The sequence below is a fragment of the Furipterus horrens genome, unplaced genomic scaffold, assembly GCF_987537825.1.
Source record: "Furipterus horrens unplaced genomic scaffold, mFurHor1.1.pri manual_scaffold_7, whole genome shotgun sequence".
NCBI lineage: Eukaryota > Metazoa > Chordata > Mammalia > Chiroptera > Furipteridae > Furipterus > Furipterus horrens.
The window spans coordinates 15,289,434-15,359,635 of record NW_028327177.1 but is presented as its reverse complement, the minus strand read 5'-3'; the positions used below and the strand labels follow the sequence as shown (position 1 = coordinate 15,359,635).

General features: G+C 41.1%; 1 protein-coding gene and 1 non-coding gene across 2 annotated transcripts; one reads left to right on the top strand and one right to left on the bottom strand.

Moving 5' to 3' along the window:
* Positions 1-17,103: 17,103 nt before the first annotated feature.
* LOC150004069 (small ribosomal subunit protein eS24-like) lies at positions 17,104-66,862 on the bottom strand. Its single transcript, XM_090284884.1, has 4 exons — positions 66,801-66,862; positions 65,203-65,311; positions 64,073-64,223; positions 17,104-17,501 (listed from the first exon to the last, which is right to left on the bottom strand). The coding sequence occupies exons 1-4, from the start codon at positions 66,860-66,862 to the stop codon at positions 17,104-17,106; spliced, it is 720 nt and encodes a 239-aa protein (XP_090141010.1).
* LOC150004070 (U1 spliceosomal RNA) lies at positions 39,996-40,156 on the top strand. The gene has a single exon (XR_016512587.1). It is a non-coding gene; the product is annotated as a U1 spliceosomal RNA (small nuclear RNA).
* Positions 66,863-70,202: the final 3,340 nt, after the last annotated feature.

Genomic DNA, 70,202 nt, shown 5'->3' with positions numbered 1-70,202 from the left:
ACCATGCAAGGCTACCTACTGGGATTCCCTATCAACTCTGACGCTGTTTCCCAGAGGCCTTTGCTAATCCCCAGAGGACAGAGATACACTGTGTCTTTCCTTTCTATCTCCAGAATTAGGTGGTTAAAAGAGACCGCATTCAAAGGTGCTGTAAGATTCAGTGTTACTCTATGTCATTATCCTTTGCACTGGTTGGCACCCTGCTCTGATAACCTGAGAAGACAACACCTTACCCTTCCCCATTATCTCACTTGGATGAGAAATTACTTTAGCTTTTCTGAATGTAACGTCCTGTCATTGTGGGTCTGGTCCCTATCCTGCTCTAGCTAAATACACTTTGGACCTACTGAGATTTTTTTTGGTAAAATGACAAAAAGAAGGAGAAGAATGTGAGTCTGCTACAGCTGAAAAAGGAAAAAATAGGTCAGAAACATGTCTGCCTACAATCAGTTTGAGAGGCTGAAGGCTATGGGACAGTGGTTCTTAGCTCTCACTGTGCCCCAGAATCATGGGGAACAGGAAAAAAAGCAGATGCCCAATCTCCACCTGAGAGATTTAGGTCTTTTTAGTCTGGCACAGGGTCCAGGCATTTTGAAATTTAAATGCTCCCCAGGTGCTTCTAGGGTGCCAGCCGACAGATTAAGAACCTCTGAGATAGAAAAGTGCTTGGGTCTGGGAGGCAGGCAGTTCCAGGTGCAAATAATCACCAGGGACTTCTCTTAGCCTCGGTTTTTTTTTAGGGGTAAAAGAGGGTTAATTGTAAATAAGATAGTGTCTGGCACTTAGTACATGTTCAATAAATTGTCTACAGATTATAATGGAATACATTGCGGCCATTAAATTCCCATTTTAGAGGGGCTACTTAATTCTCTAAGAAAGCAAATGTGCCCTTACCCTCCTCCGTGCCCCACCCCTCCCCACTGCCAATTGCCAGCTTCTGCAGCTACACACCTGGGCCCTGTCTTCCTTCTGAAGGACATTGGCATTCGGCGCAGCCTTTCTCAGCCGTTGGCGTTGGCGACAAATCTGTCTCTGTTGAGATCTCTCAGAAAAAAATCAAATGAGAATCTCTAAGAGAGGTGCCTGGGCACCTGAATATTTAAAAAGCTCCCCAAGTGATTCTAATACGAAGTCAGAGTTTCAAAGCACTTAATGAAATAGTGGATCTCAAACTTTAGGATACATAAAGATCACTTGGAGATTTTTCTTAAAACTCAAGATTGCTGGGCCTTACAGTCAGAGTCTGATTCCTTAGGTCTGGGGAGCAGGGGGGTGCAGAACTTGCATTTTAAAGAAGCTGCAGTTCCCAGGGCCAGCAGCCATGGCACCACCTGGGAGCTTTAGACAGGCAAATTAATGAGCCCTGTCCTGAACTAATCTGGAAGTCTTTTTGTTGGGGCTGAGGACCCTCTGTTCTAACAAGCTCTCCAGGTAGTCCAGGTGGTTCTTGGAAATGTAGGGACCTCGCCTCTACGTTAGCACAGTGCCCTACAGTAACACAGCAGGCAGCGCCGGAAACCTGAGGCCACCAGCACTGCTGCCTTGTCAAAGATGTGCCGGGGAACCAGAGTCTAAAGCCAGAGCCTGAAAAGTCACAGGGAGTAAGTAGGAAGGAAAAGTGGGTCCTCCAAGAAAACTCAGGTGCCTTTACCAAAAGGAGGGGGATAAATGTCAGGAAGAAGCATGGCTAACCTACAATCATGGAGGGGATCTGGCCTTTCGGCATCGTTCTTGAGGATGAAATAAAATGATGCATGGAAAAGCGTTTCTCAGCATCTAGCACAAAAATAAGTATTTGGGATTTTTATAAATTCTTTTGTTACAACAAAACATTTTGGCACTCGGAATAATGCGTTTAGGTAATACAACCTGGATGTTTCTGGTGTTTAAAATGACTAAAGAAACAAACAAACTTTACTTAATGCTTGTGAGGCAGAGAGTGTCCATTTGGAGAACTGCAAAATGGGGTGAAGACAGAGGCTTTTTAGCATAAAGAATAAAGAACCAGGAAGAGAAAGGTAGACAATATGTGATTGGCTGGGTCCTCGTAGCCAACCTTACCTGAAAGGAGGAGGAAGAAGGAAATAAGTACACACAGCCCAGGGTTAGCTGTGTGTTCATGCACTGGCTTCCTGGATAGGGTTTGTTTTTAGTCAGGTAGGGCGTTTACAGGGACGCAAATGTTATGCAGATTTTGTTGATGTACCACCGTGGCCAGGCCCTGGCTCTGTCTTGGGCCTGGCGATGCATTACGACCTTGGGTTTTATGTTTATGTGATCCATCTCAATTACTTTCTGTGTATGGAAAGAGTTAGGGGTCCATTGTTTTTTCTATATAGACACAGCCCTTTGATACAGCAGCCTTTTTAAAAGACTTTCCTTCTTCGTGAAATTAACTCGGCTCCTCTTTTCCCACTTGGATTGCACCCTCCTGGAGGGCTGGGACTTGACCTCACACTTCTTGGTATCTGAATTAAGTAGGATTTGGTTCAGCTCTGAAAACTAGGGAGGCAAAAAAGAGTAGCTTGAACAAGTGTACCCATTGCTATTCATAAATAACAAACCATCCTCAGACTCACTGGCTGAAGTCAATAATCCTTTACAACTGTTGACTGAGCTTTGGTTGGTCTAAACTGGCCGGACTGGGTACTTCTCAAGATGTGGCAGCCGAGGTAGCTCTGTGTCTCCTGGAGCTCAGTGGTGTGACCGGGATGACCCCCGTCTACCTTGGCTTGGCATGGGGGCGTTAACAAGAGTTATCTTTCTGCTAAGGAGAGGCAAAAAATAGGAAGCAGCAATACTGGAGGTCTTATAAGGCCAACGCTCAGTACTGTTGGTTTTTCTACCCATGAAGAAGTCACCTTGGCCAAGTCTGAAGTCAGAGGGGTGCGGAGCATGCTCTGCTTGTGATGAGGCCTTGGGAAGGATGTAGACATGGGGAGGAGTGGAGAATTAGGGGCAATTGTTCCATCTACCACAAGCAGGGAGGAATTTATTTCTCTCATGTGAAGGTCTAGATGTAGAGGATCCAGGGCTGGTGTGGTCCACAAAATTCTCAGAAACTCAGGCTGCTTCTATTTCATTGCTCCTTTGCACATGACCTTGTGGTTTAAGTTAGCTGATGGGCTAAGGCGGCTTCTTTAGCTCTAGCCATGAGGGAGAAGGAAGGGACAAAGTAGAAAGGAAACAAAGGGCACGTGCCAACTGTCATTTTAAGGAGGGTCCTAGAAATTGCCACATGATACTTCCACAACATGTGGCCACAACTGGTTGTAAGGGAAACTGAAAATATAATCTTTCTGCTGGTTAGCCCCATGCTTAGGTAAGTCAGGAGATCTATTACTAATAAAGAAAAGTGGATATTGGGAACAAGAACAGTAATGACTTGTGTACAGAGTATGGGTTCAATAAACATTGCTTTTATTTTAAATTTTTACATGCTATTTAACTGTGGTTATTATTTTTATGGGAAAAGAGAGTAGTTATTCTTAATATAATAAGAAGATATATATATTTTCTTAATTAAGTGATTCAAATTTGTTTAGCATTTTAAATGCTTCTTTCAGGTCCCACAATTCCAACTAAGAAATCTTTTTTTTTTTTGTATAAATAGCAGTATTTTCTCTAGATCTCTAGACTTGACACACTGGCTTCAGTAGTACAGGGTAGAGCCAAAGTAGGTTTACAGATGTTTAAATAGAAAAATAATGCAATGAATAATAATACAAAAATAAATTATTTCATGTACTCAAAACTCTAAACCTACTTTTGCTCCACTATTTGTTTTTTAATCTTTTTTAAAATATATTTTATTGATTATGCTCTTATAGATGTCCCAATTTTCCTCCCTGTACCTGCCTCCACCCAGTACCCTCATTCCCCCTTAGTTTATGTCCATTGTCGTGCGTATAAGTTCTTGGGCCACTGCATTCTCTATACTATTTTTAATATCCTGTCTACTTTGTACCTATTAATATGCTTCTTAATCCCTGCACCTTTTCTTCCATTCTCCCCTTTCCTTCTCCCAGCTGATAACCCTCCAAATGATCCCCATACCTATGACTCTGTTCCTGTTCTGGTTGTTTGCTTAGTTTGTTTTTTATATTCACTGTTGATAGTTATGAATTTGTTGTCATTTTAATGTTCATAGTTTTGCTCTTCTTGTTATTCTTAAATAGGTCCCTTTAATATTTCATATAATAATAGCTCAGTGATGATGAACTCCTTTAGCTTTACCTTGTCTGGGAAGCATTTTATCTGCCCTTCCATTCCAAATGATAGCTTTGCTGGATAGAGTAATCTAGGTTGTAGGTCCTTGCTTTTCATTACTTTGAATACTTCTCGCCACTCCCTTCTTGCCTGCAAGGTTTCTTTTAGAAATCAGCTAATATTCTTATGGGAACTCCGTTGTAGGTAAGTCTGCATTTTGCTTGCTTTTAAGATTCTGTCTTTATCTTTAACCTTTGTCATTTTAATTATGACATGTCTTGGCATGGTCCTCTTTGGGTCCAACTTGTTTGGGACTCTCTGTGTTTCCTGGACTTTTATGTCTATTTCTTTCACCAAATTAGGTAAGTTTGATTTCATTATTTTTTCAAATAAGTTTTCAATTTCTTGCTCTTCCTCTTCTCCTTCTAGCATTCCTATGATTCAGATGTTGGTGCATTTGGAGGTGTCCCAGAGGCTCCTTATACTACCCTCATTTTTCTGAATTCTTTTTTCTTCTTGTTGTTCTGATTGAATGCTTATTTCTTCTTTATGTTCTGAATCATTGATATGAATCCCAGCTTCATCCCTTCCACAGTTGGTTCCCTGTAGATTTTTCTTTATTTTACTTAGTGTAAACTTCATTTCTTCCTGGGTCTTTTTCATGTTGTTGCTGTTCTCAATGAGTTCTTTGAGCACCCTGATTACAAGTGTTTTGAACTCTTCATCTGATAGGTTGGTTATCTCCATTTTGTTTAGTTCTTTTTCTGGGGCTTTGTTCTGTTCCTTCATTTGGGCCATATTTCTTTGTTGCCTCAATTTGGAAGCCTCTCTGTGTTTGTTTCTATGTATTAGGTAGAGCTGCTTTGACTACCTGTCTAAGTAGCATGGCCTATTGTAGAAAAGGCACCTGTAAATTGTGTGGAACAGAGCCTTAGGTAATTGCCAGGGCAGGGAAACCCGCTTCACCACCTTGTGGCTCTGTGTGGTGGAGGGTTCAGAGAAGGGACAATGCTGCTGCATGGCTTCTGGAGGTTTACCCAGCACTTGCCCTGTTTCCAGTCACTTCTCTTACTCCCCATATGGGACTGGCACCCTTCCAGCTGTTGCCCTGGTGCTGAATCCCAGTCAGGGTGGGTTTGCATATGTTCTAAGTCCACGTGGGTCCTTTAAGTGAAGTATCCTGAAAATCCAACAGCTTCTTCCACTGACCCAGCCCCCACTGGTTTTTACAGCAAGAAGTTATGGGGATTTATCTTTCTGGTGCTGGAACCCTGGGCTGTGCAGTCTGGCCTGGGACTGGGATCACTGGCTTCCAAGGTCTCCCTCCTAATTTTTATCCTCCACACATAAATGTGTAACTGCCCATTCCACCACAGCCACTGCCTCTCTTCACTATACTGCATCTCTGCCCCTCCTACCCATCTGGGTGAATGTGGCTACTTTAAATCCCTGATTGTCAGACTTCCATACAGCTCATTTTTTTCTGATGGTTCTGAGATCTAGTTGTAATTCTTTTTGTGGCAAGGATATGGAGCAATTGGAACTCTCATATGTTGTTGGTAGAAATGCAGTATGAAAAAAAACTATTTTGGAAAACAGTTTGGCTTGCAAAGTTAAACATTCTTTTATGATAAGACCCAGTAATCTCACTCTAAAGTATTTCCCAATGAGAAATACTGACATATCCCCACAAAAATATGCATGTAAATGTCTACAGCATCTTAATTCAGTCACTAAATAACAAAACAAAGTGTCCCTCTACAAGAGAATAGATGAACAAATTCTTTTACATCCATACAGCCGAAGACTACTCAGCCACCAAAAGAAATGAATGACTGATACATGCAGCAAAATGAATAAATCTCAAAATAATTATGCTAAGTGAAAGAAACTAAAATCTAAAGGTTGTAAACTATGTGATTTCATTTACATGACATTCTCGAAAAGGTGAGACTACAGGGACAGAAACTGATTAGTGGTTGATAGGGGCTGGGAGTGAGGGAAGGAAATTGATACTAAAATGGCACAAGGGAACATTTAGGGGAGATAGAAATATCCTTCATCCTGATTATGGTAGTAACTATACACCTAAATTTAGAAAATTTTGTATATAAATTACATCTCAATAAACCCAATCAAAATATTTCTCTTTCTTTTACAGAAAAAGGCAACATGAAAAAGTGATTCTGATTTAAAGTGATATTTGAATTATTTTGTTTTTTAGATTAAGGGAACCCCAAAGCCAGTTATCTGAAATCAAAGATTCATTTACAGCATGGAATCAAACCTAGCTTCCAAGAATGAATTACTATTACATTTTTTTCATTTTAGTTTAATATCTGCAGTTGCTCAATGTGAAACACATAAATCTGTTTAGGAAAAGGCCTCTCTCTCAGCATTCTTTGAGGAGAGTGGCCCTGGTTTTAGTCCACTGGGTACCAGAGGGCTGAAAGGAATTGTTTTTGTAATGCGAAATGACATATCCTGGAGCTATGGAGATAATACAAGAAAACTCTGTAATTGTTCTGGTAAAAGATGAATAACAGCTCTCTTACAGATTTAAGATACAGTCCTTTGCTTGCATAACCAGACAGGCTTCCTATACACTACAACCAAAGATTTTCCTGAAGGAGGGCTGAGGATCCTGCTGAATGGGACAAGAGGAGATGGGGTGGGCTGAGGGGATGGACGGGGTACGGGAAGAAAGCTAATCTCAAGGAGGGTGTGACATGTGGACAGACATGTTAAAGGCCACCTCAGGGTGCCTTAGAAGTCACATGGCTTGTGAAGGAGAGATCATTCTAAAACCAAGACAGAAAGGAGAGGGGAGAGAGAGCTCCACACAGTGGGAGAAGGTGAGCAATGCGCCAAAGTGTGGAAAGTTCCGGAATGGACAGATGTATGTGGCTATGGATGAGGCTGGTGCATTGGAGGAGGTCAGCAGGAGTCAGTTCTGTGGGTCCCTGTGGACCTTCACCTCCTCTGTCCTGCAGGCAGTGGAGAGCCCTTGTGGGGAGTAATACGGTGATATCTGAATTTTGAATACCTCACGTTGGTAAGTCTGAGGAGCGAGTGTGGGAGGTTGTGTCGAGTAAGAGTTGGGATGAACAGTGGAGATTTGTCTCCCATTTAGGGATTGTCATCATAGTCCAGATGAGGTATGATGGTGGTCTGAAATGAGAGGCAGTAGCCAGAGGGAGGGAGACGGACAATTTTGAGAGAGATGTAGTAACGTCCTCAGGATAAGGTTCTGAGAAAGAAACAGAACTTAAATAAGGTTGACTTCAAAGTGTGTTATCAGCTGGCGTCAGCTAATTTCCATAACTTCATCTGTCAGTCCTGTCTCTCCGATTCATACCCTCGCATCCTGCCTTGGGTCTTTTTATTGGCTTCATTCTCAGGCAGGATCTCTAGAAAAGGCCAGCTGGGGAAAAGACCTAGACCTGGGGATGTGGGCCATTCCTTTGTCTGCTGTCACTTCTGGGACTGGGCTCACAGTGTGTGTGAATGTATTTCTCATAGAGAAGAGAGGTGTTATTAGCAGGACAAGGTCAAAAAGACTAGTCCGGAAAGCACAAATTAGAAAAAAGGGGATCCATTACATGTTTCAAATTTCTACAATAGTTGGGGTTTTGGATTGGCCTAAAATGGTATTAATATAGCATCATGCTACTACAAAGTTAAAGAAATGGCAATTTGGAATCCCAGGATGCTGCTGCATACGGCGCCACCTGGTGGCATACGTCTGTTCTGTGTTAGTATCTCTCAGGATGATTATTTAATCTTATCATCTGAACTGGTCCAGTTTTGTCTGGGATAAATGCTAACCTAGACCAGTACTAGGGTGACAGGTGTAAACCAGGATAGTCCCAGGCAAACTGGAGCACATGGTCACTCTAATTCTGCATCCTGTGTCTGTGTGTGACTTCCAGGAAACTTCCTGCTTAGTTGCCACTTATTTCCTTCGGTCTGATTCTGAAACATGAAGCCAGGGTCATGAGGATCCATCCTCTGCCTCCTCGTCACCTGAGGTGGGTTGTTCGTTTTTTTCTACTTCACCTTCCCCTCCACTCCTCCATCACCTCCCAAAAGGTATGAACATTAGCCTGAGCTTTCAGGGTGGGCAGAAAGCAAGATCAATGACCATTTGCAGGATATCTAAATTGTCATCATCAGGCTTGTATTTTACTATATTCTATGGATAATCAAGAAAAAATAGCAAAACACTGCAGATGGTAGCAAAAATAATCATCTTGGTTGTATCTCTGTATCTTAAAGTATCCTCGATATAGCTCCTTCAGTTCCTACTATACAGCATTATCTGTGTCATTTTCTATTTTTAGATAGTGAGCACCTGGAGGATGATGGCCACACCTTCTTTACCTTGGAGTCATCATTTCTCATAGTGCCGGGGCCTTGTCAAGCATTCTTCAATTATACTGAAGTCTAACACCAAGTTAAACTGCTATTCAATTCAGCAGCAGAGTTAAAGAATTATTTCCATGGACAGCCTACCCACATGCATTTGTCTCCTGGATGTAGATTCAGGAGTAGACCCTAATGCATCGTATGATTGTGAAACTGCTTAGTCCACTGGTCTTCTTGGTAGTGATCAGAATGGCTAAAAACTGTCACATCCACTCTCACGAGAGCATGGGATTTATTTTCCAGCGGTATTTAGCTTCTGAGGAATGGAGCAAGCGAAACGAGCTGTTATGATTTATCAGGCGGCCTCACAGCTGAAGCTGTGATTTTTGTAACAGTTTTCACGGCATCAGGCAGTAGAGGTGTGCTGGCAAATGTGTAGCAGTCAGGTCTCCTAGGGGTGGGGGAGCCCTGATTTGCTCGGCCTGCCAATTTTTTTTGTGGTGTAAATGCTCCCACGTGGCTGAGTCTAAATCCCAACAAGGATCTGGGAAGAGAGGTGAACTTGCGAGCAGGCTGGGCCTGAGCGTACAGCTGGTGAGGTCAGTGCAGAGCTGACGTGAGCCTGGAGATCATGTTTCCTTTTGGTTTTAATTCATCCAACATATTTATTGAGCACCTACTGTATTGGTGCTTAGGATACACTAGAGAATGAACAAGACCAAGATCCCTCTATTTGGGGGACTTAAAGATGTTTGGAGAGACAGAGACAGAAGGTGAACAATAAACATATTTAACGAATAAGTTAAATAATATACAAGAAAGGGATGAGTGCTACAAAAATATAGATACACAAGGACAAGGGAGACTGAGGATGTAGGAGAAGGTGTCATTTTTCATGGGATGGTCAGAGTAGACTGCTCGAAGAAGATGACGTTGGAGCAGGAGGGCGCAAGACTTCTCCATATCGACGGCAGGAGGGCTCTGGGCAGAGCGAACAGCCAGTTCAAAAGCACCGAGGTGGGAGGCCACTGGGCTTGTTCAAGGAACTGCTGGGAAGTCAGTATGGCTGAATGAGAGAGAGGGAGAGGGAGGGAGGAGGGAAGGGGGAGGGGGAGAAAGAGACTGGCGGACTCTAGGTGGAAGGAGAGGTCGCAGGAGAGAATGTTGGCATGAAAAGTGGGGGATAGACCTCAGAATATTATGAGGGCTCTGGATTTTACTCAGAGGAAATGGAGAGCATTGCAGGCAGAGCAGACCGTGACATCATTTGATTTAGGTGTTAAAAGTAATGCCTTTTAAAAAAGTATTGCCCTGGCTTCCATGCCGAGAACAGGCTCCAGCTGGGAGGCCACTTCGGGCGTGGTGAGAAGCAGCGTTTCTCTGGATGCCTGCCGGAGGCAGAGCCAGAAGGACTGCGCACCCGTTGGACGCAGGGTTGCAAACTGGGCGGTTTAACACAACGGAGATTTATTGTCTCCTAGTTCCGGAGACTAGAAGTCTGAAATCAAGGTGTTGGCAGGGCCTCGCTCCCTCTGAAACGTGTCAGGGAGTGCCCTTCCTTGCCTCTTCCTGGCTTCTGGTGGTTCGCCAGCGGTTCTTGGTGTCCCTCGGCCCACGACGGTTCTAGCCCTCTGTCCCCACGCGGTGCGGTGCTCTTCCCTTCTGTGCCAGCGTCTCTTTTCCTCCCATAAGGACACCATTCATATTGGATGAAGGGCCCACCCTGCTCCAGTATGACTTCATCTCAACTTAATTACATCTACAATGACCGCATTTCCCAAAAATGTCACATTCTGAGGTACTGGGGGCTAGGATTTCAGCACATCTTTTTGCGAGCCATGATTGAACCCAGAACAGGGTGGAGTTAACGCTGAGCAATTGGCAGGATATAGTTACCATCAGGCACAATAGGAAAGGCTGATGATGAAGCAGGTTTGTGGGGGAAGATCGAGGTTTCCAAAGTATTCCAAGTCACACCCACAGAAAGACAGAGAGGAACTCAATTCTTGTAAATGTCTATAAATTAAGGCAAAATATCCCTGAAAGTGACTGCTCTCATAAGAAAACCACATTATAGATTCTAAAAATTTATTCAGAGCCTCCCTGAATACAAATTTTAAAAATTATTTAAATTAATAGGAAGTTATAAATATTGCATTTCAGTTCTGTCAGAAACTTTTTTTTTTTTTTTTTCCAAATTCAGCTTTAGGACACAGATAGATAATTTGGGTGTTGGGGAGGAAAAGCTCTTTGAAAACCTCCAAAACTTTCTGGTCTCTTTAGAAAGGCAGGGATGAGTCTAAGCAAACATTTACCTCATTATGTAAATCAGGTGCAGGCCCCTGAGCCATTATAACATTTCAGTTGAAAGTCACTCGATGTTCATAGCTATGAATTCGTTTCAAACACTTTCCTCTTTCTTTGCACACATCAGCACACTTTTATTGTTTCAGGGATTATTTGATTATACAGACTGAAGACAATTCAAACTGACGTAAACAAAGGGCACATTCAATGGAAGGCCACAGTGATTATGTCCCAAAATCCTAGGGGAGGGAGGGAAGCTGAGCTCCGTGAAGATCAGGAATTGGATGTGCAGCTCCGAGGTAGTGACAACCTCTAGCTTCCCATTTTGCTCTCTGGGGTGTCAAGATCTTTGTGTCTCTGTGTACTCGCTTCATTATTTCCCCTCTCAGATGACCAGTGGCCTCTGTCCTGCTTGCCCGTGCCATCTCCCTCTTCATTCAGTGGTGCCCTTAGCTCCATCCAAGTTTACATTGCTTTGCAAAGCCAAGGCCGACTGCTTGTGAATCCATACCCTCCAGAACCCGAATGCAAATTGTTGCGAGAGGGAATCTGATTGGCCCAGGGTCTGAAGTTGTTCACATTGGTCTAATCAGCTGCATTAAGAGGGAAAAGGTCACATTCACCCACTTTAGGGAGTAAAGGCAACAAATGCTTATTGGGAGCTTATCACACACCACTTGCTCAATAGGTTATATGGCTACTGCAGGGAGCAATATCCCCACTTAAAATCCACCTGCGTTGTGGAAAAGGGCCTGCGGTCCTTCCTGCGTACATGTGTAGGAACAGGTTGGTGTTAAAGACAGGTGGACAGGCATCCTAAAAAAAATATTCCATTTTGGGACCTGCCAAAATTAGAGCTGTCCCATCTCTCCAAACTAGGTCACACTTTTTGATTCTTTTGTCATTGCAGTAAAGGGATCCACTTTTCCTTTATTTCCCACCAAAGCCAAACAATACCCTGCTTTTATCTGTTTGCCAGAAGGTGAGACTTTTTAATCACTCACCAAGGGCTGCCCCAGGCTGATGCAGTGCTCTCTGTGATGGGAGTGGGTACCAGGGGACTGTTCCCGTCTGCAGTGACACCACTCATCAGCCAACCAGGTGGCTGTTCCATCAAATAATCACAACAATAATGGCTAACCTTTTATGAGGGTTTGCAATGTTGCTTTGCAGTGGTCTAAGTCCTGAAGTGTATTATCTCATTTAATCCTTTCAATTTCCAGGGGGAGGTTTGTTCTCATTTTACAGATGAGAAAACTTAGAGAGGTTAAGTGACTTGCTCAAGGTCTCTCAGCTGTGAAGTCGGTGAGCCAGGATTTGAACCTAGAGCCTATGGAATAATCACTAAATTACATGCTCTCAAAGGCACTCCTGGTGACAGTGATGGTTGGGGCTTTGAACTACTTTGAGCGACTTCCTTGAGACAGAAGTAAGTCCATAGAGATTCGCAGTCACAACTCTATAAACTTTATTTGGATGCAAGGTGACAGGCACTCTGATTTGTAGAAATACATTCTTCAAATGTATAAGGAAGCAATATTTTTTAAAGGGCCCCAAGCAGAGGACTTGGGGAGTTACAAGTTCTTCTCCCACCTTATGCTTTTGGAAAGAATGCACCAAACTTTAGAGTCAGTCACTTGGCTTCAGTGCCCCCCAAAGCTTGTTCAGCTAGCAAGTGGTGAAACCAGGGTCTGAACCTAGAGCCTGCAGTCTTAACCACTCAGTTACATAGTCTTGAGGGTCCTTGGAATGATGGTAATGGTAGGGAATTCTGAGAGACCATATAGTAGTTGTGGTCTCTTAACCGCATCTGCTTTCTGGGAGAAGGGAAGCTCTGATGGTGTCATATTGTGGTGGTGGTGGTCTTTGGGGTCTCAGACCCGTCATCGTAGACTTTCCTAAGGATGTCTGCTAAAATCCTTCAAGTCTAACCCTTAGAAAGAATTCTATGAACATCCATTCCTTTGCGCAGAGTTGATGGTTCCTTCCCATGTTCCACAATGTCCCTTGTACGTATTTTATTAAATTATGAATCCATCTCACTATAATAGTCTTACTTTTTGAATTTATGGTCTGCTTTTTTTCTTTTCTGTTCACTGCTAAATCCCTAATGCCTAAATACTGTCTTTATTGTGTGTGGTAGAGAAGAAGGGAAGGGAAGGAGAGGGGAGGGGAGGGGAGAGAAGGGAAGGAGAGGGGAGGGGAGGAGGGAAGGGAGGAAAGGGGAAGGGAGGATAGGGGAGGGAAGGGGAAGGAAGAGAGAGGAAAAGAACAGAAGGGGAGGGAAGGGAAACACTGATAGGAAGGCAGAGATATCAGTGCTTTACTGATAATCATCTTCTGTGACTATTTTGAAAACTGTTTCTATTTGTCTGTCTATCTGCCTGTCTGTCTATAATCTATCTGAGACTTTTCAATTACTAGTGCCCTTATTTCTGGCACCAGAATGTCCAGAGCTATTTCATGTCATCAAAGAAGAAATTTGATGTCTTTGTAGCATCACTTTATGACCCTGTACTGAGTCCAAATCTAATTATTGTTGGGTATTCTTGTTCACATTATAAATTCTCTCCCTCTTTCTCTCTTTAGCATCTAATAACCATCGGTTACAAGTTTATACACCCCATGCTCTTTCTACAATTTACTCAGAGGCCAAATTGAATTTCAGTTCAGGGTAGTCTGCCATTTGGTTTGCTCATAAAATGTCTAGTTAGCAGAAGTGGAGTTCTTTGAGCTTATCATAAATGTATTAATTGAATTTACTTCAAAAGATACTCATCTGATTATAAACAAAGCTATGTATTTTAGGAGTATAGCTTTATCTTTGTCATAATTTAAGTTTAGGTTGAAAATAGGCTAAGTTTAGCAATCATGAATAATACTGCAATGAAGACAAAAGTGCTGGTATTTCTTTGAGGTGCTGATTTCATTTCCTTGGAATATAAATTTCCTTTCCTTTCCCAGAAGAGGCATTGCTGGATCATATGGTAGCTCTATTTTTAATTTCTTAAGGAACCGCCCCCCCCCCGTTATTTTTCATTATGGCTGTATCAGTTTAGATTCCCACCAACAGTGTACAAGAGTTCCGTTCTCTGTACATCCCCACATCCTCAACTTAAATATCCACATACCCTGTACTCTACACAATCCTGGTATATACCAGCTTCTTAATGTTTGCTGAATGTGTAATAAGAGGAGCATTGCTAAATATCACCCTGTGAAGTTGTTCTGGTGATGTTTCTATATTTTATAACATCATTATTATTATTTTTCTTAAGAAATTTGCCTACGGAGTCAGTGCTGCGTTTCTGAGGATTTTATTTTGGCCCCTAGAGGGAGCTCCAGCTTCCAATAGAGGTCTTCTCACTAGTACTCTTCTCCTGCGTTTTCTTCATGCCTAAGAGAAGAATTGAGAGAATCTGTTAAGAACGAAAACATTTACTGGACAAGCTTCTGGGAGTGTGGGTAAGACTAGTTCAGGACTATTCATCTTTGGAGCTGCCTCTGTTAGAAAGGGCTTGAGTTGTTAGATTTAGTCATCCATTAACATGTATTATTTGAATGTTTGTGATATGCCAGGCACATTTCTAGGGGCTTGGGATACAGCTGTAAAGAAGTAATAGATCACTGTTTCCTGAAGAGCACATGCTGGAGTATTGTACCTGTTCTGCCTTAGTCCTTACAAAGAAACCAAATACAAATCCAACTTCAACAAGCTTGCCAATTCCATAGCCTTCTAGTAAACTCAGGAAATCTGGGCCTTATATTATTATAAATTGCTACTGTGTTAACATGAGACCAATGTCTCTCTGACCCCCACCACCAATTTCCCATGAACAAACCTGAATGGCCAGGTGTCTGAACAAGCCCATGTATAGATCAGATAATAGGGTAGCCTGGTCTGAAAATTTTGCCCAACAGGGACAGATCCTTAACTTGGACGCATCAGATTCTCATTCCTTTGAATGTGACTACAGGATGTGAAGATAATTGGTATTTTGGTGACAGGGGGGTTATATACCCCAAGGGAAATCAGTGCCACGAAGGAGCAAGAACTTTGAGTACCCACATCATACAGGGGTTAAAGGATTAATTGAAATAATACATATAAAATATTTAGCACAGTACTTAAATATATGGCTCTTATTTTTCCTATTTCACAGATGAGAAGATTGAGTGTCTAAGTCAGAGTTCTCCAGAGAAGTAGAACCTATGATATATAAAAAGAGATTTATTAAAAGTAATTGGCTCATATGATAATGGAGGCTAAAAAGTCCCCCGATCTGCCATCTGCCAGCTGAAAACCCAGGAGAGCCCATGGGTGGCTCGAGTCTGAGTCCTAAGGTCTCAGAATCAGAAGAATCCATAGTGTAAGTACCAGTCTGAGTGTAGGAGAAGAAGCCCATGTCTCATCTAGAAAACAGGTAGACAGAGTGAAATCTCTGTTACTCCACACTAGGGGGGACAGTCTGCTTTGCTTAGTGTATAGATTCAGATGTTCATCTCATCCAGCAACACCCTCAGAGACACACCCAGATTCATGTTTAAGCAAATATCTGCATACCACATGGCCCTGTCAGTTTGACACACAAAATTAACCATTACAGTGAAACTCAGGGAGCTCAAGTAACTTGCCTGTGGGCAGAGATAACAATCGGCAGACCTGGGATGTGAATTCAAGTTTCTAAATTAAAGTCGCTCTCTGGGCATGGGTAGAGTGAGGGATGGGTAGACTCACTGAACCAGGACAGACTTAAACTGTGCAGACGTCATCTGCAAGAAGATGTACACCTGCAACTGTGGACATTCCTAATTCTTTGAAGAGGAATTTGTCTTTGGAAAATGATCTAAAGTATTTTCTAATCAATTTTGGAAAAAAGATGTTTCGGGGGAATAAATCAAAAGGAAAATTATTATTTCTTGTTCTCTTGTGTGCTTTTGAAACTTATTCTGAAGATCACTTAAAATTTGGGAGGGATTCTATGTAGCGTCAGTATTATTAGGAAAATGTACTATTTCCTAAGGTGCTACTTGGAACAAAAACATTCACTTGGGGTCCTCTTATATATGTCTCTGTATTTATTTTCTGAACGTCTAATATGTTGGGATTCAATGATGAATAAGATAGTCTTCCCTCATGAAGCTGATGATCTGTCTTGGGAGAAGATATGTAAACGGTGGATTTTATTACATTAAGATAAGTGTTAAAATAAAACTCCTTCTAGTCGTAAAATTCTTTGGTTGTATAACATATACCATCAATGTGAATTTCTTTTTGGCACAAGGCAAGAAATAACTATAAAAGAATAAATAAGTTATTTACAAATAATTTTAAAACATTCATTGTGCCTGAGGGCTTTCAGAAAAGCTGGATGGGGAAGTGACATTTGGAATAAGACTCAAAGTAGCCTAATAAAGATGTATGCCAGAGGCAAGGAGACAGTCAATGAAGCAAGGACATGAAGAAGCACTGGTCTTCCTTGGGGCCTCTCTACATAGCATTGTGCCTCTATAAGAGCTGACTGTCCTATTTGAGTTGTATCTACTGTGGTAGAAAAAGCCCCTTCGAAGCTTTGTTATAAAGTAGGCACTGTTGGCTAACTTAAAGAATAAGTAAATGTAGCACAAACTACTAAATAAGCCAATTAAATTTACGTTGCTTGCACTAAAGCTTTGTGAGGGCAGATCAGGGCCCCGTAGCCTTAATTTCATGCTTCAGGCCGTTTTATTAAGTCCTCTCTAAGGATTAGGCCACAGATGTAAGGGAATTAGCACCCTCCTAGATTACGCATTCAGTATTTGCTCAAGATCAACTGCCTTTTAGTGTCACATTGCTGAGCATTTCCAGGCCCTTCTTGAAGTCACAAGGACAGGGCTAAAACAGAGCTGGACCACTCTTTGCCTCCTTTTTACCCTGTTAACCTTGGGCATCACCATGGCAGCGGACTGGCTCCTGGGCTGACCTCGCTGCAGTAGGCCCAGCAGGCTTTCTGCAGTGTGGTCCCTGCACCTGCTCCACACGCCCATTCCTGGCCCCGCTCAAACCAACTAGATGTAGATGAGGCCCAGGATGTACGATTTTAACAAGCACCCCAAGTGATTATGATTTTTTTCTCACATAAATGTTTTTACTTCAGTCATTGTTCGTGAAAAACCCACACCATCACCACCGAAAAAGTCACTGAAGAGTCTTTATTCCTCTGGTGTCCAATCTCCAGCTCACTTTTTGCCAGCACCAGCGTTGGCCTTTGCACTGCCCCCACTTTTCTTCATTCTTTCCTTGTGTTCCTTTTGCTGTTTTCTTGAGGTCTTCTTCTCATACAGGCTATGTCTTGCAAGTTTATGTTCAGGCTCATGTTTCTTTGAATAATCCAAGAAATTATAAATCATGCCGAAGCCAGTTGTCTTACCACCACCAGGATGGGCTCTGAATCCAAACGCAAAGATGGCATCTGGTGTGGCCTTGTATATTTTGGCTAGTTTCCCCCGAGGTTCTGTCTTAGGTGCTGTTGCCTTGCCAGGGTGAAGGACGTCAATGACCATTTGTTTGCACTGCAGTAGCCCGTTGGTCATGAACTTCCTGACCCAGATAGTTACTGTGTCATTCCTGATGGCGGCTGCTCTTCAAGCTGCCGGGGAGGAAAAGCTTGTGATTCTTATGTATCTTAAATCCAAGATCCATTAAGAGGGGCAAAAGAGATCCTTAGACTTCCCTTCTGTAGTTTCTGGTTTTCTGGGACTTGGCAGACTATTCGGCAGCCCCTCGCCTGCAGGCCGCCCCTCTTCTCAGCCCTCTCCTCACATAACAATTCTATGGCGTATTAGTAACTTTGTTTTCTAAATGACCAGATTGGTTGCAACAGGTTGAATGCAGTTCTCAGGCCTTTAGAACTGGGTGGGGGCGGCTCTAACCAGAACGGGTTAAATGATTGGTAAAAATGCCTTGCCTGCAGAGGAAGGGCACGGCTGAAATTCCTGGGGGTGTTGGGCAGGGGCATCTCTAATATTTGGGGAAGACAAGGCTGCCAGCTCTTGAGAGATGGTATTTTTGTTTGTTTATACCCTTTCTTTTTTTTTTTTTCATAAAATTGTACATTTATAGAAAAAACAAAATATATAAATGTGAGTTGGAAAATGAAAATCAACAGTTTAAATGTGCTCAGTAGGAAAGTGTTTAAATAAAATATGGCACAGCTCTCTTCTATTGAATTTGATGTAGTAGCCACTAAGGAAGATTAAAGCGAAGATACATACACATACAGGAAGTAAAAAAAGCAAGTATCAGAACATTATTACAGTATGATTCCATGTATGTTTAAATATATGCATGTGTATTACATGTACACATATGTGTGCAAGGTATGTAAATGCATAAAAATAGCAAGGGAAGGTTGCTCACTAAACTATTGACAATGAAGTGGAAATCTGAGGAATGTCTTTAAAAACAAACGGTATAATTTTTCTTAAAGCTATAATTTTTTATTAAGTGAAAGTTCTTATGGGAGACTGACTATCTTGAAAGCTACATTTATACCTTTGAGGGAAGGCTTAAGAAAGGAACCTAGTTGGGATGAAAATATTGAGTTGGCTAAAAAGTTTGCTTGGTTTTTTTCCATACGATGGCTCTAGTAGTGCTTAGTTGTCTTTGACTTCATTGTAAACAATTTTGTTAGATTGTTTTGTGACAGCTGTCATATCAGCATGAATTTTTTTAAATTTTATCAAAATAGTGAATTTTTGTGTAGTCATTTTAATATTGAAGATAGAACAAAATATGCAACATTTTTGGTATATTATGCTTTATTATTTCAAGAAAGGTAAAAACACAGCTGAAATGCAAAAAAATGATTTATGCAGTGTATAGAGAAGGTGCTGTGACTGATCAAATGTGTCAGACATGGTTCGAGAAGTATCATGCAGGAGATTCCTTGCTGAATGATGCTCCACAGTCAGGTAGACTAGTTGATGTGATAGTGATCAAATCAAGATGTTAACTGAGGACAATATTATACCACGTGGAAGATAGCCAGCATACTCAAAATATCCAAATCAATAAAGTTATTGCTGAAAATTTAAAAAATGTGTCTTTTATTTTACAATAGCTTGGTGTGTGTGTATTCACTCACTAATTCCATAAATACTTATTTGCCACACTGGCTTAGGCACTGGAAACAGTGGTATCCAAGACACTATCCCTACTTTGTTAAGTGTTCTTGGTGGAAAAAATGAATAAAAATGCAATTAAAATAAAAATTTGGGAGCTACCAGGATTGGACTACACAGGAGGTATTGGGGGTATGGGGACTGAAGCAATGTTTCTGGAAGACACGGCCTCTGCTGAGCACAGAAGGGTGTGCAAATTAGGAATTAAGGATGGGAAGCAAAGTCCTGGTTTAATGCGGGGATGGCTCAGAGTTGTAAGCAAGTTGGCTGAGCTGATTTCCCTCAACAGCATGGGGAACACCTGGGCTGGGCTTCCCTGGGAGGCCAGGGAAAATTGCTTTGACACCTGAGGGTCTCTCAGTGAGAGGCCAGGAAAGGTGAAAACAGTTCGGGATTTCATTACCTGTCAATCTCAGCCTGTCCTAAAGTGTAGAACACTAAGGCTGGTGGGCTGGTGGCTGGAGACCTATCCGTAGTTTACATTTTGCTACTGAACATCATTGAGAATGTGTTGATTTGGTTGCCAACACTTATTTTTTTAAAGATTTTATCTATTTGTTTTTAGAAAGAGGGGAAAGAGAGGGAGAGAAACATCAATGCGTGGTTGCCTCTCATGCATCCCTAACTGGGGACCTGGCGCACAACTCAGGCATGTGCCCTGACTGGGAATCAAACCAGCGACACTTGGTTCGCAGTCCAATGCTCAATCCACTGAGCCACAGCAGCCAGGGCTGGTTGCCAACATTTAAACATGGTGGAACTTTACATAAAAATATTTATTTCTAACCCTGGCTGGGTGGCTCAGTTACTTGGAGTGTTGTCCCATGCACCAAAAAGTTGCAGTTGGATCCCCAGTAGAAACCATGCCTAGGTTGCAGATTCGATCCCCTGTTGGAGCAGACGTGGGGTGCAGGAGGCAACTGATTGATGTTTCTCTCTCATATTGATGTTGCTCTCTCTCTTTCCCCTGCCTTTTTCTCCCTCTCTAAAATCAATAAAAATATATCCTTGGGTGAGGGTTAAATATATATATTATATATTATATATAAAATATATATAATTTCTAGCTTTTGTCTTTCCCTCCTCTGCTTTATTGAGAAATAATTGTCATGCATATAACATGTAAGTTTAAGGTTACAACATGTTGATTTGATGCACTTATATACTGAAAAATGATGTCCACCTAGTGTTAGCTAACACCTGCAGCACATCACATAATTACCATTACATTTCTATGGTAAGAACATTTTAAGATCTGCTCCATTAAAGAATTTCAAGTGTATAACACATCATGGTTAGCTATAATCACCATGCTGTGCATTAGATCCCCAGACTTAATTCATCTTCTGACTGGAAGTGTGTACCCTTTGACCAACATCACCCCATTTTGCCTACTCCCCAGCCCCTGGCGAACACCATTCACTCTGCAGTGTTCTTATGAGTTGCGCTCTTTTACATTTCACATATAAGTGACATCATACAGTATGTGTCTTTCCACTTTCACTTGGCATAATACCCTCCAGATCCATCCTTGTGGTTGCAAATGTCAGGATTTCCTCCTCCTTATGGCTGAATAATACCTATATGTATGTCACATCTTTATCCAGCCATCTGTTGACAGCCACTTGGGCTGTTGCACATGTTGGCTATTGTGACCAATGATGCAATGAACACGAGAGAGCAGATACCTCTTTGATATCATGTTTTCATTTCTTTTGGATATATACCTGGTGGAATTGCTGGATCATATCTTTAGTTTTATTTTTTTAGGTCTATTTTTATTTTTTAGGAACCTCCAATACTGTTTTTTATGGTGTCTGTATCAATTTACATTTTGACCAACAGTGCATAAGAATTCCCTTTTCTCACATTCTGGCCAACACGTTATCTCTTGTCTTTTTGATGATAGCCATTCAAACAGGTGCGAGGTGATACCTCATTGTGACTTTGATTTGCCTTTCTCTGTTGATGGTGATGTTGAGCACTTTTTAATGTAATTGTTGGCCATTTGGTTGTCTTCTTTGGAAAAATGTCTATTTAGTTTCCCTGCCTATTTTTAAAATCCGTTTGCTTTTTGTTATTGAGTTGTGTGAGTCCTTACTGCATTGGCTAGGACTTCCAGTGCAATTTTGAAGTGACAAGATGACATATCCTCTCCTTGTGCCTGATCTTAAGAGGAAAACATTCTGACTTTTATTATTAAGTATTATGTTAGCTGTGGGCTTATTTTCATAGTTGCTTTTTATCAGGCTGAGAATATTTTCTATTACTTGGCTGATAATTTTTATTAAGAATTAATTGCCTAATACAGGAAGCTAATGAACAACACAAACAAATGAGCAAAATAGAACCAGAGCCATGTAAACAAGGAACATGTAAATAAGACTTGATAGTGACCAGGGGGGCGGGGGTGGGGGAAAAGTGGGGAAAGAAGGGGAAGGGTCAAGTCAAGGAACTAGAATGAATGACCCATGGACATGGACAATGGGGTGGGGACTGAACATGGGTGGAGGCGGTGGGGTAGGGGTGAGCAATAGGGGAAGAAAATGGGACAGCTATAATAGAAGAACAATTTTAAAAAAAGAATTAATTTTTTTCCCAAATGTTTTCTCTGCATCTATTGAGAAGATGGTAAGACTTAATCAAATCTATATAACCCTTCTTATATATTGTTGAATTATAATTCCTAAAGTATAGTCTATGTCTTATTCTGTTCATTTTCTCAGCCTAAGATTGTGTAGACAAGGCATTTTATAAATGCTTGTTGAATTCAATTACATTGGATCCTTGCCTTAGCAACAGAAACTTAGAATTCTTACTTACTCAAGATAATGAAAATTAAACTTTCTTGATCATATCTTCACAGAACTTGCTAAAGTGGAATGACATGACATCTTGACCAACTCCCACACTTTGGACAAATATGATATTCCTTCTAGGGGGAAACCTGTCAATTTCTGTTTAATTTGAGTTTAGATTTCAAAGGTAAAATTCAGACCGTGCCCTGGACCTCCAAATGAATTCATGATGAATAGAGTCCCCAAGTCCCCCAGTTGTTCTTTGCCAGGATTGATGCAAGCCAAGCCAACATCGGATGATGACAGCTCTATCCCTTCCTTCTCAAGACACTTCGCCGAAAATGGACGGAAATACAAGAAAACTTGATTTCTTGGTCTTTTAGGATCTTCTCCAGGGACTCTGGTAGCTGGCTGGAGGTCCTTCAGCATTCCATAGTATATAAGCATTTTGGCTTTGGAATCATATTAATCTGGGTTTAAATCCCCAACTATGACTTTTGATAACTGGAAGATATTGGGCATATTATTTTTACCTTTTGAAACTTTGGTTCTATCATTTAGAAAATTAGGGTAATTTAAAAACATACCTAAAATGATTAAATGGTTTCCAAATAACTAAAATGCATTTAAAAGATCTCAAGAATATTTGTAAGAGTACAAAGATATCTAGCCACTCAACAAGGTATAATTATCAATATTTGGCATCCAATAAAAAAAATTTCAGGCAAGCAAAGAAATAGGAAAATAACATAATAAGGCAAAAAAAGGTCAGTATGAATATATCCATACATGACATAGACATAGAATTAGTAGAGAGAAACATTAAAACACTGACATCTAGTTGGGGAGATAGATGCATCAATCAACAATTATGATAGAGTGAAATAAGCATGGCAGAAAAATATATACATGGAGGACCATGAGCAAAATATAAAGAGGTGCCTGTGATCTCAGCCTGGAGTTGGGAACATGAGAACAAAACCTTTCAGCTGCATTTGGTTGTTGTGTATGAACAGCATTCAGAGTTTCAAAACCTTTAATATTACACTGGACTTCCCCAGGCATGCAGCGGTCAGGCCACGTTTTTTGTTGCTCTTGGTGATTCCAAACGTGAATCCAGAGTCACAATGCTGGGAATACACTGACGGGAGAATGGAGAGCGCCAAGTGGCGTAATGAGTTTGCACACGCTCTGTGACTTGAGTATGTCTCTGGCCTTTTGGTTTTCATTAGGTGTCAACCTTGTAAATGCACTTTAAGTCACCTCTTGGCTATTAACAGCAGAAGTCAAGCACTTTCTCAGGGAGGGGGATGACAGGGTCAGAATTCTATTAGTACAGAGTGAGATTCTCCTGAAATGTATTGAAATAAGACTTCACTGTGATTAGATTTTACAGTACTAGAAAATAATAGTAACCAAGCTATGTTAAAGTATCAAAGGAGTATTATTGATATTAACTCTTATAGCAAGCTATACTTCTTTCTTCCTTTAAAATAAACTGTGTATCTTGTAAAAGTAATGTGTTGGTTAAGAGAAAGTACAGAGAACACTACTGTGTTAGTTTTCTATTGCTACTGGAACAAATTAACACAGCTTAGTGGCTTTAAGCAACATAAATTTACTATCTTATGGGTCTGGAGGTCAGAAGTCTAAAATGAAGTTCACTGGCTAAAGTCAAGGTGTTGGCAGGCCTGGTCCCTTCTGGATGGTCTGAGGGCAAAATCTGTTTTCTTGCCTTTTTACACTTCTTGAGACAGCCACATTCCTTGGTTTGTCATTCTCTTCTGCCATCTTCGAAGGATATCACTCCAGTTTTGTTTCTTTCATCATATGGCCTTCTCTGACTCTGACCCTTCTGCCTCCCTCTTATAAGGACCATTGGGGTTATATTAGGCTGACTCAGATAATCCCAGATAATCTCCCTATTGCAAAATCTTTAATCACATTGGCAAAGTTCCTTTTGCCATATATGGTAGCTTTAAAAGATTCTGCAAATTAGGATATGGACATATTTGGGAGTCTACTACTCAGCCTACCATAACTATTATTTGTATTTTTGAGTCAACTTGTAATATTCTTTAAAAATTTATATAATTCAAATTATTCTGTTTAGTAACATTAGTAATTTTTTCTTGTTTCACTTAACCTTATATTATTTGTTCATCCCAATATATATTTTTTGAAATAATGCTTTTTGACAGCTGCATAATTCTTCCATAGGGACATCCCATAGTTTATTTAGCCATTACATTTTTTTTTTTAAATATATTTTATTGATTATGCTGTTACAGTAGTTCCAATTTTTTCCCCTTTACTCCCCTCCACCCAGTATCTCCCTCCCCCAGCATCCCCCCCCAAGTCCATACCCATGGTTCGTAAAAAATAACTATCCCTCCCTCTCAGATATAAAGACCCTTTGTAATCTTGTAAAGGACAATGGGCGAAGGTCTCAAGCTCCTCTAGCTGCTTCAAGCTGGACATGGTCGTCGTCCTACCTACCCTTGGGTCCAGAAATCCCTAATAAGAGTGGGGGTGTGGAGGGGAGGGTGGCCTTCCCACATGGGGAAGGATCATGCAGACTCCAGGTCAGTTGGCTGTCTCCGGACAACGGCGTGCTTGGTTTAGCAGGCTGGCATCCTTGTTGTGTTCTGGGGGCAACAGATTTGGCAAAAAGGGTTAAAAAGCATCATTCAATCCATAACTACTAGGTGGCAAAAGGCAGGGATTAATTTTTCAATGTTCCACATTACATTTTTAATTGTTAGGAATATTGGTTGTAAGTAATATAAATCCAACTCTAGTTGGCTAAGCAAAGAGAGGAAGGTATGAGCTCTGGTAATCTGAGGAAGCGTTGAACAACCAGGCTCTGTGGGACTTAGCAGGGTATCAGGAGCCATTGACACCAGGAATTCCAATAGGGCCAGGACACACCCTGTCTTCATGTCCCTTTTATGCTCTGTCATGGAAGCCTCCTTTCTCCCTACCTGTCACTGTTTCATCTTGTGGCTGGCTGACCACAAGATTCTATTTGACCTGGTCAACGCAAGCCCCTCTGACAAAAAGCAAAACCCCAGTTTCATCGGAGCCAGAATTTAATCTCCGGGAGTTCAGCTGCAGGTCCTGAGGATATGGGTCCTTGATACTTGGGATGGTCCACAGACTGACAGCGTCAGCGAGAGCTGGGAGCTTGTTAGACATGCAGAACCGAGGTCCTGTGCAGAACACAATGAATCAGAATCTGAACTGTGACAACATCCCAGGCGGTTTGCAGGCCATGGATGTTTGAGAAGTTCAATTTTAATAACCACCTTCTTTCTCTTCCTGCATTTTTGTGGATGTTGGTAATGCCTGCATTGACTGGTCAGCAATCAAGGGGACAGGGTGAGGATGGTCCAGAAAGATGAATGAAAACAGGCAGCTCCAGAGACATCGAAAACTACACTCACACCAACTGATGTTTATCTCTGCATGATACTTTCCTGTTAACAGCCTAGATCTTCAGCTCTATCACCCATAAGTTGTTTAATGCACCCCAGGAAAATATGGCCTTGATGGGTAAATCTGGGATCTCTCTGGGCTCTGTCCCTGCCTGCTTCCCCCAGAGATTCAGCTAATTTGTCCTTCCACATGTTCCTTGCCACAGTAACACAATGGACAGCCGAGGGCCAGGCTAGTAGGATGCAGTGTCGTTTTGTTGATTATCTGCACAAATCACCGGGGGGGACTTGCCCCTGGGATTGCTGGGATTTTTTTTCCTGTTAAGAAGCAAGCACAGGCATACCTTGTTTTATTGCGCTTCACTTTATTGCACTTTGCAGATGTTGCACTTTTTGGGTTTTTTTTTGTTTTTTTTTTTTTTTTGCTATTTGGTGTTTATAATTTTATTTTTAACTTTATATTTATTGTTGACACTATGACAGATGCGCCCCTTTCCCACTTCTTTGCTCACCTTCACCCAGCCCCTGCCCTTCCTTCCCTCTGCCCACCACACTGCTGTCTGTGTTTGTGGGCCATGCATATACGATCTTTGGCTGATCCCTTCACCTTCTTTCATCCAGCCCCTCCTCCCCTTCTCCTCTGACAGCTGTCGGTCTGTTCTATGTGTCTATGCCTGTTTCTATTTTGTCTGTCAGTTTATTTTGTTCGTTAGACTTCACATGAGATCATATGGTATTTGCCTTTTTCTGACTGGCTTATTCCACTTAGCCTAACAATCTCCAGGGCCATCCACGCTGTTGCAAAGGTTAAGATTTAAGACCCTCCACCAGCAAAAAGATTATGACTCACTTTATTGTGACACGTGCTTTCATTGTGCTGGTCTGGAGCCGAACCCACAATATCCCCAAGGTATGCCTGTAGTTTTCAAACTGTTGTTAGCCACAGAAATGTCCAACCTTGCATAACATTTAGAAGGAAAACTAAAGGAATTTGTGGAATAATTTTTTTTCTTTCTTTTTAAAGTCATTTTTTATTTTTCAATTATGGTTGACATACAATGTTATATTAGAGTCAGGTGTACAACATAGTGATTAGACATTTATATAGTTCACAAAGTAATCATCCCAGTAAGTCTAGAACCCACTGCCACAGTTATTATACACAGTTATTATAATATACGTCACTATATTCCCTATGCCATACCTTATATCCCTGTGTACTGTTTTTGTAACTGGAAATTTATACATCTTAATCCCTTCTCCTTTTTATTCACCGCCCCAAAATCCCTCTCATCTGGCAATGGTCAAAATGTTCTCTGTATCTATGAATCTTTTTCTGCTTTGTTTCTTTATTTTGTTCTTTAGGTTTGACATGTAAGTGAAATCATATGGTATTTGTCTTTGTCTGACTTACTTCACTTAGTATAATACCCTCTAGATTCATCCACGTGGTTGTATATGGCAAGAGTTCATTCTTTTTGATGGATGAATAATATTCCATTGTATATATATGTACCGCTTTGATCTTTGTCCCTCTTTTATACATTTAAGGATCTTTTTGTAATGGCTGTTGTTTCTCTGTTTCTTTTCTCCATATTTTAAAAGTTTCTGAAGTAATGCTGCTGTTCTTCCCTGGAATTTTAAATCTTAGGTTGCTTGTTATGATGAGTGGTCCACCATAATGCAGGTTATTAATCAGAAGTTAGTTAATTTTCAGAAATGCTCATCAGGTCTTTTTGTTCTTTATTGAACTATTAAAGTATATATAGAAAAATGCTTGAAGAATTTTCACAGAGGGAATAATAAATAATATACTTACTTGACCAGCACCTACATCAAGAAATAAAATGTTTCCAACACTGTCTTCCCCATCATTGTCATTAACCAAAGTTCCCAAACTCATTGCCATCCTGACCACTTTACCACAGAGAAATTTTGCCTGTTTTGATCTTTACACAAATGGCATCATATAGTGTGTGCTTTTTTGTGCTGGCTTCTTTCACTCTGCACCCGTGGTGTTAAGTGTAGCAAAGTTTGGGATAACATACAATGGTATGAAGATACTATAATGTATTTACCCATTCTCATGTTGATGTATGTTTAGGTTGGTTCCATTTTTTAGCTATTACAAATAATATTGCTTTGAACATTCTTAATACAAATTAATGTATATATTTCTGTTGGACAGAGAGAATGATATAGCAGTTTATTCTAAATGTGCACGTATTTTTTTTCTCATTCCCCTTCATAAGAGTGAGGCAGCTTGGGAAGGAAAAAGACCACCCTTAGTGTGTTACCTGTGCCTTACTTTGAGAAGTTGTCCTTGGCTGGTTTGGCTCAGTGGATTGAGCGTCGGCCTGCGAGCTAAGTGTCGCTGGTTCGATCTTCCAGTCAGGGTACATCAGAGAAGGAAAACTCTGACTCCAAAAAACCTCCGCTGCCTTGCAGCATACCTCTTCAGGGGAAAGGCTAAGGGAGTAAACCCCGACAGAAAATCCGGAGCCGGAGTCCCTAAGGCGGTTTGACGTTGTAGTCAACACCGGCAACTCCTGCGGCGCACCTGAAGCCAAGCTGTATTGACTCCGTCTTTCCCTTGGACCCTTCAGCTGCGAAGAGAGGGGGGATCTGCTGCATGGGCAACAGCAGACCCTCCATATCACCCTGCCCAGGCTCTGTAGCTTCAGCTTCACTGGAGAGGACACTCCAGCATCATCACAAGATGTCGATTCAACATGGGAGGAGACAGATACCGTGTCACTCCCGAGTCGGACTGCACAGCCATTCTCGGCGGTGCAGATAGACTCTTAAGAAGCTACACCATCATCTCTCGAGACGGACGGCTGCCGATACGATATATGTACCGCATCTTTTTTTTAAAGGTTTTATTTATTTATTTTTAGAGAGAGGGGAAGGGAGGGAGAAAGAGAGAAACATCAATGTGTGGTTGCCTCTCACACACCCCCAACTGGGGACCTGGCCCTCAACCCAGGCATGTGTCCTGACTGGGAGTCAAATCAGTGACACTTTGGTTCACAGGCCAGGGCTTAATCCACTGAGCCACATCAACCAGGGCTCATCTTTAAAAATATATACATATATTTATCAAAGGACATATAGGTTTCTTCCATAACTTGGCTATAGTAAATTATGATGCAGTGAATATAGGGGTGCATATGAGGTCTGTCTGGAAAAAGTCCAGGCATTGTTAATACAATGATAATGGTTTACATGACATTTATGTAACCTGGCGGTCAAGGAGAGTGCACTGGAATGCATATGCATGACAATGACCACTTCACTGTACTAGTCAGTGGGGGCAGTAGATGCCACTGAGTGAGTATGTCTGCTGAGTGGCTGTGGCATTCAAAATGACTGAGTAAGTAGAGCAAAGAATCTGCATCAAATTTTCCTCTGTGAAAACTATTTGGACAGTTTGGAAGGCTTCCGGGGACAATGCAAGGAGCGCAACACAAATAAAAGTGTGGCACGAACACTTCAAAGGTGGCCGAGAATCTGTTGAAAGTGACCCACGTTCTGGAAGGCCTGCAACAAGCAGAACGCCTGAGAATGTGGAACGTGTACAGGCTGCAATCACCAAAGACCGGCGACTGACAGTGTGAGAACTAGAAGCTGATCTGGGGATTACAGGTACTACTGTGTCCAAGATTTTGATGCAGGATCTTGGCATGAAACATGTCGTGGTGAAATTTATTCCGCAGCTTCTGCTACCAGAGCAGAAGGGACATTGTGCTGCAGTTGCTAATGACTTGATTCAAACTGCTACCAATGAATCATATTTCCTCAAGAAGGTCATAACCAGAGAGGGGTGGTGGGGTCTACAGTTATGGTCTGGAAATGAAGGCCTAGCCATCCCATTGGAAGTTGCCTGGTTCTCCATGCCCAAAGAAGGTGCTGCAAAATCTCAGCAAGATCAAGACCATGTTAACCATATTTTTTGATTGGGAAGGTGTTGTCCACCATGAGTACACCCCTCCAGGCTAAGCAATTAATAAGAAGCACTACCTCAACGTTCTTCATTGATTGAGAGATGCAATACCACAAAAACGGCCACAGTGATGGGCAACTGGTGAGTGGCAGCTTCATCACAACAAAGTGCCTGCTCATACGTCATGTCTTGTGCAGAGTTTTTTGGTGAAATTTCAAATCACTCAGGTGACTCAGCCCCCGTACAGCTCAGATTTGGTGGCCTGCAACTTCTGGCTTTTCCCAAAACTAAAATCACCTTTGAAAGGGGAGAGATTTCAGATTTTTGATCAGATTCAGGAAAATACAATGGGACAGCTGATGGCGATTGGAAGAACTGTGTGAGGTCCCAAGGTGCCTACTTTGAAGGGGACTGAGGTATCATAGTCTTATGTACAGTGTTTCTTGTATCTTGTATCTTCTTCAATAAATGTCTCTGTTTTTCATACTACATGACCGGATACCTCCTGGACAGACCTTTTATATCCTTTTGAATTAGTGTTTTTGTTTTCTTTGGGTAAATATCCAGAAATGGAATTGCTGGGTCATATGGTAGTTCTATTTTAAATTTTTTGAGTAACACCCATACCGTTTTTCACAGTGGCTGCACCAATCTGCATTCCCGCCAACAGTGCACTAGGGTTCCCTTTTCTGCACAGCCTCGCCAACATTTGTCGTTTTTTAATTTATTAATGATAGCCATAATGCAGCGGTGAGGTGATATCACATTATGGTTTTATTTGTATTTCCCTGATGATTAGTGATGTTGAGCATCTTTTCATTTGTCTTTTGGCAAATATGGCAATTTTGGGGAAATGTGTACAGAATGATTTTATAAATGGCACTAAAATTTAATTGGTAACATGATTATGGCTCAATAAAGGGCAATATGAACTTTGATATCAAACATACCTATACTGTCACAGCAAAAAAGGATACAAAAATCTGTGCCTGGGTCCAAAACTTAGAGAGGATATTAAGATCTAGTGGGTAAAATACTATTAGCTGCAAGTGACAGAAAAGTCACAACAACCAAATCATATAAGTTTTTAACTGAGTTGTATGAGTCCTTTTCATATTTTAGATTAAACCCTTATCAGATAGATGATTTGCAAATACTGTCTCCTGTTCAGTAGATTGCCTTTTTCTTTTGTTGATGGTTTCCTTTGCTGTACAGAAGCTTTTTAGTTTGATGTAGTCCTACTTGTTTAATTTCGTTGTTGTTGCCTTTGCTTTGGATATCAAATCCAAAATTATCACCAATACTAGTGTCAAGGAGCTTACTGCATATATTTTCTTCTTGGAGTTTTATGGCTTCAGGTCTTAACTTCAAGTCTTTAATGTGTTTTGAGTTGATTTCATGTATCATGTAAGCTAGTGGTCCAGTTTCACTCTTTTGTGTGTGGCTGTAAACACCATTATTTAAAGAGACTATCTTTTCCCCATTGTGTATTTTTGGTTCTTTCGTTGTAGATTAGTTGACTATATATGTGTGCATTTATTTCTGACTATCTTCTATTCCATTTGCTATGTGTCTTTTCATGGCAGTACCATATTGTTCTGATTACTGTAGCTCTGTGATATAGTTTGAAATCAGGAAACTTTGTTCTTTCTCAGTATTGCTCTGGATATTTGGGGTCTTTTGTAGTTCCACACAAATTTTAGGATTGTTTGTTCTATTTCTGTGGAAAATGTCATTGAAATTTTGATAGGGAGTGTATTTAATCTGTTTTAGGTAGTATGGACATTTTAGCAATATTAATTATTCTAATTCATGAACATAGAATATCTTTTCACTTGTTTGTATCGCTCAGTTCCTTTCATCAATGCCTTCTTGTTTTCAGTGTACAGGTCTTTTACTTCATTAGTTAAATTTATTCCCAGGTATTTTATTCTTTTTGATGCAACCATATATGGAATTGTTTTTTAAATTTCTTTTTTCTGATAGTGTGACATTACTATATAGAAATGCAACTGATTTTTTATATATTGATTTTATATCCCGTAACTACTGAATTTATATATTAGTTCTAACAGTTTTATGGTGGAGTCTTTTGGGTTATTTCTATATATGTCATCCACAAATAAAAACAGTTTTACTTATATCTTTCTTTCTAATTTGGATGCCTTTAATTTTTTTTTTCTTGCCTAATTGCTCTGGTTGGGACTTCCAGTACTATGTTGAATAAAAATGGTGAGAGTGGGTATCCTTCTTACTGTTATTGAAGGAGAGTCTTCCAGCTTTTCACCATTGAGTATGATGTTAGCTGTGGGTTTGTCATATATGGCCTTTATTATGTTGAGGTACTTTCCCTGTATACCCAATTTGTTGAGAGTTCTTATTATGAATAAATATAGAATTTTGTCAAATGATTCTTCTACATCTATTGAGATGATTGTACAATTTTTATATTTTGTTTCATTAATATGATGTATCATATTGATTGATTCATGTGTTGGACCAGCCATCCCTGCATCCCAGGAATAAACTCCACTTGTTTGTGGTGTCTAATTCTGTTCATGTGTTGTTGAATTTAGTTTGCTAATATTTTGTTGAGAGTTTTTCTATTTCTATTCATCAGAGATATTAGTCTATAGTTTTCCTGTGGTATCTTTGTCTGACTTTGATATCAGGATAATGCCGGCTTCATAAAATGAGTTTGAAGTGTTCCCTTCTCTTCCATTTTTCGGAAGAGTTTGAGAAGGATTGGTATTAATTCTTATTCAATTGTTGGGTAGAATTCACTAGTGAAGCCATCTGGTCCTGGGATTTTGTTTGTTGGGATGATTTTGATTATTGATTCAGTTTCCTTACTAGCAAACGGTCTGTTCGGATTTTCTATTTCTTCATGATTCAGCTTGGGAGGCTGTCTGTATGGGTGGGGTGGTCCGTCAAGGCTTTTCCCTCCAACTTTGTGGGTTTGGGCACTTTTGCCTCATCATTTTTCATTAGGTAGAAGGATTTTCTGGGCAAGACCAGGGCTGTGCTTGGTTTCAGGAAAAAAAAAAAAACTTGTGGGTCTTGAAGAAACAGGAGGCTCAAGAAGAAAAACACATCAAATCATTAAACTATTCCTTTAGTGATACTTCAAAATTGTCAAAACCACTCTGAAGTCTGTCTCGCTAACGCGAAGCATCCTTGGGGTTTCCAGACACTGAGTGGAGAAGGGATTTCTCTGTGAGATGGCTGAGGCTGTAGCCAGTACAATGATCCAGCAGAGCAATATTGCCCTTGGAGCTGAAGGGTTCGAGTCCTGTTTGTGCAGGTGCAGCACTCGTGGAAATCTGTCTGCTCAGCCGCTCTGCCACAAAGGTGGCTGACACAGCCGGGCGTGCCCTGGGCTGGCGGGCTGAGCCTCGGGGAGACTGCACCTCGCTGGAAGGTGGGGGGATCCGGGGAGGGAGCCTGTGGCCCCTTGTGGTGAAATGATGTGCCTACAATAACAAAGGAAAGAAATCAAGACAAAACAAAACAAAGCCACAGCCTAGGAGTTCCAACCAAGCTTAGAAGTGATGAAAGGGAACAGAAAATATAGCTGGAGTTCAAACTGTGGGCAGGGCTGTGACAGTTCATAAATCAGTGAGTCTGGAAAATGTTAAGTCTCACCAATAAAATTAGGAAGCAATACTGTCATTCAACTAGTGTTATTTTAAAAAATAGTAACTAGGAACACGTGTATGTCTCCTCTCTGCAGTAAAGCTCGCCTTCTCCAGAAGACAGTGTTGGGTATTTGGAAACTGGGATCTGCCACTGCTAGCTCTGCGGCCTTGGGTAGATTATTTAAGATCTCCAAGCCTCAGTTTTTCATCTGTAAATTGGATTTTATAGTAACTTCTCTTTAGGTGGTGGTTTTAAAATATTTGGCAGTAGCCTGGAGTAAGGAATATGACCTTATATCATGATGTAATATGCTGTATAAACACATACACCACACGTATAACCAAAATACAACTCTGATAAATATGTTTCATTACTGCAGTTGATGCATATTTTTATTCTTCTTTTCATTGTATTTTAAGAAATACTGGCTGTGATCCACAAAACTGATTTCGTAACTTAATGCTTCATAAAGTTAATGTTTTAAAAATACTATCGTAGGTTCATCTGCCCATTCAAATATATCCTATGCATAAAGAGCCTAGCTCACAGAAGGTAGTAGTACGAGCTCTGTTCCTTCTTCCTCCTTGGGCAGCCAAACTTAGCTACGATTTGTACTTTGTGTTTCTATGACAACTGTATGTGTAATGCTCATGTAGTTTTCATAATTCAGCCCACTAAACCCTTATTACTGTGGGTTTCTCCATATCAATGCCGATTTGAAATGGGCTGATGACAACAATCACCTTTGACTCGACACCAAGGAATTTTTATATGATCCTGGCTTGTGTTTAACCTGCAATCAACTAACCAGCCACCCAAGAAGTAAACATTTTTAAAGGATTGCTGCACATCAGTTGTCAATGTGGGAATACAGCCTTACATTTTCATAAAACATTGTACTTTCTCATGTATTTTCATGTATACCATTATTTCATTGGTCTCTCACAGTAACTGCTGAACAAGAAGCTATGACTCTCAGTTCGGATGTGATGAATCTGGGAGCCGAGGATTGCACATGTGCTCTTGACCCTGGCTGCAGACTGGAATCACCCAGGGAACTTAAAAGATAGAGCTAATGCCTGTGCTCCAGAGAGTGATTCAAACAGTTTGGACAGAGCCTGAGAGTCGGTATTTTCCCGAATGGCTTTAGGTTAGTCCAATACGCAGTTGGGGTTCGGAGGCACTGGGTAACACTGTGCTGAGATTAGGAAGCTGATATGGTAAATAAAACCAGGTTTCATAATGTTATGTGTGCTTTTTCCACTCCCTCATACCTCCCAAGTGCCATTAAATGCAACTGAGAGAATCTATGCAATTTGTTCGAATCATTGCATGTGTTCACCTGTTATAAAACCCAGGTTCCTAGAAAATATTCTCCATGAAGACTTCCAGCTCATTCTGATTGGCTTGTTTTCTGTGATGTCTACCTTCTTGCCATCCTTTCTTCACAGGTAGACTCAGGAAGGCACAGTGTGTCTTGCTATCTGAAGGGAGCTGACAACAGAAACGTACTCGAGTCCCTCCTCTGTTTTTGTCCCCAGTGTTTGGGATTTCCTCCTCGTTATCACCCACCCCCTCCCGGGTTATACTGAACTTGATTTTTGTCTGAGCTGCCTTCATTCATAGGTTGCGAGTCCTTCAGAGCACGCACTCGGTTTTAGATAATTTTATGTTTCCCAAACCAAGCATGAGGCCTGAGCCGAGGCCCAGGCTCAGCACATTTTGTTGAAGGAATAAACACATGACTCTAGAGCTCAGAGCAGATCTGTGACTCTGTTCCTTCTACTGCTCAGCCCTTTTGCTGTGAAGATGGGTTTTCTTTATCGTGATGTCAAAGAAAAATAAGCCGAGACCCACTGTCTCTTGCTCACCATTAAGAAACTGTAAAGTATAAAACTCTGTGTGTGTGGTAGTGTTCCTCCAACTCCAGGATGGAGCTCTGGTCTCTGAGCACCAGACCACTGCCAGCTGCCTCCTGTTTTGGAAGCTGAGCCTACACTGCAGACAAACCAACGCCCTGTGAAACTAACGCCTTTCAAATGCGCACTCCGCCCCCAGGCTGGAGCTGGTGTCTCTGCCCCAGGGCCTGGGGCTCTGGCCTTTGGCAACGATTATAATCTAACACCACAGGCAGGTGAAGGGGTTCTCCAAACCAACCAGGAAACTGGCCTTACTTCTCCTTGCAGTTCAAATGCCCCGACTTGGGGATGAAGAAGTCTGGTTGATCCTGGTCCTAGCAGAAAAGCAAATGAGAGCATAATATTGCAAACATGAAATGTATGTTTATTTCTCTCCCTCCCCCTTTCTCAGGAACAATTTCATGGCTTAAAATAAAAGAAACATTATTCGAAAATTTTTTTCTTATCTGATCATAAATGCTTCTGTATAAAAGTCTATAGAAGACACTAAAAGCAAATCATCTCACTCTATGGAGAAACCATTGATAAAATCTGTTTTTCAGTGTTTTTATTATGTTTGTGTGCATGTCTGTGTTTGTATATACAACAATATTGTAATCACAGCTTTGTTACTACATTTTTTTAATTTAAAAATCTACTATAAACACATCCCCATTTTTTTAATTCTCAAAATTTCCCTTATCCTCAAATACCCCCCTCAAGATGGACTTTGCTGGGAATTATTCACGGTCTTTGCTTGGTGCAAACTCCTTGTCTTTCAGGGCATTTATGTCCTTCTCTGGTTATAGAAGTCATACTATGTTCATTGAGCACAGTACGTACTCAGTGAACACAGTAGATGCTCAATGAAGTGAATGGCATTGAACAATGCACCTCTCTCCACAGGGAGCTCAGATGCTAAGGTGAGCAGGAATTCATTTGGCAGATGTACCAAGGCTTCTTTCAGAAGATGAGGGCCCATCTTAGGGCACATTTTTTCATGAGACAACCCGTCACCCTGGTGTCTGAGAGACGTAGCTGCCTGCATTTGGTCCACTGACACGCTGACGTAATATAGGACACCAGGGTCTGCTACACCAGGGGTTTATTCTCTAACCTGAAGCTCCCTGTATCTTCATTTCTTTATTTATAATAGTGGTGATCCTAACACCCAACTCACAAGGAGGTGACATAATGGATGGGAAAGTTTCCGGGAACAGTCATAAAAATGATTCCTCTTAGAAACCCTGAACTGAGTGGGGTTTCTACTCTTTGTAGACCATACATCAAATCGCGGATCTTTCAAGTTCCCTTTGATGAAGAAATATAACTGAATAGGCATACAGGAAAAAATATTGTTTTTCTAAATTAAAATTTAGATTTTACCTAGAAATATGTTTACTTATATTTATGACACATGCAACCAAGGTACCTTTGGTCTCTTTGCATCTGGTTTATTTTATAACAGCATGATAGCTCTCTCCAAGTTTTACTTGACATGCTACTAGACATACTTACCACTAAACATAACTTTAGGTTATGCTTATGGGAAAGGAAATCCTGGAAGGTTGTGTGGTGCATTCACGTATTTGCCTATGTGTTAATTCAGTCGGCATTGACCATTCACTTTTTGCCAGGCACTGTGACAGGTGTTGGAATACAGAAGCAAAGGAGATTATCTTTGCCCCAAGAGCTCACATTTCCTGTAGAGGAGGCAGACACACCAACAAACAACTGTAGTGTCATATAATAGGACTATAGTGATATTACAACTATTTGTTGAGTTCTCAGTGTTGAGCCAGAGACTATTCTGGGGCTGAGAATATATTGTGTACACACAGCACTTGCTATCAAGAGCGTATAGGCTAGTATTAGGGGAAAAGTTACAATTTGGTCATTATAAGCACAGAAGTGAAGGCTGTTAACTATCCCTAGGGGAATCATAGAAGACTTCCTAGAGGAGGTGATGGCTGTGCTGAGCTTTAATGATTAAGTAGGGCATTCCAAATGAAAGCTATGTGAGGTGAAAGCTGTGGGGAAGGTTATGTGGGAAAGAGGATTTTCCTGTCAGAGGACACAGCACCTGCCAATGTCTGTGTGGTTGCACCTGAGGGACCAGGAAGAAATGAAAAGGTCAGATCATAGAGATTCGTGCACCTTAGTAAGGAGTTTAGACTTCATTCTGTAGATGCTGAGGTTTTATGCAGAGGTTCAACATTGTCAGACTTGTGTATTATGATGATTTTTCAATAGCAATGAGGAAAATGGACTTCTTGGGGATACAAATGGGCAAGAATGTTGTCAGCGAGAAAGGGTAGGAGTCTGACCCACTTATCCAAAATAATGGATAAGTACTTGAACCAAAAACAGTGATGTTGAGTAGAGAAGAAGGAATAGGGATAGAAATCTCAGATATAGAATGTATAGATCAATATAGAATGTTAGTGCATTGGATGGCAAACATTAGAAAGGGTGCCATTCAAAGTGACTGCTAGGTTTCTGGTTTCAGCAATTTCAGTGGTTGATCTACGATGACACCCTAGGAACCATACGAAATTACTCTGGGTGTTTCTTGGCTAATTTTCAGGTCGCCATTTGAAGAAGCCATCACTGTCCATGGTGCAGACAGACAGCTGGTTGACTTGTGCAAGTTCTTTTAGGCTAGGAATATAGTTTTAATATATATAATTATTTACATATATTTTACATTTTTCTATAATATATTTATTATAGACATATGCTTACCTATGTATATGTGTGTGTGTTTGTGTGTGTATATACACACACTGACCTGCACATATTATATATTGAATGTACCCGTAGACCTGGCATCATATATAATGACTACACTTGTTTCAGTACAACCCATGTGCTTAAGGACATCACTTTTTTTATTTCCTTCATGCCATGAGACTGCGGCAGTACAGTGTTAAGGTGTTAAGGTTACGGGCATGGGTTGTGGAGCCAGACTGCCTGGGTTCAAACCCCACCTCCAACTCTCACTTGCAGACTGAACTGGGGCTAGTCATATCGCCGCTTCCTCCCTGAGTCTCCCATCTCTATAAAATGGTCGTAACAATCCCACATGCCCCCTGGGGGCGCTGTGAGTATTAAATGAGTTCATTCACAGTAGCTCACTTAGCCCATGGCCTGCCTGGTCTGTGCTAAGTGCTCTATGATTGTTCTCTCTCATTGTCATGCCAAGAACACCTCCATGGGGCAGATCCTCAGAGGACCCCTGAGGCTGCTTGACTGACACCTCTACCTGTTGCTGACATGCAGACCGTCCCTGTGCCAGGCTCTGCCACAGGATGTACATGTATCACTTCCATTGGTTGCACAACAGTGATGAGGACTGTTTCTAGTTCAAGCACTTAGCGATTTCCTTTTGGGAACTGTATCAGATTCTTTCCCTTCCTCATTGACAACATTCTTGCCCACTCCTACCCCCAGGAACTCCATTTTCCTCCTTGCTGTCGTGATCCCAGTGTTACAGATTAAGAAACAGAGACTCGAGATGTTAAACAACCTGCCCTCAATCACACACACAGTGAGCAGAGGAACCAGGACCCCAAACTCCCAGGACTGCCTGGCTCGAATGCCCTTGGACATAATCCAGGAAGTTGCTAGGGCAACCAGTGACCAGAGCGGTGAGCCATTTCCAACAGGACACTGGCTAGCAGGGCCTCATTATTCCAACAGCAAGAGTTTCCCTGGTTCTCCAGAGGCGTGGGCAGTCCAGTGCCATGGGATGCTGAGGTGTCCTTCCCTGTTAAAGAGAACAATTATGCTTCCTTCTTCATCTCCTCTCTGCCACCCAGACCACCACAGCCAAGTCCCCCGCTTCATCTTGTCATTAAGGATTTAGCTTATAAAAGCCTTCAAACAAAAGATCCAATTGAGCAGGCTGCAAAACAATGTAAGAATATGATCTAGGAAAGATTATTTTAAACGGCAATTGCCTTGACTGTGTTTAGCTAATCCACAAAAGCCACTTAGAGGTGAATACACTTTGGATACACATTGCCTGTGTGTTCAGCTTATCCATTTCCACATCATCACCTTCACGGCTTGCTGGAACTGGGTAAATATCAGGCCTCATCTTTCATTTTGCCTTTTAGTTAGGCACATGCTGCCCACGGCGCCGTTCAGAGTGTGGCCATTTTTCAGGAAGCTTTCTCTGATGTACGATGTTCACAGGTTGTTTGATAGAAGTGTGGACTATTACTCAACACACCGTCTTTTTCAATTGCAAGCTGGGATACTTAGGGGAATTTAGGAATAAGTTACCAATATAGGTTATGTCCCAGGTGCTAGGTCTGGAAACTTTGCCCCATTACAGGCCATTGTTTATATATAATCTCAGAGCAGACTCTATTTCTAAGAACGTATTCTAGCCAAAAATTCTTCTATAGACACTTTCCTAAGATTACAGAAGGTGACTTTCTGAAGCTTTGAATCTGCCATTGAAAAAAAAGAGACACATTTTTTCCCACTAGGATACTATTTACCCTCCGAAGTCTCTGATGCTATTCTCTTGGAGAAAGAAATCTGGCTTCTACCCAAGTCAGGTGTGCCACTTTAGTTCAACTGGATATTGAAATTCTGCACATTAAAAAAAAAGATAAAATAGACAAACTAGGTCAATCTAGCAGCAATCCATTACTTTTCTGAAAGTGTTCGCTCCTGAGATTCTTTATACTGAAAGTTTCCCTTGAACCTTTGAGATGTTTTGCAAAACCCAATTTACACAAAATTTTCTAAGAGCGCATGTGTTGAGCAAAGCCCTGTTAGCCTGTGTTGTTTTGAAATCCTTTCTTAGCAGAGCTTGAGTGTGGATCTGGAAAAAAAGAAAAAAACAGAAAAGATGTACATCTATATAAAAAATATGGAATCTGGGCACTATCGGCGACAACCAAATGAGTTCACAAAATGATTGGTTTGGGGAGGAATGCATCCTCCTGGACTCAGGGCTGGTTCCTGTACTTCGGTTATGTACACATTGGCACGTGTGCCATCTGCTCATGAATCTGAAGGTGACTTGAAAAGTACACACCGAGTGCTAGTGGCCAAAACCAAGAGAAGAATGTATTGCTCTGTCTTGATTTCTTTTCAAGCTTCCATTTTATTGGGCGCTCATTATGGGCTGAATCATTGACAAAGTGCTTTATCTACATCATCTCACTGCATCGTGGCATGAAACTGATTGCAGACGGAATTAATTGTTCTCATATGTTCCTTGCAGGAGTGATACTGTGATCCCCAAGGTGGTTTTCCCAGGGCGAGCTTATCCATTGCGCTTGGATGTGCTGACCCCTGGGATTTCCCCAAATGAGCGAAATGCAAGTGCATAATTGGTGGTTGTGGGGACAGTGTTCATGCTCTCCCCTGGAATAAAAAGATTTCCTCTTCTTGCCCATGAAAAAACCGAGGCTCTGGGAAGTGAAGTCCTTTGTCCAAGGTCACACAGTTAATTAAGAGTTCCCGATTCAAATACAGGCTTGTAAAGGGTCAAAGGCCATACTCTAGGTCAGTAGGCTTGGCCTCAATTGCACCTCCAGGCTGAGCCACTCAATTGCGGAGGGTAAAGATTTGGTTTATACCTGTTTGTCTCTGTTCCCTGGCAGGTTTGAGGGGGGCAATAGTATTTGTCATGATTGTGGTGACGGCTAAAAGGGATCCTGGGAGAGAAAATGCTTTCAGAGCACCTGGATGTTATGCAAAGAGCGACAGTGTGAATGTGATGTCCCCCTGTGAGCGGTGAGAGGCTTTACACCACCCTGGATTGTGATACTGTGCGTGTGCTCCTACCGTATTTCTTGAGAGGCCAGGAAGGCTTCTCACTATTTTAATACACCTCATAGCATGTAGCAGGTTAATGGGTGCTAAATAATGAGCGAGTAAACAAAGTGTTAATAGCTAACATTTTTTGAGCTCTTACTTTGAACTTGGGCACTGTTCCAAATACTTTGTGTGTGTGTGTGTGTGTGTGTGTGTAGTAAACTCGTTTAATCCTTACAACATCCCCATGTGTGGGGAGTTCCAGCATCCTTCCCATTTCACAGATGAGGAAACAAAGGCACCGAGCATTAAATGACTTGCCCAAGGACACACAGAAAATGGGAGAGGTGGAATAAGAACCTACATCTTTTGGCTCCAGAATCTCCTCCCCAACTACTATGCCCTGATGCTTCCCTACAAAACCCTGCCTCACCATTTCTCCCCTCCCACCGCACTACGGAGCCTCCGCCCCTACTTTTGCTGTAACCTTTCTCATAACTGACAAACTTTGAACTTTTTCTGTTTTCCATTTTGGTTTGTCTTCCCACACTCATGCGTAAGCTCCAAGAGGACAGAGAGTTCTATCTTCTTCATTTACCGCCATATCCCTGGCATTGTTTCTTCCTGAAGCATCTATGTGCTACTGTTAACTATAGAACAGTGCCTGCATATCATAGGCAGCGATAGGTCTTCACTGAATGAGAGAATGAATGAGTGATGCGAATATCTTTAAGCTCCTCAGAAATGTCAGCTCTTCAGGATTTATCCTGCTCTAATTCTGCTTGTAGAGGTGATTTCAAATACAGAATAGTGGAATGGTAGGTATATAAACAAATGTATATGGGCTGAAGATTGAATAAGAAGTCAAGAAGTAATTCAGCTGAGGGGAGGCAGGGTATAGGGTGGTAGCTGGAAGGGGCGTCAGTGGGAGGGGACATATCTGTGAGTGGAAAGATTTGCAGACTGAGGGGAAGGGACACGTGGAAAGAGATCTCTGAGAGGGGGTGACTGATGGCTCAGCAAAGGGAGCCGGGAACTGGGTTAAGAGAGCTGGGCAGGGGGGGGGGACCAACTTGCCAACGTGGAGGGCTGCCCCTGCTTCTGTAACAGGGCACAAGGAGGCAGTGACTGGTAATTATGCAGAGAGATTTGAAGTGCAGGGAAATTAAGAGAGATCCTCTTATCTGCCCTTGATCTTCTCAGGATAATAGCACTGTGACGATCTCTACATATGATATTGAAGCACACTCTGGCTTTAAAAAATGATGTCAGATACAGGGATGGTTTGCCACTACTGAAACCACGGATGGGTTCATGTAGGCAATCAGTAACAATGACAGGTAATCAAGGTTGGGCTGTAATTAGTGTGAAATTGCTCTCTGTGAAACTGTTAGTAAAAAGAGATTGTGTTTGATAAAGGAGCACAGGCCGTTTGCATCACCTACTTTTATAGAAACAAAGCAATTACTTCATGCCTTGATATTCCTATGGGATTAACCAAAGATTCAAGGCGGTGGGGAAAAAGACAGTCCCCTCGCCCCCCCGCAATGATGTGGTCACTGATTGCTCAGACCAGGAGGGCACTTTGTGATTCTTGGTTACTGTGGCAATCAGCTGCTGCTCTTACTAAGATCATTGATTATGTTGTTCTGGTCAACTTGAGATCTGCTATCAACTGAATAGCTTAAAATGTGCTTATACCCCATTTCTGTACCTTCCCCAATATTCTCCAAGGCATTAATCTTTCCTGTTTCTTCTCTTACAAATTATTATTTCTGTTCTCTAGGAATCTACCTACTCATGAATTCAGTCTTTGTACTAGTTATTGTTTACTAAGCAAAAAAATTGCCCCAAAACTTAGAGGCTTATACAACAAACATGGATTACCTCACAGTTTCTGTGTCAGGAGTTTGGGAGCGGGTTAGCTGACGTCTTCCCACACTCGCATGGGAAGGGTTTTCTCAGCAGGTGTGATCAGAGTTTTGGTGGGGGCTGCTTTAGCAAGGTATAATTTACATACAATACATTGAATTTAAACTGCATTTGATGGATTATGACAAATGTACAGACCTGTAAAATTATGACCAAAATAAAGAAACAGAAAATTTCCATCATGACAAAACTTTTCCTTGTAGCCCTTGGCAACCCATTCTTCCTTTTGTCCACAGCCCCAGGTAACCACTTACCTGCTTTTTGTCACTACGGATTAGTTTACATGTTTTAGATTTTTAGAATTTTATATAAACTGAATCATGCCGTATGACTGCCTTTGTGTATATCTTCTTTCACTTAACCTGAGTCAATTTTGAGATTTATTTATGCTGTCATGTGTATTCATAGTTATGCCTTTTTTATTGCTGAATATTATTCCAGTGCATTGACATACCACAATTGTTGATCTAGTCACCTATTGATGGACATTAGGGGTTTTTTTCTTTACCAATTTGGGGCCATTGTTAATTAACTTTCTGTAGGCATTTTTGTGTAGCCAACATACTGACATAGGCTTTCATTTATCTTGGGTAAATACCTTGGAGTGAAAAGACTTGGACGTACAGTAGGCATATGTCCAACTTTTTAAGAAATTGCTAAATTGTTTTCTAAAACATAATTGTACCATTTTGCATTCTCACCAATGAGACTTCCAGTTGCTCCATATCCTTGCTAACACCAGGTTGGGTCGATTTTACTTTTGCTACTCTAGAAGGCATATGGTATAGTGTTAACTTGTGCTTCCCTGATGACCACCATGTTTTTCACATGCTTATTTGCTCTCCAAATCTCTTTTCTTAGTAAAGGTTCTATTTAATCTTTTGTCTATTTTTAACTGGGTTGCTCATCTTGTTATTGCATTGTGTTTCTTATATACTTGTGTTTTCTATATACAAGTCCATTGTTGTGTGTATAGATATAAAATATTTCTTGGTCCGTGGTTTGACTTTTCATTTTTACAATGATTCTTGAAGATCAAAGTTCATAAAACTAATGACTTTTTTCTCTTATAGTTCACATTTATTGTATTTAAGAAATTTCTACCGAACGCAGGTCTCCTTGTTTTCTTTTTGCTTTCACAGTTTTAGTTTTACATAAGTTTGTAATTCATTTCAAGTTAATTTTTGTGTATGGTGTGAGATAAGGATTGATGTTCATTTTTTTTTTTTTTTTTTTGCATATGGCTAACCAATTACTCCAACACCATTTATTGAAAAGATTATCCCTTCCCCCATTGAATTGCCCTTGCTCCTTTGTCAAAAACCAATTGACAATATGCATGTTGGTGTATTCCTGAACACTATGTTCCATTTTCTTGATTTATTTTTCTATCCTGATCCAATATGACATTGCATTCTATTATTTTAGCATTACAATAAGCCTTGGACTCAGAAAATGTAAGTCTTTTAACATTGTCATTCTTTTTTCAAAGTTGCTTCAGCTATACTAAGCTCTTTGCCTTTTCATATTCTGCTAGGCTTCTGATTGGAATTATGTTGAATTTGTAGATCAGTTTGGGGAAGAATTGACGACAATGAGGAGTCCCTTTGATCCAAGAACACAGTATATTTATTATGTATTTTTAAATTCTCCTAGCAATATTTGGTAATTTTCAGTACACAGCTGTTATATATCTTTTGCCAAATATACCCCTAATTTTTTATATTTTAAATATTATTATTAAACATATTTTTTAAAATTTCATTTTCTGATTATCTGTTGCTGACATATAGAAATACAAGTCATTTTTGTATATTTCTCTTGTATCCCACAACTTTGGTAAATCATTTAAAAATGTATTTCTTAGGAAGTTTTTACACAAAGAGTCACATTGCCTGTGAATATAACTGTAGGTTTTTTGTAAATGCCCTTTATTAGGTTGTGGAAGTTCCCCTCTATTCTTCATTTGCTGCTAATTTTTATCAGAAATGAATTTCTAATTTTGTGAAATAAATGCTTTTTATGTATCTATGGAAATAATCATATGACATTTGGATTTTAGTCTGTTACAATGATGAGAATGACATTGACTGATTTCCACTTATTAAAAACAACTTTGAATTTATGGGACAAATCCCACTTGGTAACTGTGTACTATACTCTTTATATGTTGCTAGATTCAATTTGCTTAAATTTTGTTGAGAATTTAGCATCTATGTTTATGAGCAATATTGGTCTGCAGTTTTACTTTTTGTTAATGTTTTTTTCTATTATTTTTCTCTTTATGTATTTTATTATGTTCTGCTTTTATCTTTTTTTTTTTTTAATGTCCTATTCTTCCCTTGGTTTTAATTGGTTCTTCTGTTTCTGTTTTCCTAAGGAGAAACTCAGGTTATTGATTTCAGACCCTTATTAATTCACCAGGATGAATTTCTTTCTATGTATTATTAAGCTGAGTTCTACAAACTTTAATAATTTTTGTTTTCATTATTACCAGTTCAAAACAATTTCTAATTTCTCTTTTGATCTCTTCTTTGAACCATGAATTATTAAAAATCCATTATTTAGATTTTTGGAAGTTTTCACACATTTTTCTGTTGATTTCTAATTTAGTTCTATTGCGACCTCAAAATATACTTTGTTTTTAATCCTTTAAAATTTTAAAAATCTTGTTTTGATCAAATTTGGCAAATACTTTATGTATAGTATATTTGGAAAGTATAGGTATTCTGTTGTTGGTAGGAGAGATTTATAAATATTATTTAGATCAAGTTGATTGATAGCCTTGTTCAAGTCTTTTATATTCTTACTAATTTTATGTCTACTCTTTCTCATAATTTTTTTGAAAAGGATTATGAAATCTCCAAATATAATTGTGAATTTGTCTATTTCTCTTTGAACTCTATCAGAATTCCTTTCTGTATTCTGAAGCTTTGTTATTAAGTGCATAGATATTAAAGATTCTATATCGTTTTGATTAATTAACCCCTTTATTATTATAAAATGACTTTGGTAAAATTCTTTTCTGTGAAATCTAATTTGAAATTAACATAGTGACTCCAGTTTTCTTTTGATTAGTGTTTGCATGTTATTTCTCTTCCCACTTATTTTATGTTTAATCTATGTATATTTTATAGTGAAAGTGAATTTCTTGCAGGCAGCACAAATTCAACTTGTTATATTCCTGATGAAAATTCTGCTATTATTTTTATCTTGATTCTTTTTTATATGGCATTCCTTTATTACTTGGCAGTTTAAAAGATTTTTCTCTGTATCAGTGGTTTGATTTTAAACAGTTGCCTATGATGTACCTGGGTGTAGGATTTTTTATGTTTCTTGTATTTGGGGCTTGTTGAACTTCTTTATAGTTTTCATTACATTTGGGATATTTTGGGCCATTACCTTCTTAAATATTTTTCTTCCTTCTCTTCATCAATTTGTTAGGTTGCCTAAATTTTCCCCAGAGTTTACTGATGCTTTGTTCAATGTTTTTCAGTTTTTCTCTGTGTGTTTTATTTTGGGTAGTTTCTATTGCTATGTCTTCATAGTCACTAATCTTTTTCTCTACGGTATCTAATAACCTATTATCCCATCTAATGAATTTTTTTATTATAATAGTTGTGTTTTTCACTTCTGGAAGTTCCATTTTGATTTTAAAAAATTTTACATAGTTAATTAAATATGTAAAATTAACATATTTAATTTACTTTATTCAACATATGGAATAGAGTTATAAAACCTGTTTTAATGACTTTGTCCATTAATACTATAATCTTTGTGCGATCCCTAGGTATTGATACCCTGCTCTCTTTGTATGGTTCTTTCCATAGTCTCAGGTAGTTTGCTCACATGCATTCACTGATTAGTATTCAACTAAAAATTCAAAGGGACCCTCTACAGAATGCTCAAGTTCTTTCATTGTGCAGTTATCTTCTTACAAGTGGCCCTTTGAATTCTAGTCACCTTGATCTCAACAGACTACCAACTCCATCTTTTCAAAGCAGGGAGACAATCAAGCTCCACTTGGGCTTCCCCTCTTTTCACGACAGCATGGAAGGTCTCGCCAAGTAGGAAGCCTGGGCAATGAGAGGGCTTGTCTCATTTATTTCCCTTCTCTTGCAGACCACTCTCCTGGGCTGCCTGATGTTCAAGCCTGAAACTGTTCTATTATAAATTTTGCCTGTTATTTTATATTTCATGTTGGAGGATAAATTTAATACCTGTGGCCAAAAGGAGACATTGCTCAGTGAGGTTCCCCCCACCACCTCTTACCACATTTAAGAATTATTTGAATTTCTTTTGCTTTCTTGTATGTTTCAGTCCTTTGCTTTTCCCTCCATTGAGTTGTTATTTTTATTTCTTCGTTTCTAGGAGCCCTTTAGATATGGAGATTAACCCCTCTTTTTTTGTAAACTTAGTCCAGTGTCTTGTTTGTGTTTTCACTTTTCTTATGGTGTTTTTATTCCATGCATATGGTTTTCATTTTTATGCAGTAAAATTGATCAGTATCTCCTCTTATTACATTTGGATTTTGAGTCAAATTTAAGAAGGCTTTCCTGTGGTATATTTTTAATATCCTCAGAGCTTCAATTTTTTGCCTGCTGAGAATGGATTTTATTTTTGCCAATCGCCTAAAACTATTTGGAATGCAATCTGGTGAATAAGAGTGGAACAACAAATTGAGTAATAATTATTTTTATTAAATCATAAAGTTTCTCTGTAGTTAGGAGATTGGTTTTCATGTCAAATGCATACATTTTTCCTGAAGCTGATTCCAAAGTGGAATTTTAGAAACATGTGGCTGGATAATATTTTTAGGTATTAACTTTCCCTCTTACTGTAGTTACTTCTTTCTCTTCCCCCACATTTGAGAAGGTAGTCTGTTCTATACTTTATGGCCTTGGAGGAAATTTATGGCAGGACAGTCATGGAGAGGTAGAAGGCTCTAGAGAGGAATAGCTAAGTAGTATCTTTAGGAAGAAAGGATGTAGGCAGACATATAGGAAAATTTCTGTCTCAAGCAACAGAGAACCACTAAACCAAAGGATCCATCAGAGAAGGATGGTGGACATAATCTGGCTAGCCTGTGGGGACAGATGATCAGCTGGAGGACTCCTCCAGAATGATGTGGGACTAGGAAGACCTGGAATTATGACAAATTCCCAGAGCTGGTTGGGTAGAAACACTAAGAATGACTGACATGATGTTTCTTAGAACTTGGTTGTCTGCGGTCTTGAATTTGAAATTTAGTTTATTTAGTTTTCTTTTTTTTAAGTATATTTTATTGATTATGTTGTTACAGTAGTTCCAATTTTTATTTCCCTTTGCCCACCTCTGCCCAGTACGCCGCTTCCTTCCAGCAATCCCACCCCCTTTAGTTCATGTCCATGGGTCGTGCATATAAGTTCTTTGGCTTCACTCTTTCCTACATTATTCTTAGCTTCCCCCTGTCTATTCTGTACCAACCAATTATGCTTCTTAATCCCTGCACCATTTCCCCATTTCTCTCCCCACCCCCAGCTGATAACCCTCCAAATGATCCCTATAGCTATGATTCCGTTCCTATTCTGGTTTGCTTAGTTGCATTTTGTTTTTATTTTTTAAATTCAGTTGTTGATAGTTGTGAGTTTTTTGTCATTTTGATGTTCATAGTTTCGATCTTCTTTTTCTTAAGTCGCTTAAACATTTCATATAATAATGTCTTGGTGATGATGAACTCCTTCAGCTTTACCTTGCCTGGGAAGCACTTTATCTGCCCTTCCATTCTAAATGATAGCTTTACTGGATAGAGTAATCTTGGTTGTAGGTCCTTGCTTTTCATCACATTGAAAACTTCTTGCCAGTCCCTTTCTTGCCTGCAAAGTTTTTAAGAAATCAGCTGAAAGTCTTTTAGGTACCCCTTTGTAGGTAACTCTGCTTTTCTCTTGCTGCTTTTAAGATTCTATCTTTATCTTTAACCTTTGGCACTTTAATTATGATGTGTCTTGGTGTGGTCCTCTTTGGGTCTAGCTTGTTTGGGATGCTCTGTGTCTCCTTGACGTGTATTTCTATTTCCTTCACCAAATTTGGGAAGTTTTCCTTCATTATTTTCTGACATAAGCTTTCAATTTCTTGCTTTTCCTCTTCTCCTTCTGGCACCCCTATTATTCAGATGTTGGCACGTTTAAAGTTGTCCCAAAGGTTCCAAAGCCTCTCCTTATCTTTTTCAATTCTTGTTTCTTCATTCTGTACTGATTGAGTGTTTTTTTCCTCCTTATGTTTCAAATTATTGATTTGAACCCTGGTTTCCTTCCCCTCACAATTGGCTTTATGTGGATTTTCCTTCATTTCATTTAGCATAGCTTCATTTCTTCCCTTATGCATTTGCCATACTTAAGCATATCTGTCAAGCCTGTCAGCACCAGTGTTTTGAATTCTGCATCTGTTAGGTTGTCTATCTCCTCATCTGTTAGGTTGGCTATCCTCTAGCTGTTGCCCTGGTCGTCGATCCCAGAGTGGGTGGGTCTGTGGATGTTCTAGCACTGTAGGGGCCCTTTAAATAAGCAGACTCTGCTGAGAGACTGGCAATTTCTTCCTCTGCCCCAACCCCCACTGGTTTGCACAGTCAGAAGCAATGAGGTCTGATTTTCCCTAGCGCTGGGATCGTGAGCTGTGCAGTCTCATCTGGCACTGGGAGTGCTCCCCAGGTGTCCCTCCCTACTTTTTACAATGTATGATTGTACTTTCTGCTAGCCCGCTGCTGCTGCCATCACACTGCATTCGTTCCACCCTGGCTCCACCCCTCCTGCCTGGCTGGATGAGTGTTTCTTCTTTATATCTTTGCTGGACTTCCATGCAGCTTGATTTTCTGGAACTTCTGGTTGTCTCTAGTTTTGAGGTAATTGTGTTCCTTCTTAGTTGTGGAGGGAGATGTAGCGTGTCTGTCTGGGCCTCCATCTTGGCTGGAAGTTCTGAAGTTTAGTTGATTTTTAAAAAGTACATTTGATATAATTAGAAGAGATCTCCCCTCTTTACACGTATCCTAGCAATGGTTAACATGAGTTTGTAGCTTTCCGAAGTGAGGGATTTGAAGGGTTGCATTTATTTGCCTGTCTGCTAAGCGGGAGTGTGGTGGGGCCAATCCAATTAGCTGCTCTCAATTTATCACAGGAGGTTTTAATTAGAAGTCATTAGATCCCAAGGGTTCTCTGAACTTGGATACTAAAGAGATTACTACTTTACGAACTTATAATTGAAATATCTAATTTCCTTCTATTATAAATGTAGACAATAAACCACAGGAGTATCAACAATACGTATCATTTCATCAACAATGGAAAACACGCACATTTTCATATTACAACATGGCTGCTGCAGCTATTTCAGCATATTGTTAATCCTCCTTACTGCTCATCACTTGTAGGATTATGGAAGTTTAACTTATCACTTCAACTATGGGAGTTTCTAGAAGTGTTGCTAGATCTAGTTAATTTATTAATAAAGAAGCACTATTATTACTATTTCATAAATATTTTTAATATTTTGATAATTTGCACTACAACATAATTAGTTTTCTTTGTAGTCATATATTTTATTTTGGACACATATAAATATTATTTCGACAAGCAGTCTGTAGACAGTCAAATAAGTTTCTATGGCATAAATAGGTCAGGAACCCCTGTTCAGTTGAACTTTGTGTAATTCCTGGCTGGAGTCACCCCTACACCTCCAGAAGAGATGAGATAGCAATAAGGCAGCTCCTGGCTTTTCATTCCCAGCTCATCCTCAGCTGGAAGACTTGAGGATGTAACTTAATTCTGAGAGAATCTGACCTCCTACACCCATTTTAAGCTCAATAAACTGCAGGAGCCCAGCACTTTATTTGTCTGATTTGACAGCTTCCACCAGGAGCAGTGCTTACTAGGTTTGGGGACCTGAAACTTTCCTGCAAGGCTTAGCCAGTGACAGATTTGCCTCTCTTCTTTCCTTCTGAGCTGAGGCCAAGATGACTTTCCACACCAGGGAAATAGCTTTAAATCTGACGTTCTGGGCTTGGGGCCCCCTCTCATTTCATCAGCACCGATTCCAGCCTCTGTCTTTGAACCCATTATACTCAGGGCACAGGGCCTGTGTCCCCTCCCATGCCTCTAACTCTGACTCTGCCCTTTCAATACTCCTTCTTCTGTGTCCACAGTGCCTCCAGCTGTGGCAGGTGATGATGCTGGCAGACTGGTGGATTTCAGCATCTCAGCCTTGCAGGCCCCTGTGGAGAGGAGCTATCAGCTTTCACCGTCTGACAAAAAGAGAATGGAAACAAAATCAGGTCAAAAGCAAAGTCCATGCTGAGTTAGAGTCTCTGATCTTGTCATTCTTTTGAATACAAACCTCTCTGACCCAGAACTCATTTTCTAAGATCAACCTGAAGACAAAACTTTTCAGCCTCTGTTATCTGAGAATATTTGACTGCATGCAACTCAGTTTTCTGTTTTTACTGTAGCAATGAGAGCTAACATTTCACAGTTAATCAAGTGCTTGCTTAGTTATGATGTTATGTACCCTCAGAGGAATTGTGTACATCACATTGTCTTGCTCCCATTTGACAAGTGAGATACCTGAGCCCTGAAAGTTTCAAGACTCGCTCTATAAGGCACTAGAAGTGGGAGGGGAGCTAGGACTTCTGCCTCCAGAGGCAGTGCTAGTGTGCTGCCCTGTGCTTCCTGCTGTAGTGAGAAATCATCGTGCAGACACAGATCAGACATCTAAAACTCAAGCTTTTTGTATTCTGCATGTAGGTTTGGTAGCTTTCCATGTTTTAAAGGAATTCACATGAGTTTCTAACATTTTGAAATTTGTAAATTTCAAGTCAAAATCCAGATTCCTGACTTTTCCCCAAGGTCTTGTTATATAGAACATACCCTACTGCGAGGCAACAATCAGCTAGGGCTAACTAGTGGTGCTCATTTTAGATGGAATGTGTGTGAATTAGCCAGGTGGCTGCTGTCCCTACTGCTCCCAAGGCTAATGTCAGTTATAATTTTTTATTCTTTTTTGTTCTGTTTTTCTTTAAATGGAATTTAAAGAGAAAAGGAAAATAATTTTTTTTGTTTTTTTAGAAGTATATTTTATTGATTATGCTGTTACAGTTGTCTCAATTTTTTCCCTTTGCCCCCCCTCTGCCTGGTACCCACCTCTACCTCCAGCAATCCCCTCCTTAGTTCATGTCCATGAGTCCTGCATGTAAGTTCTTTGGCTTCACCCTTCCCTACACTACTATTCTTAACTTCCCTCTGTCCATTTTGTTCCTACCAATTATGGTTCTTGATCCCTGCACAATTCCCCATTTCCACCCCTCCCCTCCCCTTTCCAGCTAATAACCCTCCAAATGACCCCCATACTTACAATTCTGTTCCTGTTCTCATTGTTTGCTTAGTTTGTTTTTGTTTTTATTTTTTAGATTCAGTTGTTGATAGTTGTGAGTTTGTTGTCATTTTAATGTTCATAGTTTTGATCTTCTTTTTCTTAAATAAGTCCCTTTAGCATTTCATAGAATAATGGCTTGGTGAAGATGAACTTCTTTAGCTTTATCTTGTCTAAGAAGCACTTTATCTGCCCTTCCATACTAAATGATAGCGTGATTGATAGAGTAATCTTCATTGTAGGCCCTTGCTTTTCATCACTCTGAGTACTTCTTGTCAGTCCTTTCTTACCTGCAAAACTTCTTTTGAGAAATCAGCTAATAGTCTTATGGGAACTCCTTTACAGATAACTCTATTCTTTTCTCTTGCTGCTTTTAAGATTCTCTCTTTATCTTTACCCTTTGACATTTTAATTATGATGTGTCTTAGTGTGGTCCTTTTTTGAGTTCACTTTGTTTGGGACTCTCTGTGCTTCCTGGACTAGTATGTCTATTTCCTTCACCAAATTAGGTAAGTTTTTCTTTATTATTTTTTTCATTTAAGTTTTCAATTTCTTGCTCTTGCTCTTCTCCTTCTGGCACCCCTATGATTCAGATGATGGAGATAGACAACCTATCAAGTGCAGACCTCAAAACACTGGTGATCAGGATGCTCAGAGAAATGACTGAGTACAGTCACAAAATAAAGGAAGAAGTAAAGGTTATACAAAATGAAATAAAGAAAAGTATACAGGAAATCAACAGTGATGGGATTCAAATCAATGATTTGGAACAAAAGGAAGAAATTAACATTTCCGTGGAACAGAAAGAAGAAACAAATTGAAAAAAATGAGGAGAGGATCAGGAACCTCTGGGAAAACAATTCTTAAACTCACTTCTACCTCAAAAGTGGGAAAGTGAAATATGGACCTAGAGAACTTTATTTTTAGCCTGATTTGCCCAGGTCCTGTAGGAATTTGAGTTAGTGATTCCCTGTGGAGACAACTGTTGCCAAATTTGGGTGCCCATTGTAAACACTTGAGAAGATTTTAAAAAGTACAAAACTCTGGGATATGCCACAGATCCAATGAGTCAGAAGATCCCGAGGAATCTGTAACTTTTTTTTTTTAATTTCCCCAGATTATCCTGATCAGGAAATTACTGATTTAAATCCACAGTCCTTCTTTGCTATGTCCTTGTATGGAGAGCAGACTTTACTTTCCCCTAAGCTCCTTGAACAGCAGGTGTTTGGAAACCCAGGTCAGCCAAAAATGGCTGACAGCCCAAGTCTCACGGGTGGAAATGGTCCCTTTGGAGTCTGTAATAAGTGGCTTATCAATTGATTCACGGATTTGGGCCTACTAAGTCACCAATAAGAAAGACATCAGGAGCCAATATCAGGGGCCCCCATCAGTGCTGATCCCCTCATCCCCTTGGCTAAGTCACACAGCGACAGCCTGATTCATGCAGAAGGGGCCTAGGAATCATCCAGCATTTTTGAGAAGTCACTTTCTCTCCCTGCTTCCATCTTCTTTATCTGAAAAACTAAAAAGTAGAGAGAGATAAAATCAGGGCTTGAACAGTGGTTTCCTGTGTCTGGACATTGTTCATCTACTATGGACTTCAGTTCACAGAATTAGCTTTTTTTTCTTTTTTCCTGAGAATTTTTAAGACAAGATCATGATGGCCTAGGCTAGGTTAAGATTTCTTTATTGCCCCAAGGCAAAAATAGGAAAATAAAACTTTCTCATAATTTATTTGCAACCAGTTTTCTTATATAAAGATAAATTAGTTATAATGTTGAATACCTTGCCATCTGGGCCAACTATGTAAGGGAATCAGGAGTGTGTTTGCTTTCATCCTTTGTAGTAGGGGTAGATACTCTTTATCAAGCAATGATTATGTGTCAGACACTTTCCTACTCATTTGCTATATATTCCCTTACTTAATCATTACAACAATCCTCTGAAGGAGATTTTTAAAAAATTGTTTTTCTATTACAGTTGTCCCCTCTTTCCCTCTGAAAGAGATAATTTGCATCCACAGTTGTATATGAGGAACTGAAGCTCTGACAATTAGGTTAACTTGGTTTATTCATTCAACCACTATTTATTGAGCAGCTATCTTGTGCCCCATTATAGACCACACAAGCAGCAGAGCTAGGCTTGGAATCTGATTTTCTGATTTGCAAACCCATTCTTGTCACTAACTCTGTGAAGCTTCTCTGTTTGCCAGGGCTTCTTCCCATTTCTCCCTTGAACCCCAAGTTAGTCCCCATTCCAGCATTCATTCCCATACTATTTCTATTCTCAATATCTCTCATTTTCTTGAATAAATATCTTGTTCAGGTCAGGTATCTTGGGGCTAGAGCCAGTGTGTAGGGTGGGGTTAATGGTGGGAGAGGAATACTAGAGGGTCTAGCTCTGTCCGGATGCTGGGTCACCTGCCAGAACAGCCACAAAGAGGCTGGGGGCTGGGTAGGTGTGATGGACAGACACACCTCCATAGTGTCAGGGTGTACCTCCTGTGACAGACTGGGGACAGGGGCTATTGTGCTATAAATCTAGAAGGTCACTATTCATGAAATACTTCCATGTAACTTGGAAACAAACTATATTGAGCAAACAAATACAGGTAGGGAATACCTTTAATGAATAATTATGACTCAGTTAATTTTGGAGTCATTTTAAAGCTATGTTGCATATATCATGTTATTCCATGCTCAAATGAACTTGGTAATATAAGTAGAAATTCTGTACTTAAAGTTGGTCTGAGATTGTTCATAACTGCTGTTAAGTCCTTTTTCCTTCCTCTACAATCAAAGCATCATAAACAAATTGCATAGATGATAGTATGCATCCTGAAACTGAGTTTGACAGAGTAGTTACATTATGCATGCATCACAATGGAAATGGCTCTGGGTAGGGACATGGCTGCCATGTTTGAAAGTAAAAATTTGGCCTGGACCTAATTGGTTGATGAGTCTGAGGGCACTGAGGTTACAGAAAACACTGTCAAACCAATGGAAAATTTGGAGAGAAAAAAATGTAGGGTGATGTTAGAAAACAAGATAGGCCACTTGAAAAGGGACTCAACTATATACCAGAGGGAACAGAAAGCTGAAACACAGTTCTCCTAGATTATACTTTACAATATAACCCTTTGGGAAAGCTGCATGTAATATAGCTCCTGTGTGAGGAGAGACCTGCATCATCTGAATGGATTTTTGATAGAATACCAAAATTTCAAGAAGTAATCCTCTTCACAACCCATTTTTCATTTTAGTGTGCTGGATGGAAGCTAGCTCATTGTTCTTCCCATTCTTTTTTCTTTCTCATGATGATCCTAAGTATATTTTTCCAAAAGACAGTCACTGACAACCCAAAGCCATTGTTCTGAGTTCTTACTCCTACTAGTGTTTCAGTTAATACCGTTCTTAGTATTCTGTGTCATCTTTTTTTATCCTCTCATTTAATTTCCTGGCTGCCAGAAGTCTCCCATTTATCTGTCTCCTTTTTCTTCTGTCAGGCCGTTCTGAGTGGTGATTTTTCATCCTGTCTGTTTCCTGATCCCAGTGGTCCATTCATTCTCTTCAGGCTCTTTCTGCTTCCTCCTCCACGTTCCCTTCATGACAGCACTTTCTCCAGTGAACTTTTGAAGTATTTCAAAAGTTGACAGCTGAAGATGGTTTTGGGGATAGAATGAGAAGATGACTTTATTTAATAGCTGTTAAAGGCTTTTAAACCAGCCAGAATTTTTGGCTGCAAAAGATGGAAACTCAATTCAAGGTAGCTTAAGTAAGAAGGAATTTATTGGGTCATTTATCAGAAAGAGATATTGGGGTAGAGCAGAACAAAATGAGTTACTACAGGAACCAGGACCTCACAAACTAGGACCAAAATTCAACACCAGTTGGTCAATATCTTGCTTTTCTCCATTTTTGTTTCCTGATTAATTTCATTCTGCAGAGAGGCTTTTTCTGTATGCTGGGAAATATGGCTACAGTTCCAGGTTCATATCCCCCAGCAGACGAAGGGCTTCCTGTCACCATGCATCCCACCCACCAAACCCAGATACATCTATTACTCCCAGGGAAGGCATCTGATTGGTTCTGTTTGGTCATGTGTTCTCTTCTGGGCTAGACTCTGAGTCTTAGGCAGACCTGAGTTTTGAGTGTGGAGTAGAAGAAACTAGGATATGGCACTATAACGGACAATCCCAGAAGAACCATCAAATGAGAGAAGAGTTATCTAAAGGAGAGGATGCCGGGGAGGCAAAAACAATGTATAAGCCTTGCACAATAAAAAAAATATTATAAATAATTTGTTTTCCTGCAAAATTGCTCAGGAAAGAAGTTACACATTCTGGTGTTACCTTTATATTCAATAATTAAATAATAACAAGGGGGAGACCCAAAAATCACGGTATTTATTTATTAAAAATTGTGTTTATATTCTCACATATTTAATCTTCAGTCACCTTCCAAGTCTCTCCATTTGATACAATACACCTATCAAGACGTTTTTCCCACTGCTTAAACAGTTTCTAAACTTGTCAATTTTGATGCCTTTTAGTGCTTCTACCATTTTTATTTCACCTCTTCCACATTAGCAAAACGTTTCCCTTTGAGGACTTTTTACATCCAGGTATACAAGAAAAAAAGTTGATCGAGGTGAGATCAGTTGAATAGACAGGGTGGGGCATAGGGCTCATGCCATTTTTGGTCAAAAAGTGCTAACACTCAGTGCGGTGTGGGCAGGTGCGCTTGTAAATCACCCGTCATGAAATGGGCAAATGGATTGAAAAAGTCTTTTAAAAAAATTAACTGAAGCCGAATGCAGCCTCTCACAACAATGCCAGCTGGTACACTGACACAGATGGGTTTCTAGGGCACCCACCTACCAGGGAAAACCTGTACTACTAGGGGCCCACCCTCCAGAAGATAATTGTAGTTTTGTTGTTGTTGTTGTTTTGGATTTCCCCTCATACTTTGAGGAGAATTACTTTTTTCCCCCCCAAACACCATGTTATATTCTTTTAAAATGTCCACCATTTATCCCCTCCTCTGAGTCCACATTGAGACCCACTCCCACACTGACTCTGGACTTGGCTATCTGACTTGATTTGGTCAATGAGACATTAATAAACATGATGTAAAACAGAGGCTTGAAACGTGTGAGCACTGGGGCTTGCTCCCACATGCTGCTTTTGAGAACCCTGTTCAGCTTGGGTTAGCCGCTGGGTTATGTGTAGCACGTGGCTTCCTTATATTCATTGTCCCTCCCAACAGCCAGACATATAAGTGAGGCCCTTGATCAGACTAAGCAAAGAGCAGAAATGGGCCATCCCAGCTGAACCAAGCCCTCATTTCTGACCCACAGAACTGTGAATAAATGGTTGCTGTCTGAAGCCACTAGACTTTGTGATGATTTGTTACACAGCAAAAACTGCTTCAAGTACCATGTGCGATGTTCTTGGGCCTATCCTGACTTGGGAGGCCCTTTTAGCTCTTCAAAAGTGATCATTCTGGATTCTTCGTGGGGTGTCTTCTTATTAGTTACCTCTTCACTATAGCAAAGCTTTCATATTATTCCCAATATCCTCTTTGATATGGTCCACAGTTGTTAAGTTTCTCTTTAACCCATATTCTACCTCCCCCAAAAAAATCAAGAAAAAAAAATCTACATAATGGTATTTTTCTCCAGGAGGTAACCCTATAATGAGGACCAGAGAATTCCAGCCACCTCTCTGGCTCTCTAAGACATACTGTCTGAGTAGGACATAAATTTAGAATTATTTTTCATTCAGTAGAAATGTTTGCAGCTAGGATTTGTATTTATGAAGTAACTGCTTGATACTATCTGATATTTTTCTCTTTCAATTTAATTTTTTAACTTTATTTAGTTTCATTCTTATTAAGAGGAAGACAAGCAGTGATCTGAGGACAAAACCAGGGGATCACCAACATTTAACAGATGGAGACAGAAAAGAGGATAAGGAAGTAAAAGGAGAATGAGTGAAATATGGGTGAGGTGTGTGTCACAGTAGCCAAGGGGATTTAGAACTTCAAAAACAAGAAAGCTTCAAGAATCACTGAGTTCAGCAATTCTGGAGTTGCTGGGCTTGGCATGAGCGACGAGCTCTGAGTGCTGTCCATAGCGTGGGAAGAAAGGAAGTCCCGCCCCAGTGACTGTGGAAACACAGCGTGTGAGCAAGTGCAGTGTGTATTGCTGTCTCATTTCAGAGGTGTTGGAGAGAGACGAGATGGCACGGATCAGGCAGACGGTGCCATTGGCAGGCAAGATGGAGATTTAAGTATAGTTATACAATGGAAGAAAGAAGATAAAAACATAGAAAATCTCATATATGTATATATTTTCCTTCCTGGCATCATATAGATAGGTAGCTGGAAGGGGGGTGGGGGAGAGAGAAAGAGAGAGCGAGAGAGCGAGAGAGAGAGAGAGAGAGAGAGAGAGAGAGAGAGAGAGAGAGAGAGGGAAAGGATGGATGCAGGTAAAAAGCAGAGTAACTGAGGAATTTGGATTTAGAGAAGCAGAGGATATAAGAGGGATTGAAATTTTACTTCAATAGGAAAATGTCTCCTGAGTCTGAAGGAGAAGAGTTGACGCTGGATGTGGGTGAAGGGAAGTTGATGGACACAGAGTAGCAGTTGAAGTCCAGTGAGGGTGAGTCCTTAAGTCTGTAGCAAGTTAGCGGCTGGGTACGAGGAAGGGGGGGCGGTGCAGTGAGTGTGAGTGCACTGGGTGGCGAAAATCTTTTGAATCAGTCATTAAAAGTACGAGCACTCAGAGGCATGTAAACAAAGAGCAGACTAACAGTGACCAGGAGGGACCGAGGAGGGAGAGACAGGGATAAGTAGGGGAAGGGTCTAGTCAAGGAACTAGTATAAATGACCCATGGACATGGACAATGGGGTGGGGACTGACTATGGGAGAAGGGGTAGGTGGAATGGCGGGGAGCAAAGGGGGATGGGGGAGTGGAACAACTGTAATAAAAAAACAATAAATAATTTTTTTTTAAAAAGTACAAGCACTAGTCAAGGAGTTGACTTATAGCGTTGACCAGTGCTTTAGGTAGAATCCAATCTGCATACTTCTGCATGTGTGGCAAGGAGATGAAATTTCCTCATCATCATTGATCATGAGTTTTATCCCTCCCACTTCCCCCTCAGGAAATCATGAGAGGTATAAGAGAGAATCAGACTCCAGGATGCCCTCCTGGTGGAAATTTGTGCCAAATCTATTTGACTCCAGAAATAACATGATGTCACACAGGTACCAGCTCACCTACATAAGCCTGAGCACTATCTTTGCCCAGGATAAGGAAGAGCTTGCTAAATGGAGCCTAGGTCAAGCATGAGTGTGAACTCTCCCTGTGTCAGACGGGGCGGTGCCGTCAGGAACTTTGATACAGGGCATTTCCAACCAGCATAGAAAGGATATGATGTCTCTCTACTGAAGCTGGCAGAGTGGTTCCTGGACTAATGTAACCTTTGGTTATCACCTACTTGATGACAATAATATGTTTGAAGAAAAAAAAATAGACCAAGTTGTTAGGAGAATTACCTCATTAACCATAGAAGTGGAAAAAGCTGGCTTTGGCAGTTGGAGAATCAGAGGCCACACAGTCTGGAACACTCTGGCCCCTATGATGGGTGCATCCCTATTTCTAAAACAGTGTCATGAACATATTTGGCTCATCAGATCATTTGTTCCTTGCTCAAATCCATTCTCACCAAGCAGCTTTCTGAACATAGTTCTGCTGTATATATCTGCTGTAGAATGATCATTTCCTCATTCGAGAGAAATGCCAAGGATCTTCTGTGTTTCAGGGTTATTTGTTTTGGTCTTGAATCAGTGAAACAAAAATCTCAGTCTTCATGAAGCTAACATTCATTCATAACACACACACAAACACACGCACTCACAAACACACACACCACGGTACTGTAAGTGTAGATAAGCACTATGGAGGAAAGCCAAGCAGAGGAGGGAGACAGGAAGTGTTGCGGGTGTTTCCATTTCTGGTCAGGTCACCAGGCAAAGCCTCTTCAAGAAGGCTGCGTTTAAAGACTTGAAGAAGGTAGGGGAGTGGGCCACGTGGGCATCTGAGGGAAGACTAGTCCAGGCACAGGAAGTAGCCAACATAATATTCCTGAAGTGGGATGGACCTGGCTTGTCCCAGGCATAATGACAAGGCCAGAATGAAAGGAGTGGAGAGAGAAAGGGAAAGAAAGTGGGAAATGTGATCAGAAAAGCAATGGTGTGTGTTTGGGGGGGCAGGGTGAGGTTACATGGGACCTTATGAGCCCTTATAATACCTGGCATTTGCTCTGAGTGAGATGGGAAGCCACTGGAAGGTTTTGAATAGAGGAGTGATTTGACAAAGGTTTTAACATAATCATAAATACTAGACTCAAACTTTCTGTTTTGGGCAGAGTTGAGGGAGGGAATGGGCCAGTGTGAAAGGGAAGCTAGAGGGCAGGCTGTTGCAGTGATCCAGGGAAAGAAAATGGTGACATAGATAGTAGCGATGAAGGTGGTACAGAGTGGTTGAATTCTGCCCTGGCAGGTGTGGCCCAGTGGATTGGGTGTCGTCCTGCAAAGCAAAACACCGTTTGATTCCCGGTTAGGGCACATGCCTGGGTTGTAAGTTCAGTCCTCGATTGGGGGCGAGTGAGAGACAGCCAATCAATGTTTCTCTTCCTCTCTTTCTCCCTCTCTCTAAAAATAAACAAATAAAATCTCTAAAAAAGTGGCTGAATTCTGGCTATGCTGTGAAGACAGAAGAGCAGGATTTGTTGGATCATATAAAGTGGAGGGTGTGAGAGTCATTGAGAAGTCAAGGATGATTCCAGGGTTGTGGTCTTAAGCAAGTTATAGGATGGGGTTGCCCAGGGAGCTTGTATGTGGGTGGAGATCAGGAGGTTGGCTCTGGACAGGTTCAATTCGAGAAGGCTGATAGGTAGCTCAGTGGAGATAGCAAACTGGCAGCCAAGAGTTCAAGATGAAAGTCACAGCTGGAGATATCAAGTTGAGAGTCATCAGCATGTGGATGCTATTTAAAACCATGAGACTGGGAGAAATTACCAGGGGTGTGGGGGTAAGTTCAGGGACTGAACCTTGCTTGGTGCATTAAGAATAGGGGGATAACTAGGAATCAGCACAGGAGTATGAGAATGAGCTTCTAATGAGGTAGAAAAACAGCCGCGAGAATGAGAATAAGATTTCCCTGAAATCAGGTAAAGAATGTATTTTAAGGTGAAAGAGTGAGTCGTTGTGTCAACTGTGAACAGAGCATAGGCTAATTCTTCAGGCCAAAAAAATTAGTTGGGCCATGTGACAGTCATATCTCCTTGGAGTTTGCTGACCAAGTGGGTAAGCCTAAGGGTCAGGCCTTGGACTGTGGTAAATTCATGTCACCTTGTGAGGCTGCTTAGCAGTCCCTCTGTACTCCAATTGTAGTGATGTTTCTGCTTTGTCATATGCAGAACCTGCTAGAGAATCTAGTCTTCACATCTGCCTCTAAGCAGCCTGCCCTGTCCAAGCTAACCCATTAGCTGTCATTAAGAGACATCCCATCCTGGCTGGGTGGGCTCAGTTGGTTGGAGGCCTGTCCCATGACTGAACAGTTGCAGGTTCAATACACGCCTAGATTGTGGGTTCAGTCCCCAGTCAGGGCTTTTACAAGACGAAACTGATTTATGTTTCTCTCACATTGATGTTTTTCTCTCTCTCTTCCTTCTTCTCCCTGTAAAAGCAATGATAAAATTGTCCTCAGGTGAGGATTAAAAAAAAGAAGAAGAGAGCAAAAAAGAGTTCCCATATGGCCTGGGATTGTTGTGATAGGTTCATAGAGTCACTTCCACACACATGGTGAATAGTGCAAGAGAAACCATGGCCCTTATCATACTCAGATTTGAATTTGTGTAGGTGAAGGATTTGCCTGGGAACTAGAAAATTTTGGTTCTGGTTCCAACTCAATCACTTTACTAGATCTGCTACTTAGAGGAAGTTATTAAATTTCTTAGGACCTCGGTATATTAACAGGATAGATTAGATTAGGCAGCGGCAGTAAGCTAACACTGATATCTCAGTGGCTCAGCGCCACAGAGGTTTATCCCTTGCTCCTGCTAATACTTATCCCAGGTTTATGAGAAGGCCGTGTTTCCTGTAGCCTCAGGGGCCGGCCTGATGGAGGTTCACCACCTAGTAGCTTCAGTGGCACTCCTCCATCCTTAGCCACTTGAGCTCAGGGGAAGAGCAGATGGGGGAAGAGGTTCACATGGGCTTTTTACTGTCTCATATCTGAAGAACTGTGCTTCATTTCTGCTCAGAGCCCCTTGGCCAGAATTAGTCACATGGTCTCATCCGACCACAGTAGAGACATGAAACGTAGAGGGGAAAAATGGGGTATTCATTGACACAGTCGGTTTCCAGATCCATTGATGAGGTTAATAATAATAATAATAATAGAATTTATCTCATAGAGATGTTGGAAGGATTAAATGAAATAAGGCCCATGATGTGCTTAATGTAAGGCCCGGCCCATAGAAAGTTCTCTACCAATTCTAGTCAGGATAAATGTTGTTATTATTAAGTGGGCAATAAATCGTGTTACTATAATAATTATTAATATGTGATTCTCCTAAGAGCAAAACTGATTATACCTATGCTCTTAACCATTTGTCACCTTTGGGCCTTTACAAAGATATTCTGCCCTGACCTTGGGCTCGGGATCAAGATAAGGCTGTTGACAAAAGATTCCAGGAAAGTGATTATTGAGGCAGCTGCTCTTCACCACTACCTTTGGCTGTAAAAGCCTCTGTCAGCAACCCAGGAAGGAATCTGAAGACATTGGAAGCCTCCAGCTCAGTCTTCTCCTGAATGATTTCCCAGGGCCCAGCATTCTTCCTACACATCTAGGCTCTCCGAGTGTGCGGCCTGGGAGGCCTGATGGCACGGCTCCGTTTCCTGGCAGTAAGGCTCACACGCGAACAGCTGGGACCAGAAGCACTTACAAAAACTACCCTAGTCAACAAGCAGACTTGCTCTCGTCTGCAAATGTTTTCCAGCTTTCTGCCCTCTGTCTGGTTTGTGGAGGTCAAATATCCCACGTGCTCTCATTAACACGGGGAGAAGAAGAGGCTGGCGAGAGGCCATATTTGCTGCTGACTAGGAATGTAGAGAAGACAGTGCTGAAGGAACGGGAAATGCTAAGTGGTCCTTAAGCCTAGAACCTGTAGAAAGTCCAGCAAGGTTGCTTAGTCTGAGAGGTAATCCTGTCCTCTGCCTGCTCTCTTGGCTTTGCTTCCTTATAGTCAGGATTCCAAATCAATCCTGCTCCTCTTTACCTCCATGCCTTTGCCTGCGGTTTTCTTTCTTCCTGGAACACCTTTCCCTCCTATCCTCTGCATTTCACTCCTTCTTCAAGGTCTAGTTCACATGCCTCTCATTGCTTCCTTGAAAGCTTTGAAGGTATAATTGCAGGGATCATGTTTTAATATGCTATTAGCAAGCACCTAGCATATATCTGGTATCTAACAAATGTTGGTCAAATTGAAAATCTCCCTCTTTATTAATTTTATCCTTTAGGGTATGTTTATGGAAGTTTCAAAAAGTTTGGGGAAAGTTGTTTCTGTCCCAGTGTCTTATCAAGAAATGCTTGAAGTGCTGAAATTCCCCTAAGTTTTAAGTTCATAAAACTTGCAGTAGTTACCCCAAGAAAGCAACCTTAGCTATCTTCCCTTGCTGAAATTGACTTTCAGATTAAGCCCTAACTGATCTTCATCTATTAAGGTATCTCTCCTTCCCAAGGAAGCTGTGTTATTATTTCAGTACGTTTTTGGAGCTTTCCAGGTTGTAAAGTATGTGCACACACATGACCTCACCTAGTGCTCACTATGGGCAGGGGCTTGGGAAAGTAGGGTATAACATTTCATATGCAACTGCTACAATCAAGCAAATAGGGCAGTCTCTGTTCTTTCAGCGGAGTCCATCTAAACACCTTTGCGACTGGGAAAGAAACTCAGGATTTATTGGCTGCTGTCTTTCAAACAGCACAAAGAAGGTGACATTCGTACTTCCTGGAAAGCAGTTCCATACCAAGAGTTATTGTGGGGATATGGAATCCCAAATCAAGTATTCTCTTGTATTTAAACTCTGAGAGACTCTCTTCCAAACTAGTCAATATATTATTACCTGAATCGGAGGCTTCTGGCTCTTCGTTCTGATCCAAACACCTCTGTCTGTTAGGTGGGTGCTGAACCAACTTTACAAGAGCAAACCCACCACAGCCTCCAGCCTCCTGCCTTGGGGCTTCTCCATAGCGGGTGAGCAGGAGACCTGCTTGCTGGTCCCAAAAGGGATGTGTAGTGAATGTCAATAAATTATTCTCCCTTCCTTGTTTTTCAAGACAAGGTAATAAGCCTTTAACATAGAATTCATATTGTACTCTTAAGACTGATATCTACAGACACTAGCTTCTTGAGTTTTTTTTTTTTTTTTTTTTCACCCTTTATCATTGGTGATGGTGAATACAATAAAAATTTATCAGTCATTGATTGGGTTTAGGAGTCTGAGATTACAGACAGGTCCTCCGAAAGTTCCTAGCCAAGTAGTCAAAAGAAGCACAAGTAAGCAGGTAAATTACAGTATCTTGTGGTAAGTTTCATAATAGAGGTGAGATAAAATATTGGGGAAACAGAAAAGACAGGCAGAATAACTTCGCTGGAGGAGTTACTTCTTTGGAGAAGCTGTTCCGATTCCTTCCACATTATAAGAAATGTAGCTCTCCGGGGGCTCTCCTCAGTACACCTGGCAGCTAAAATCATGCCTAGCTGGGGGTAACGCTCCCAAATATTTGTGGCCTGAGTAACAACTAATAAATCTAGAGCAGTTACCAGGGGTCAGACACTGTGCTGAGTGCTTTCTCTTGCATTATGTTATTTAATCCTCGCAGGAGCCTTATGAGTTTTTGCAGGAGAGAACCGGGACTTAGAGAAGTTAAGACATTCACTGTGGTTTCTGGTTAGAGGCAGGGCTGATACTGAACCCACCTTTCTTGTAGTCCACCCCCATGCCTTCACCCCTAGGCCAAACTCCCTCGATAAAGAGAATCTTGGCTGGTTTGATTGTTGCTGTTGATCTTATCATCCATCTGTTGGCTCTCCTACCCATTTCCCAACACACAGGAGATTGTCAGCAGCTGGGGTAATTAGAACAGGAAGTGAAAACCCCTTTGGCCAGATGCCTCTGGAAATAACACTGTTACCAGTTTGCTCAGCTAGCAGAGCTTCATTTCATGCCTGAACCATATGAGAATTTCCCACTGAAGAGCTATTGTCCAACAGAGAACTGTGGTCTGAGAGTCTGACGGTGGAGGGCTTTTCCTCCTGCCAGTCCGGGCCCCAGAGGCTGGCCTGGGGTTCAACGCGGCAGCTCCGAGGATAAGGCCAAACTGTGGTACGTAAAGATGTCACGCAGGGCTTGCCTGCCTCAGAACCACAGGAACGCTCGTTCAAAATGCAGGTTTCCAGGCCAGATTTCAAGCCTACAGCTTCACAGTCTCCCACTGCACTTCCTGGCTTTGGGAGATTTGAGGGGATGCAACTTTTGTCTTGAGGTTACATTTTTTCTAGCCCTGCTTCTAAGCAGAGGTGTCCATTAGGTTATATGCTTGTGCGATGCTTATACAGCAGTTATCATACAAATATTATTAGCAGGGCATGACCTGAAACATAAAATTCAGGTAAGAATCCCACCCCCTGCCCCCCCACCCCCAGTGGGGCTGACAAGTCAAATAAAGTCCTCACAAAAAATAAAGATGGTTTCTTTAGAGAGGGAGCAGCCAGCCTGAGGAGTTTGAAGCAATGACAGAAAAAGTCCAGGAAGTCTTGAGCCCGGCTGCTGTGGCTCAGTGAATTGAGTGTTGGCCTACCAGTCAAGTGTCGGTGGTTCGATTCCCAGTCAGGGCACATGACTAGGTTGCACATCAGGTCCCCAGTTGGGGATGTGAGTGAGAGGCAACCACACAGTGATGTTTCTCTCCCTCTCTCCTTTCCCCTCTCTCTAAAAATAAATAAACAAATAAGTTATTTTAAAAAAATGCCCAGGAAGTCTTGCTTCAGTGACATAGAATTGCTTTCTTTCTAGTCGTCACACATGGCTCAACGGAAGCCATAAACCTGAGACGAATGTGTTGAATCTGTCTGCAGATGTCTGGCCTGCATGGTGTTGAAAACAATTTTGAATCGTATGTCACATTTAAAAATCAGGACTGTTCATAGAATCTAGATTCGTGGTCTCTCTTGATAAACCCCCAATGTAACAGTGCTGGGTCCTCTTTCCTGAACCAGCAGTGGCTGAGATTTTTGCAGGCACTGTCCCCGCCCCCATGTAGCCAGCCTGCCCCCGTCCCTCCCTCCCCTCCGTTGCTGTGCACCTGGTCACCTCACGCCTTTCCATCAGCTGCCTCAGCATTTTCACTCATGACAGAAGCAGGAAGAATACAGAATGGGGAGCAGATGATCCTGGAAGCAGATTCTTAATATAAAAACCTTCCGTCTTGCCCTGGCTGGTGTGGCTCAGTTAGTTGGAGTGTCGTCTCTTACACCAAAATGTTAGGGGTTCAATTTCTGGTCAGGGCACAAGTTTGATCCCCGGTCAAGGCATGTATGGGAGGCAACCAATCAATGTTTCTCTCTCACATTGTTTTTTTTTTTTTTTTCTCTCTCTAAAATCAATACACATATTTAAAATAATTAAAGGAACCCTTCGTCTTCCCACCATTTTCAAAGCTCCTATGTTAACTTGCTAGTTGACAACTGTGTAAGAATGTTTAGAGGGAACGGCAGGAAAGCTAGACTCTAAGGCAAGAAAAATAAGTGTTCCACATACGTGACTTCTATTTTCAAAATCGCCCAGTCACCCATAATGTCCCAGGGCCGCCAACTCCACCCGGGGGGTCATGTCCAGGGCTCGCTTCTTCATACGGGATGTGGCTTTGTGGGTGTGCCCCTTGGCTTCCAGAATTTACAAGAGATGAATTTTTCAAATAAATTATTTTTATAGGAAGGACTTAAGAGACAGAAACTAAGCACTCATTGTGATAATGTGAACACATAATGAAAAGAGGAGGAGAAGGGTAGATTGCTTGAGTTCTGTTCTGTTCTTTCATTTGGGACATGTTTCTTTGCCTCCCCATTTTGGAAGCCTGCTTGTGTTTGTTTCTATGTATCAGGTAGAGCTGATACGTATTAAGTGTCCTGAGGGTCCCAGCGGCACAGCCTCCCTGGTCACCTGAGCCAGGGCTCCAGGTGTGTCTCTAGTGTGGGTTGTGTGTGTCCTCTTGTAGTTGAGCTATGATTGCTGTTGGCATACCAGTGGGAGCGTCTGACTCTCAGGCTGATTTGACTGTAAGGACTGGTCATGACTCAACGGAGGAGCTGTTGTACCAGGACTGACCATATGGAGAAGGATTCACTTTAGTGGGGTCTGGTGCCTGCTGAGTTTGCCCTTTGGGGTGTTGTTACTGGAGGTGGTTGGATGGGTCTCCAGTGTGGTCTGAAGCTAGCCACCTGGTGTGTTGGTCTGGGACATCCTGCATCCCCAGGACAGGGCCATTTGGTATGAGCTATAAAATGATGTGTAGATGGCTGTCACTTGTGCTGGACTTGGAGGTGCCTGGAATCGGCTAAGCTGTAAAATGAGGCTGGCTACTGCTAGTGCTGGGCTTGGGACTGCTTAGCAAGTGGTACAGGGCGCTCCAAGTACAATGCTGTTTGGGGATTTGTGAACCTTTGAGAGGTTTTAGGAATGTCCACAGCAGGAGCCAAGATGTCTTTTCTATGGGAAAGCCATGGGGCTTGGGCGGGCCCACGAGTTGGGTGAGGTAGGGTCTCAGGGAATCACTGGGGCAGGTGAACAGTGTTAGCCAGGTGATGGAGACTCAGATATGGTGCTCAGCACCTGCCCTGCAGGCTGGGTAGGGGGAGGGCTCAGCAAAGGAACAACGGCTTCTGACAGCACTTGTCTGAAAGGCGGCTGCCCCTGTAGCCAGATGACTCCTTTCTTCCCTGACTTCCCCATGCTTTTTGCTGCTTCCCCAAGTGCAGCTGCTGAGCAAGGGAGTCCATTCACTAAGCCTGTGTGGGGGCTCTTTCAGAGGAGTGCTTGGGATTCCAGCAGCTCTGTCTCTCAGCCACCGTCTCCACTGGTTTTCACAACCAGAAGTTATAGGCACTTCTCTTCCTGGGTGAGGCAGGGACTGGGGTGGGGGTGGGACCCCTTGCTTCACGGGGGTACCTTCACATCCAAGGTCTCTCTCCTGACTTTTAACTGCCACATGTGGGTGTGGGACCAGCCCATTCTGTGGCTCTTCTACCAGTCTCAGTTAGTGGACTCTGTTTAGCTAGACTTCAGGTATTTATTTCCCAGTGTTTTTCTGTAGTTTAGTTGTAATTTTGTTGCAGTCACGGAAGGAGGTGAATGGTGTTACCCTACTCCACCACCTTGCCAGAAACCCCGTTTCATTTTCTTTATCCATCTGTTGATGGACACTTGTGTTTTCCTATTTAGCCTATTGTGAATAATGCTGCAATAAATATGCTGCAATAAATAAATAAATATGTGCAAAAAATAAATATGTCTTCAAGACCCTGTTTTCACTTCCTTTGGATTATATACCCAGAAGTGAAATTGTTGTATTACATGGTAGTTTTAGCTTTATTTTTTTGAAGAAACTCCATACTATCGACCACAGTGCCTGACCAACTTACATTCCCAGGTACAGTGAACAAGAGTTTGATTTTCCCCGTATCCTCATATCACACCTGTTATCTCATCTTCTTGATAATCAGTTTGACAGGTGTGAATTGTTATCTCACTGACTATGATTGCCATTTCCTTGATGATTAAAGATGTTGAGCACTTTTTCATGTACTTTTTGGCTATTTGTATGTCTTCTTTGGGAAAATGTCTATTTGGAAATATCAGTTTGTTCGTTCACTTGCTCTTCAGGCATATGAGTTCTTTACCTATTTTGGGTATTAAGCCCTTACCAGGTATGACTTACAAACATTTCCTCTCACTCTGTAGATTGCCTTTCCATTTTGTGGTTTTCTTTGCAGCGCAGCTTACTTTTCTGTAGGATGTGGTGCCAGTTGTCACTTCTTTTTTATTTCCGTATTTATTTATACGGGTCCCCTCTCTTTTCTTGGTCAATCTGGTTGAAGATTTCTCACTTTTCTCTTTTCAAAGGAAAGCATTCTGATTTGGCCCCCACCTGTGATGCTGGCTGGGAGGAGGGCTAAACCAAGGCGCAATGGCATCTGCCAGCACTTCTATCCTGAGTGAGCTGCTCCGAGCCCCTCTCTCTGAAGCCAGTCACTCCAGCTCCTTCCTGTAAGTCTCTGGTGCTTTGTGAGCGGCTGCCCCAAGGCTGGGGCTCACAGCCAGTGAGTTCCAAGTCCATGTGTGGGCCTATTAAGAGGAACACCTGGGACCAGCAGTCTCCCTCTCTCTCACGTGAAATCCCTGCTAAGTTTTCACAGCCAATTGCTTTGGGGATTTTCTTTGTTAGTACATCTCTTTCTCTGATGATTTCAAGTCCTCTCTCTTTCTTGGTGAGTCTTGCTAAAGATCTGTCAATTGTTATTTCTTTTTAGAGAACCAGGTGTTAGTGTAATTGATCTTTTCTGTTGTCCTTTTAGTTTCTATTTCATTTCCTTCCTTCTACAAAGTTGGGGCTTCACCTGTTCTTTTTCAGGTTCTTTGAGGTATATACCATGAGGCTGTTTGAGATTTTTCTTATTTCTTGATGTAAATGCTTATCACTGAATTTTTTCTTAGAACTTTTGCTTCATTCCATACATTGTGGTCTATTTTCATTTTCCCCTGTCTCGAGATATGTTTTTCTCTTCTCTCTTCTTTGACCTGTTGGTTATTCAGTAGCAGTCGGGAAGCTCTGCAGTACATGATCTAGCCTGTTATGTATCTCCCTCCTTATTTCCAATTACTTCCCCTCTCACTTTGTTCTCATTATCTTGAACATGTCAGGCATACCTATGTCCCAAGTTTTTGCCCTACCTACTTCTTGTTCTTGAAACACTGTAGATCCTTGTCTAACATTCAAGTCTGCAGAGAACTTTGCCTTCTAAGCCAGGCTTAGTCTGACCACCCTATTAATACTGCAAGCTATCATTCCTAACATTTTAATTTTTGACTTAGGTTATCTTAGGTTATTTGTCCCCATGCTAGAATGTAAGCTCTATGAAGATAGAGAACTTTGCTTGCTTTGTGCATTCTTAGCCTCTAAGCACTCTGTATAGGT

What these genes read in the sequence shown, in the direction of transcription:
- LOC150004069 (XM_090284884.1), bottom strand. Translation starts at nt 66,862, where the DNA reads ATGAAGAAGCGAGCCCTGGACATGACCCCCCGGGTGGAGTTGGCGGCC. An exon ending in TGTTGGACAATAGCTCTTCA is followed by an intron (nt 64,224 to 65,202) that starts GTGGGAAATTCT and finishes TTTTGGGACCAG; the next exon opens with CAAGCAGGTCTCCTGCTCAC. An exon ending in GCCAGAAGCCTCCGATTCAG is followed by an intron (nt 17,502 to 64,072) that starts GTAATAATATAT and finishes CTTGAAGAGCAG; the next exon opens with CCGCCATCAGGAATGACACA.